The 61,130-nt window shown below is 32.6% G+C and overlaps 5 protein-coding genes across 8 annotated transcripts; 2 read left to right on the top strand and 3 right to left on the bottom strand.

The window, feature by feature from the left end:
- The first annotated feature begins 9,722 nt into the window (after positions 1-9,722).
- Positions 9,723-19,483, top strand: LOC103487579 (uncharacterized). Of its 3 annotated transcripts, none has more exons than XM_051087533.1 (17): positions 9,723-10,211; positions 10,475-10,582; positions 10,829-10,996; positions 11,240-11,539; positions 11,641-11,726; positions 12,457-12,541; positions 12,627-12,839; positions 13,378-13,437; positions 13,616-13,695; positions 14,958-15,277; positions 15,355-15,446; positions 15,526-15,652; positions 15,842-16,992; positions 17,068-17,354; positions 17,718-17,885; positions 17,994-18,148; positions 19,021-19,483. In XM_051087533.1, the coding sequence occupies exons 1-16, from the start codon at positions 9,951-9,953 to the stop codon at positions 18,103-18,105; spliced, it is 3,618 nt and encodes a 1,205-aa protein (XP_050943490.1). In that variant the 5' UTR covers positions 9,723-9,950; the 3' UTR covers positions 18,106-18,148; positions 19,021-19,483. The 3 variants fall into 3 exon arrangements, with proteins under 3 accessions (XP_050943490.1, XP_050943491.1, XP_008444145.2); XM_051087534.1 differs by having other exon boundaries at positions 18,981-19,483; XM_008445923.3 differs by lacking the exon at positions 19,021-19,483 and having other exon boundaries at positions 17,994-18,364.
- A 1,885-nt stretch (positions 19,484-21,368) lies between these two features.
- On the top strand, positions 21,369-23,179 carry LOC103487581 (uncharacterized). The gene is made up of 3 exons (XM_008445925.3): positions 21,369-21,608; positions 22,586-22,704; positions 22,832-23,179. Exons 1-3 carry the CDS (start codon positions 21,369-21,371, stop codon positions 22,980-22,982), a joined length of 510 nt encoding a protein of 169 aa, XP_008444147.1. The 3' UTR covers positions 22,983-23,179.
- A 140-nt stretch (positions 23,180-23,319) lies between these two features.
- On the bottom strand, positions 23,320-26,942 carry LOC103487582 (UDP-galactose transporter 1). Its single transcript, XM_008445926.3, has 5 exons — positions 26,354-26,942; positions 26,017-26,266; positions 25,687-25,894; positions 23,961-24,192; positions 23,320-23,834 (listed from the first exon to the last, which is right to left on the bottom strand). Exons 1-5 carry the CDS (start codon positions 26,462-26,464, stop codon positions 23,604-23,606), a joined length of 1,032 nt encoding a protein of 343 aa, XP_008444148.1. The 5' UTR covers positions 26,465-26,942; the 3' UTR covers positions 23,320-23,603.
- An 11,541-nt stretch (positions 26,943-38,483) lies between these two features.
- Positions 38,484-41,185, bottom strand: LOC103487583 (uncharacterized). The gene is made up of 2 exons (XM_008445927.3): positions 40,813-41,185; positions 38,484-38,802 (listed from the first exon to the last, which is right to left on the bottom strand). The coding sequence occupies exons 1-2, from the start codon at positions 41,108-41,110 to the stop codon at positions 38,744-38,746; spliced, it is 357 nt and encodes a 118-aa protein (XP_008444149.2). The 5' UTR covers positions 41,111-41,185; the 3' UTR covers positions 38,484-38,743.
- A 1,027-nt stretch (positions 41,186-42,212) lies between these two features.
- Positions 42,213-45,894, bottom strand: LOC103487584 (acetyltransferase At1g77540). 2 transcript variants are annotated; one of them, XM_008445929.3, is made up of 3 exons: positions 45,272-45,894; positions 42,692-42,759; positions 42,213-42,584 (listed from the first exon to the last, which is right to left on the bottom strand). In XM_008445929.3, exons 1-3 carry the CDS (start codon positions 45,542-45,544, stop codon positions 42,578-42,580), a joined length of 348 nt encoding a protein of 115 aa, XP_008444151.1. In that variant the 5' UTR covers positions 45,545-45,894; the 3' UTR covers positions 42,213-42,577. The 2 variants fall into 2 exon arrangements, with proteins under 2 accessions (XP_008444151.1, XP_008444152.1); XM_008445930.3 differs by having other exon boundaries at positions 42,213-42,759; positions 45,272-45,855.
- Positions 45,895-61,130: the final 15,236 nt, after the last annotated feature.

Raw genomic sequence — 61,130 nt, 5'->3', positions numbered from 1 at the left:
AAGTTGAACATTGACAAGACATGTCATATCCCAGTCGATCAAGAGTTAGGTTGGGAGCGATTATAGGAGATGACAATGGTAACTTGGTTACATCGTATGCATAATTCCGACTAGGATGCTTAGGAAACTGGTGAGATCTTAGCTCATTTTCTCATTGTCGTTGAATTGGGTGTTAAAAATGTTCGAGTTGGATCTGACGCTGGGTGTGTGGTGAAAAAGACAAACGTTTAATATCCTTTTGGGCCTAGTTGTCAGACAAACATCGACAAACATTCAATATCTTGTACGTTTCACATAATTAGAGAACTTTACAATGTATGCGACATGAGTTTTTGAATACCCTATAAAAGTTTGAAATTTTATATTTTTATGTTTGAAAGATGTACAACATAAATATAACTTAAATAATACATATTTTTATTACTATCAATTTTAATTAATTATTAAATATAAATATTACTAAATTTCAACTAAATTATTATCGTTAGTTATTAATATTTTAATTATTTATATTTATTTAATTGTTTTTAATAATTAATTTAATTGTGTGTTTAGTTAAGAGGTATTTTATTTCATTTTATTAACTAAATAACTAGTGAACATCACAATAAATTATTTTAGGTTAAATTTAATTCATCTCTACCATTAGTTAAGTAATTAATTAATTTTATTTTTTATGGATTGAATTGAACACAAATATTTAAGTTATCAATTATCTTGCATATCCAAACTCAAACATTAATTATTTCAGACATTTAAATCCCAACTATTTAATATTTATATCCATAAAACAATATCTGGGATCCAAACAACTCATTGGTGTTATCTATGTTGAAGTTATGATCATCTCCTGTAGTCCTTACAAAAAGAAAAAAAGGTGATCACTTGCACCCGTGATTGTTGGGAAATAGCAAAAAAATGTGCAAGAAGATCCTTTCTCAATGCTGTTGGTGGTATTTGGAGTGTAGTCTGGATATCTCCGTTGGGAGAGGAATTCCTAACACCAGTTGATACGTCATTGGGAGTTTGTTAGGAGTTATTTTGAACTCTCATGAGATGCTTAACCATGGAGATATTCTTCATTTTTCTTAATATTTATTATTAATTTGCTTATTTTTAACTTTTGAATCTAAATTAACAATAATTAAGTAAAAGGAATAGTTTTCACATACACTAAAAAAAAAGCAATCAATATATATGTAGTAAATAATAATAATGTTTACATATATAGAGTATTAGATAAGTGTTTAATTTACATACAGCTTGTGACTCCAAAAGTCACTTTCAAGACATCAAATTTACTTATAATATAATTAAGTTGTGACATTAGTAACCATTAGAAAAAATGCGAGCATGTATCACAATAAATATAAAAAATATATCGAAGAAAACTCTAAACTAAAAGTTAGGCAAAACTAGTCTAAAACACTCAAGTTTAATAAAAAAAAATCTAGGGCAACACTATCGTCTAAATCTTAACAAAAGAATATTCAAGGTGTCATCTCCGCCACATAATTAACTAAAAGATCACAATTACAAGTAATAAATGCAATCCAAATTCCATATAGTTGAAGCTATAATAACTACAAAATTTGACATTTACATTGTGAATCTACCACATTTATTTCTCTAAATCAAAATAATTTATTCATTGAAAACAAAAGAGAGCATAAGATGCACAAAAGAGATGAAAAGAACAATTCTTCAAGCTTTTAATTATAAAAAAAATGCATTATTACTAATAAGAAAGAAATTAAAGGAACGATTTCAAAACTCTTGTAAAAATATCAAAATGGTATCAAGATCAAAAACCTCTCCAACCAATTGAGAATGAGTTCATTTACAAGCCATTTACCCTAGAAAATCTCATAATCAATGATGATGCAATTAACTATTTGACAAACAAAATAGAAAATAAAAAAATATAAATTGGTAACATTCAATATCACCCATCATTCTATAACTATTACATCACCAAATTAAACAATGATATAATTGAACAACCCCTACTTAATTTTAGCACATCAAATTAAAAACTAGAGTAAAATAAAAGCAATTACCATTTGTCAAGGAGATAAAAAGGAACCCTTAATAATACACCTTCCAAGAATAAACAAAGATACATTACAAGAGAGGAAGAGAAAAACAAATATTTCAACTTAGTTGGACTGCAAAAACAAAGAAAACATACCTGAATCGTCATATAACTTTTTTAGAGCTTCCAATGGGAGCGTTGACGCAAAGAAGCACACCATCAACATCGAATGCAATGTCAAACGTAGATCAACCATGCCAAACATGAGATATAAGAACTTGATGAAACTCGCTTGACCTGATGGTTTCTTGAAAAAACTCAATCAAGTTTTGGTTGTTGCCTCTTTCTCGCCATTAATGAACAAATGAAATATTTAAAGGAAGAAAAAACACATACAAAAAAAAAATACCACGGAGGAAGAGATCGTGAGTGTTGGAGAAATTTTAGACACTTATGGATACAGAAACAAAAATTTAGCAGACCAGACCAGAAAAAACTCCTTTCTTTTTTTATATATATCAAAATAATCAATTAAAATGCCTTATTAAAGGTTTACAAAAAACTGGGACCTACTAAAAATAAAAAACACGTTCTTACACCACTTACTCACTAACTTTAACACTTACCCACTAACTTAACTTAACCTGTTAACAGAAAATAAATTAAAAATATTAATTTAAATAATCACGTAATTTGAATCAGTCTTCAATACTCCCTCTTGATTCAAATTTGCTAATACCCATCATAGTTCTAAAGTAACAGAACTTCTCCTTTGACAAAGCTTTTGTGAGAATATCAGCCCACTGCTCATGTGTGCTGCAATATGACAGAGAAACTTCTTCCTTTGCAACCAATCACGAATAAAATGAAAGCGAATATCAATGTGCTTTGTCCGACTATGAAATGTCAGATTTTTCGTCATTGAGATCGTTGCTTTGTTGTCGCAGAATATTACAGTTGCTCCCTCTTGCTCATGTTGGAGTTCTGTTAGCATTCTTCGCAACCAAATTGCCTGACATGCTGCTGAAGTTGCTGCAACATATTCTGCTTCTGAAGATGATAAAGCAACAGTTGCTTGTTTCTTCGAGCTCCAAGTAATAACTCCTAACCATAAAGTGAAAACATTCGCTGAAACATTTTACCTATCATCCAAGGAGCTCGCCCAATCACTGTCTGTGAACCCGCATAACTTGAAATCAGAAACTTTAGAGTACCAAATACCATATTCTATAGTTCCAGCAATGTATCGCATAACTCGCTTTGCTACGCCGAAATGATCCTTTGAAGGACATTCCATAAACCTGGAAATCACACCAATAGAATACGAAATATCGGGATGGGTATGAGTTAGATAAATCAAGCCTCCAACAAGGCTTCTAAACCGCTGCACATCGGCCATCTCTACACCATCATTTTGTTGCAGCTTCTCATTCACATTCATTGGTGTAGTTGTTGGCTTGCAATTGTACCAAATTTTTTGAGAAATCCTTGGCATACTTCTTTTGGGAGATAAATATCCCACCATCGGTTTAACAAACTTCTAAACCAAGAAAGAAATGCAGCAAACCTAAATCTGTCATCTCAAATTTATTCTTCATATGTGATTTGAACTCAGCAACCAGAGAGTTAGATGAACTAGTATAAATGATATCATCAACATAAAGACAAACAATGATGAAATCAGTTTTACCTCCCTTTTTCACATACAAGGTAGGCTCATTTGCACTCCTTTTGAATCCATTTTGCTGAAAATATCCGTCGATTTTGTTATACCACGCCCGAGGAGCTTGTTTCAACCCATACAACGCACCCATACAACGCCTTTGTTAACTTATACACCTTTTCTGTCCTTTTTAACAAAACCTTCCGGTTGTTCAACATAGACTTCTTCTTGCAGTTCTTCATTAAGAAAGGTTGACTTGACATCAAATTGATAGACTGGCCATTGTTGTTGTGCTGCCAATGCTAGAACAATCCTCACTGTTTCGAAATGAGCTACAGAAGAGAAAATTTCCTCGAAATCAATACCATGTTGCTGTGCATATTCTTTTGCCATAAGACGAGCTTTGTGCTTCTCTAAACTCCCATCTGCAGCAAATTTCGTCTTATACACCCACTTCAAGCCAATTGCATTTTTTCCTTCTGGTAAGTCTACCATTTTCCATTTTCCATTCTTCTCAATAGCTGTCATTTCTTCCTTCATTGCTTGCGGCCATTCTTCTTTGCTTGCTGCCTCATCATAAGACACTGGGTCAGAAACCATAAGAGCAAATTGAGAAGAATTATAGATATCTTCCATGGACCGAAACCTCTGAGATGGTAGTTCATCTGATGTTTCATCATTACTTGATGAAGAATGGTAACTTTGTGGTGTTGATGGAGTACTCGACAGAGGTGTTGAGGTAGGTGTTTCCATTGAGGATTCAACCACAATTTGTTCTCCATCATTTGTCAATTCACCATCCACCACAATAACATATTCTATACTATTTTTCCAATCCCAACTAGCACTCTCATCAAACATTACATCTCTTCTTGTGAGAATTTTGCCATTAAGAGGGTTATACAATCTATATGCTTTGGATTGAGTACAATAATCAACAAAAATGCATTTTTCAGATTTTTTTAATCAAGTTTTTGACAAGAACTTAAGAAGGTACCAAAGCATAAGAAATACAACCAAAAACTCTTAAATGACTTACATTGGGTTTTTTGCCATACCAAACTTCAAATGGAGTTTTATTCATGACAGTCTTTGTTGGTGAGATGTTCAGTAGGTCTGGAAGTCGAGACTGCTTCAGCCCAAAAATCATTCGAAAGGCCTTTCATTTGCAACATGATTCTTGCCATCTCCACCACGGTTCGATTCTTCCTCTCAGCTACCCCATTTTGCTTCGGAGTATAAGGTATTGTCAACTTCCTATGGATGCCATGTTCCTTGCAAAAATGGTTAAAGTTGTTGGACAAAAATTCTCCACTTCTATCACTGCGAAGAGATTTGATGGACATGTCACTCTGCTTTTCTACCTTTGTCTTGAAATGCTTGAACTTCTCAAATGTTTTTTATTTGCTTTCTAGAAAATATATCCTACTCATACGGCTATTATCATCTATAAAAATCAAGAAATAAAAGCTCCCACCAAGAGACTTTGTTTGCATTGGCCCTCACAGATCAGCATGAATTAGCTCGAGACATTTCGAGGCTCTCCAAGCTTTCCCAATAGGAAAAGATTTTCGAGTTTGTTTTCCATACACACATCCTTCACAAATATTAATAGCAGTGATTTTCGGTAACCCAATAACCATATCTCTTTGATTTAGCAAAGAAAGCCCTTTAATATTAAGATGTCCATACCTTAAATACCATAACTTCGAGTTGTTCTTTGTTGTATTTGTTGCAGTAGCAGTAAGAGCAAAATTTTCCACATTTGAAACTTCCAGCGGAAACATTTTGCTTTGGGTCATCTTTACTTTCACCAAAACTCGTTCTGTTTGCTTATTTTTTATCAAGCACGCACCATCATCAAACAAGATAGAATACTCACTCTCCATTAGTTGTCCAACACTCAGCAAATTATATCCAATATCGGGCACATACTGAACATTTGTGAGAATTCTATTTCCATGGTGAGTTTCAATTCCCACCGTTCCTTTGCCTTCTACTTGTAGCTCCTTACTGTTTCCGAGCTCTACCTTCAACTTTTCTCCTTCGTTAAGCTCCTTGAATACAGGCTTCAAACCTGTCATATGATTCGAACAATCGTTATCAATGAACCACACCTCTGCTGTCTTTTGATCACTGGGTATGTTTGTCATAAAATGCTTATTTTCACCCTTTCCATTATTCTCAGATGCTTCATTCTCTGCTGCGAAATTGGCTCTTTGATTTTTGGACAAACAGTCTGCCTTTACATGACCAAACTTCTTGCAATGGTAGCATTGAATATTAGCATTGTTGCTTGATTGCACTCCGAACTGCCTTGTTCTTCATTTCGGTTACATCCTTTTCCGGTACCACGACCTCGACCACGATATCTTCCTCTTCCTCGGCCTCGAGTCATCACACGATCATTGTCATTATACTTTGGAACTATATCCTTTACCTGAAACGCTTTTTCTTCGTTTCTTTCCATCGATCTATTGATTCTCGACTCATGTGCTTCAAGAGATCCCATTAATTCAATAAATGTGAAAGTGGACAGATTCTTTGATTCTTCTATTGCAACTACAACATGATCAAACTTTGGAGTCAAACTTCTCAATACTTTCTCCACTATAGTCTGATCCTTAATCGCCTCGCCGTATGTTTGCATCTAACTAATAATTGTTGTTGCCCGTGACAAAAAATCAACAATTGATTCTCCATTTTTCATCATCAAGGTCTCGAAGTCTCGTCTAAGTGATTGCAATTTAACCACAAGTACTCTTGAATCTCCTTGAAATGCCTTTTGCAAAATACACTTGTTTTGACGTTGTTGCTGCAGCAATCCGCGAAAAAACACTATCATGGACTGCTTGTTGAGTAATCACCAATGCCTTCGAGTCTTTCTTCCTGTTCTCCCGCAACTTGCCTTCGTCGTCAGGATCTGCATAGCCTTGTTCTACTAAGTCCCATAAGTCTTGAGATTTGAGAAGAGTCTTCATACGAATACTTCAAAACTCGTAGACTTCTCCTTTGAAGATTGGAATTAGTGGTTGTGCTGTACCCATAGCATTGTCATTGTTGCTCATCTTTTCTCACTGTGTTTTACACTCAACTCACTCTCTCGAAACTTGCTCGCTCTGATACCAAAATTGTTGGAGAAATTTTAGACACTTATGGATACAAAAACAAAAATTCAGCAGGTCAGGCCAGAAAAAACTCTTTTTTTTCATATCAAAATAATCAATTAAATTGCCTTATTAAAGGCTTACAAAAAACTGAAACTTACTAAAAATAAAAAAACATGTTCTTACACCACTTACCCACTAACTTAACTTAACCTGTTAACAGAAAATAAATTAAAAACATTCATTTAAATAATCACGTAATTTGAATCAGTCTTCAATAGTGAGGGAGAAGTGGCAAACAACGGGTGGAGCAGCAGTGAAAGAGGAAAATATGGAGCGGTTGGGGTTAGTGTGCAAGCGAAAGGCAACGGCGTTGTGAGAGAGATAGAGAGTAAAAAAATTATTAAAGGTGTAGAAAATAAATGAGATCTGAACGTTTCAACCCAATTTTGCAAGAGAACTCCAGATGTTGTTAAGAAAGGTGTCAGGAGTTCTCGCCTAACGCCTGACTATTATTAAGGCATTAGGAATTAGGCAAGAACTCCTTACGACGTTGGGAGTTTCTCTACAAAAACATTTTTTTTCAAACTAAATTCCGATACTATGTTCGGGAGGTATAGCTTACTCCTAACGCTTATTATAGCTTGTCGGCTGAGAGATATCATTTCTCCTAATGCACTATCTCCCAATAGTTGTTTTGTGCATCGAAAAATTGCTTTTGCTTGTAGTGAGTTTAGATATTGAACGAGGGTGCAAGAAATTAGTTATTATAGATGGTGTATAATAGTTTGTGTTTGGAATATAGGTTATTTTAGTTTTGGTTATAATAGCACGTGTTTAAGATGTAAACTATTTTAGTTTGGGAAGAAAATAGTAAACGTTACATAAAATAATAAAGAAACGATCATGAATTAAAAAATACTGTCGTAGGCGAGGGTTTTGAAATAGTGTTGGGTATAGTTAAATGGAAACACAAAATAATATTTACTATAGCAAATAGGTGACTATTATAGTCTTAAATAGTCATTGTCCTAAACAACCCTAAAGATTTTTACAGGTAATCCGTGGAAATGGCAAATATAAAAATAGAAAATAGAAAAATAGCAAATTGTTTCTTTTTTTATGGAAAAACTAAGCCTTTAAGTATTTTTCCACTTTTTTGGCCTGAAATTACAATTGTCCACATACAAATACAAGTATTTTGTGAGATCGAAAAATCAAATAAAATATCACATATCACGATTACAGTGTATTTGTAAACACACCAACTAATTATTAACTAAATCAAAAAATTATTATATTCTTTCAGAAATCTCTAAACATATTCAATTTGTTTCAATATCCCCTAATTATCCCGATTTTTACCTTCAAATTAATGAAAATAACTTCAAATATTTAATTTTTTATCCAAAGTATATAGATTCAAAATTATACAATAATTAATTATTAGAATAAAAAATAAGAAATTAACGAAAAAAAAGTTTCAAATATTCATTTTTGAATTTTTGGAATTATAAATTCAAAGTGAATCTCTCTCTAAAATCATGTCAAATACAATGCAATAATTAATTATTAACAAAGACATTAAAAAATTAACGAAAAATAATTTAAAAGATTCAAATTTTGAATGCATAGATACCAATAATTCTCTAAAATCATGGCAAATATAATACAAATAATTTAAATTAGTTAAGTTTATATTCAAAATTAACCTTCCCTAAAATCAAGTCAAATACAATGAATGTCTAGGAAAAAATGTGAATTAAGGGAAACGAAATTAAAAGATTTGTTGGAAGCAAAGCGTGGATATTGACAATCAACCGAAATGATTATGGTTGCAGAAACGAAAACTTGAACGAAGAAGGGAGGAAAGAATATTGTTTTCTAAATTTTAACATCTTTATTGTCTAAATACCTTCAAACGGAAGGTTGAAGAACGAACAGAATGGTCCAAACGAACAGAAGGTTGAAGACCAGTGGAAAGAGATCTTAAAAGGGAACAGTTCAAAGCGATTAAGTGGAGAGTGATTTTAAAAGTTCCGCTGGAAAGCAATTGGTGGAAAAGGTCGCGCTTATCTGAAGTGACGGTGCAAAGCCTTTAAAAAAGGAAGGGACAGAGCGATTGTATTTTAAGAAAGGAAAAATTAAGGAAAAATTAGGTTTTCTTGGAGAAGTGGAGTGGCTGCAATGAAGAAGATGTGATGTTTTACAATGGTTTATTTTGTTTGGAGAGAAAATTAGAATATTCAAGGGTATGCATTAATTATAGGGTATTTGTGGTTTTTCTTAGTATTGTATTTAGGAATCTAATTTGTCAATTAGTTAGGGGCATTTAAGGCATAGTTGTCCCATTAATTAGATAAAAATTAACTGTTTTGTTATTTTGCCAATTTAAAAATAAAATTATCATTTATTCAAAGTAAACATTATATTTTGTTATTCTTCAACGTCTCAATTTTTATTCTATTTTTAGGGACTTTAAGAATTGACTCATTTTGCTATATGTTTTTTTTTTTTTTTTTGTGGATTTTTTTTAATCTTCCTGGTAGTTATTCCAAACTATGGAGATAGGAAAAGTTTGGTTCTTTGGGATGAAGTTCTGATTCCTTATACATAAAGAAATAATTATTTTAAATAACAAAATTTGTTGAAATATTAAAGAATATATATTATATTTAGTAATCCAATATTTAGAAATAACTTTTATATTATAAGTAATCCAATATCTATATTTTTTTCCTAAACAAACAAAAGATTGAGTATCTATAAAACAAAATTTAAAGGAATATCATCGATTTTCTTTATTCCATAAATCTCTCTAGTTAAATTTTGTTAAATAAATAAAAATAAAAAAACATATCAAATAAATAAATACAAAAATCTGGGAGTTCATAGTATTAATATTAAGAACTATAGATTTAATTAATAAGGAGTTAAAAGATACCGAAGATCGCGAGCGCGGGAACAAAACGAAGTGATTCCCTCCAAATTTTGTTCCCTTTTCCCCTCCGGGGTTCTTGCTCTACTTCGGATCACGTTTCGTTACCAACAATGCTTAGCCTCACTCTCACAGATTCTTCAATTTTCTCTAAACCCTAGTTCCCAATTTTCACTCATCCGACCATTCACAATTTGGGGTAAATTCATGGACACTCCGCCTCTGCAATCGGTGAATGCCACCGAAGTTGATGCCACTGAGACCGGAAAACGGCAGCTGAGAAGTTTTCCACGTAAACTGGTTCAGTCTACGCTGCTTCCTCACAAGCCTCAAGATCAGGAGGAGAATGGAGTCGATCGGGAGGAGATGAACAATTGCCGCGAGGAGGAGGAGTTATGCGGTAGTCAGGGCAAGAAGAAAAGGAAGTCGAAAGGGAAGACGACGCCTCAATCGCGAAGCTCAAAGAAGGTGAATTGGGTTTAATTAGATAAATTACTATTTTAATTTCATAATGCTTGTTGATAGGCTTGGGATTAGTTCAATTAGACTAAATTACTCGATGTTTGTGCTTGGAACTGGGATGATGTTGCAATTAGGCACTGGAATACGATAATTGATAGGCCTTTTATTATTTTTTGTTTTCTGGGAAATTCAATTTGGAATAGGTCTGCACCTCTCCATCAAACTATAAGAATCTCTAAGATGACGTAATTATGGTCTACATTCAACAGGCGAAAGAAAAGCGAGCAGTAAACTTGACGCCAAAGAAAATTTTGAATTTTGAAGAGACAACTCCAACAATTCCCGACTTGCGTCTGGAGGCCAAAATGACTAGAGAGGTCAGTTACATAGTTTGTTGTTGCCCTCTCACAATTTGTAGTTCCGCCTGTCAACTGTGAACTTGTGTTCTAATAGATGCTATTCTGTGTTCTCACAACGTGTTACTCGTAGAGATCTGAGTTTATATCTCAGTTTTGGAATGCCCACCCGTAAACTAGGAGAATGATTATTGATTATATATTTGCTTAATGTCGTGATATTGAATAATTAAATCTCCATCCCTAAACTGTTATTCGTATCATCAGGAAAATTCACGGATGTTTGCAGGAAGGCAAATGCATCCCTTCTTTTCATCCCTGAAAGCAGGGAAGAAAAGTCAAGAGGCTACTCAATCGGCAGAGAGAGGATACACTGTTGAGAAAAAGGAAACTGGAACTGATTGTAATCCAATCCACGTTTTTGAAGAAACTGGGGTATGGTTTTTCTTGTCATAACTTTGTCAAGCTGGAAAAAATATGAAATGCTGCCACAGACAATTTGTGAAGTTTTGTGCATGCAAACTTTTTTTGTAGATATGTTTGTGTGATAGTACTATCTAATAATACATATTTAACACTTTGGAAAGCCCATGCTCTTGTTATGCACTCTTCTCAAAATGTTGAAGGGTAGATCTTTTATTTTTCCTCCAGGGTGATAATATTGATAATACCATGCAGGATGATGAACTATCTCTAGACTGGAAAAACTGGACATTCACCGACAGAAATATTATACATAATGTTCATACATTACAAAAAACCTGTTCATCAGTATCTGAAAGCTCAATAAAGTCTTTAAGTTTAGACGACCTTCCTATTGTGTTGGCACCCTCCGATTCTGCTCATGGTGCAAATGAGGAGCCCGTGGATCATAATTCCATCAAACAAGAATGCATTAAAGAGTTGACGTCAACTGTATACAGTGTGGATGCTGACCAGGAAACAATGCTCCATCACCTCCTAAGAAGTGCAAAAGTCGTATGTTTCATCCTGCATTCTAGTGTTTCCTTTCTTTTTTCTCTTACTCGTAGCTGCCAATGTCTCCTTTTGACCTTATCATCTCCTCTCTAATTCGCCAGGATGATAACCTGAATAAAACACATGGGGTTAGTGAGTTTGAAGCAAGGCCAATTTCCGAGCATCAAAGTAGATTTCTTCAGGACAGGTTATTATTATTATGAACAATTAAGTTCTTTGATCTCTGTTCTTGATTTTAGAGAACCATCAATTTTTATTAACCCCCCCCCCCCCAACTGCCTTAATTATGATATCAAACGCTACCAGTTCATACTATAAGCTTACCCTCCACAAAAAATAAACATTCTGAATAAAAAGTTGAAAGTTCTACAGCTCAGTTTTAAATTTTGCATGTAGTGGGTTGTGGGTTGAATTTTAGCATATTCGGCCAGCTTTCATGCTTCTTTTTATAGGGTCTTTTTGTATTAATGTGGCAATTAATTGAACTGAGATGTGGAAGAAGCAAGACTGTTGCATGTCATGTAGAACTGTTGAGTTTTAGCCGTAATTTGAGTGCTGCCAAGATTTATGACTTCAGTGTATGACACTGCCTGCAAATGTTAGTGTATTAGTACTAGACAAGCAAACTTGAATAGAGTTCGTCTCATAATTTATATGAGGGAACTTGTAGTTTTATATCTTTACAGTTTTGTTATGTCTTGGATTATATTATCGTTGTTCAATTAATGCATCATTCATCCTCATGAATGGCTCCTTTCATTTCTAAATGTTTCAACATTTGATTGGTAGTTTTCAACAGGTATCTTTACTCTCTGGAGAGATGACTATGATATTCCTTCAATCATTATGGTTAATTTTCTTCTTGCTTCTCTCCTATTATTCATCCTGGATTTTTACAAGTTGTTTTGTAATAATAGAATGCAGTCCTACTATCTTCGTTGTCAAGGCCGTTCCAAAAATTGTTTATGGACATATAAGTATCAGCCTAGGACGGCCATGGAGGTTGGTACTCGATCTGTTTTAGCAACAAAGCTTTTTCTAGTTTCTGTTTTCTTCTATTATACATTCTTGGTACATGGTTTTGCAGGTATGTGGTAATCTTGAATCAGTCAAGTTCTTGAGCGAGTGGCTACACCTTTGGTATGAAAGAAATTCTCAGAACAAAAAAGATTTTGCTGGAGGGAATAAATTTCAGAAGCAAGATAAGAATGGTTACTGTTCCCAAAGTGATTCTGACTATGAGAGTCCAGATGGAGAGGATGGCCTGAAAAACGTTCTCCTTGTCACGGGATCATCTGGGGTATGCAGAAACTCACTATCATCACCTGATCATTTACGTTTTTTCCTTGTAATTTGTAGTTTTATTTGAAACAGCTTAACCTGGGGTATGCAGAAATTACTTTTCTTTCTCTTTTTAATTCTTTTTCTAAAAATAAAATGGGAACCAAAATTGAATAGGAACTAAAAAAAATTAGAGATGCAAATAGTCAATAAGTTTAATGGAAAATGTAAGTCTTTGATTTAGTTCTTCCTCCAGCAACTTCGTAGATTGCTTTGAGTTTCAAATTGGTGTTTTGTATGGTATAGTTTCCAGTTACATTGACTTTTTTTGCTTGCCTCCTTAATTGGGCTCGATATTCTGTTACCTTTCTGGAGGTAATTTTTAGAAGAACCCATTGTTATTCTCAATCTAAAATGTGCAATATATTATGATTACTCTTGATGCTGAAGATCCCACATCTCTCTTAAGACTGAAGGTTATGAATGTGGGAACCGATTCTCTTTGCTGTTCATGATTTTTTTTCCTCTTTGGTTAAAATGTTTCTATATGGTTGCAGAGTGGGAAATCTGCAGCCGTTTATGCTTGTGCTGAAGAGCATAGTTTCAGGGTTTTTGAGGTAACGCTAATTTGCATTTCTTCTGCATTGTATTCCTTAGGGTGGTGGTCTCCCCTACCTGTAGTAACTCCTTTTTTGACGGATGGAATATAAATACAATATTGTTTCTTATTATGAAAATGAATATTTTTTCTTATTAAAAAATGAACTTTACTGTGTCTAATACATTGTCCTTCAGTTCAGTGCATCTGCCATTCGATCAGGAGCTGTTCTCAAGCAAATGATTGGAGAGGCTTTACAATCTCATCAGCTAAAATGGTGCGCTCTATTTAAAATTTGGCTTAGATTTCTCCATGTTATAATTTCTTCCTTAACCATTATGATATTTTGCTCATTCTGCATGTAGTTGGTAACTGAAAAAAAATATAGGTTAAATTACAAAAAATGCTCTGAACTTTATAGCTTGTGTCAAAAATGCAGTCTTTTTAAAGTTTCAAAAATGCCCTTGTACTTTCAGAAAATGTTAAAAAATACCCTTGCCATAGTTTTGGACGGAAATAGTTAAAATTTTGTTTCGAAAATACCTCTGAACTATTAAAAAGTTTCATAAATGCCTTTGAGGTCAAAATAAGTTAAAAATTATTTAAATTTATTTAACTATTAACAAAGATCACGAACACAACCAATGTCGATAGTTATTATTGTAATTAATGTATAGTTAATTGTCAAATAAAAAAATGTATTTGACTATTAACCCACAGTGCTAGTCTGATAGATCTATAAATGTGATACTTTTTTATTTAACCAAAGTTTAAAATATCGATGTTGATCCATATTGAAGTCTTGATTTTATAGAAATTTCGATTTCGGTGGATACTTTTGGAACAATTATAAAAACAAAAAATTAAAAAAAAAATTAAGTAAATAAATATTTTATTATTTTTCAAATAAATAAACATGTCTATTAGTTATATATTGTGTCATTTTGATGTTTATTTTTCGTTATTCGTGTATTTTTTGTGATTCGTGTATTTTCTCCGATGTAATGGAAACATCGATTGACCTGTTCTATTGATATCGAACCCATGGAAATGTGAAAATATCAACAGAAATATCGACAAGTCGATGTAAATTTAAATAATGGTTTAACTTAAAATTTTAGTTCTTATTTTGGGTGCTAAGAAATTTGGTGTAAAAGTTGGATGAATGAGAGTATTTTTTAACTTTTTTAAGCTCAATGGTATCTTTTCAGGCGTATTTTTTTACAAAACTTTAATGGTTTCTATCCAAAACTAACAAAAGTGGTATTTTTTATTTCCTTTCAAAAGTTTAAGGGCCATTTTGAAACTTTCGAAAGTTTAGAGGTATTTTTTATTCAAACCCCAAAGTTGATGGGATTTTTCTGTAATTTCAATGTCTAATGCATATTTATCACTGATTTCTTCCAAGAGAGACCATTCAACTATGCCTGGATGTTCCTTTTGATATTGTTCAACCACCTATCAAATTTTCTCTGTCAATTTCTTCTTTTTGCTGGCCATAAATCTTTGCCTGAATGATCGAAAATTTTTATCATATAGGTCAGTAAAAACATCCCAGGGACCAAGGAACAATTTTGTTGAGAAATCTTCCTCTCTTCAAGAGAGTACAGCAGCCAAAAGTTTAGCTAGTGAGGTGACTGAACTCATCCCTTTATCAGACGATGATTCTAAAGATTACATAAAAGGTGTTGGGGAGTTTGAATACATCGCATCTGAAAGCCTCAGCAACCAAGGTGAAGCTAAACCTTTAATTCTTTTAGAGGATGTGGATATCATTTTTCTCGAGGATCGTGGTTTTATTTCTGCAATTCAAGAAATCGCTGACACAGGAAAGGGACCCATAATTTTGACCAGCAATAGTAAGATTGCTTACTTGTTGATGTGATTTTTCAGTTTACAATGATGAATTTACTCATGTTTTTTTCTTGAACTATAGATAGCGATCCTGTTCTCCCTGTTAATTTGGATAGGCTACAGATCTCTTTTATACGACCATCATCAACGGAACTACTCAGCCATTTATATAAGGTATGTGCTTCTGGCTCATCTATTATCAACATATTACTTGAACTTCCCTTCTTTCGATTTATTATTGCTTTCCTTTCAGATTTGTGCTTCTGAAGGAGTCAGCATCCAACCATGCTTACTTGAGCGCATTATTCATTGTTGCCACCGAGATATACGGAAAACCATTACGCATCTCCAGTTCTGGTGCCAGGGTACAGGATTTAGAGGTCAGTATTGCTGTCCAAGTACATACACAATGCAATTTGAATGTACAACTAATCAACATCCCCTTCCATGCTTTAATTTTAACAAGATTATTGCTCGATAAATGCAGGTTCTGGTGTTTTTGGAGAAATATTTGAAATGATTTTTAATTATGTTGATCATTTATGTTACTGATGTGTTTTATCTTGCAGATAAAGTTCAGAAAAAGTATGGCTCGCTTTTATTTGATATTGATGCTGGCCATCAAATACTGCCGGTGATAATGCCATGGAGTTTCCCATCTCAGCTGTCAGAGCTAGTTGACAAAGAGATCACAAAGTCGTTAATAGAAATGGAAACAACTTGCTTGATGGAGACGAGTGGAGGTGAATTTAATGAAGTGGAAATGCAAAATGGTCTGGACTACCAAAATTATGAAGCCAACTGTCTTCTAGAGGCCAAAAAAGCAGCAATGCTGAGTAGGAATGGCTCGATTCAAGATCACAATGAATTTGTAGTTGAGTTTGATACTGCACACGAGTGTTCTGATATTTCAGGAGCCCCTATTCCTTTACCCAGGAAGAAGCATCGAAGAAGGCTGGATATGGTGGTGTCTTCCGACTCTGAAGATATTCCTATCAATAAGGAATGCTCTCTAGTATCAAATACAGATGACGGTTTATTATCATCTCACCATCAAATATCTCCAAATTATTCAAGCCCATTAAATGGGCTGCTTTATCATATGTCAGATGACACTGTGGAAGATTATTATCCAAGCTTAGAAACTGCAGGTGTACATGTGAATGAGATGTCCATGTCTGCCGCTACCTCATATGTACCAGAATCAATTTTTGTTCCTGAGACTGAAATCCATGATATGGAGTTGTTTCCCAAAATGATATCTCTTGGTGATGCGGGTGCCAGTCTGGAAATTTCTATGGATGAGCTTTTTGAGAATGTGTTAGCAGTTGAAGCCAATGGTTTTGGTTCACCTGCACATACTGTTCAAGAAACTACAGCTGTTTTGGAAGATTCTTGCAATGTATTTAATTTATCTCGCCTACAGGAGAAAGGATTTTCTTGTAATGGACATATGGAAAACAATGTCAGAGGGTATACTGTGATGGATGAGTGCAGCCGTATAGACTTCAACAAGTCCAAGTTTGTAGAGAAACCTGAATTGGAAGTCTCAGGTGATTCAGTGCAAGAATTGTGGAAACAACTTCGTCTCGGTCGCTTAGATCTTCTAGGACATCATGTCCTGCCAGAAAAGAAAGAAACCATTCAGATCATCGATTTAGTTCACAGAATGAGCCATCTAATTTCAGATTTGGACCTGCTTTCTTCGTGCCGACCACAAGTAAGTCCTTTAAACTGTGTATATTGCAAACACTCCCATAATATCTCCCATAATATTAACTGTATTTCTTTCTAGGATATGTTGGAAACACCAACATTTGAATTTGAGGAATCAGACTTGTTCTCCTGGCGAGGTGAGCAATTGCAGATGGCATCTACAATTGCTCATCATGGATTTAGCCTCATTGCAAACGATGTTGCTACCACCGGTTCTCATGTCAGCTGTGGTAGCAGTGTGGATATTGTATCAGAAATGCTTGCCTCCACAACTAATACAGCAGCATTGGGTAAATTATTGAGGCATTCTTCTACTGAGAAGATTTTGAAACTGAGCCTTCCAGGATATTTTCATATGCAAGAGAGGTAAGAGACGGAAATCTCCTTTCACATGGTTTTTTGCATATTTGCTAAGTAGGATGATAGGATTCTACCTGGCTGATCAACTTTTACCCTGATTGTAATGAAAATTGCAAAATCGGTCTTAATGAAAAAATATGTGATACAAGCTGCTGCAGTATTATGCTTGACAGAACGAAGATATTTATATATTACACACACACATATATTATATTTTATCCATGGTAACGGTAAAATTAAATATAAAAATAAATTTCAGATTTTCCAAAAACAAAATTTTAGAATTTCCTAAAGACTGACCATATAGTTTACAGATTCAGTTTCACATGTTTGTTCTTTTTCTCACGGTTCTGAATGTCTTCTAAGCAGAGATATGAAAGCATGCCTCTTTGATGTAATTCAGAAGGTGGCTCCAAACAGATCATATTTGTCACTGAAAGGTGTTCAATTCTTTGAATATCTTTCTTCATTGCGATGTATTTCAAGATCAGAAACTTTACGCATATCAAAAGGCCCTGATAAGACAAAAAGACGAAGGTATGTATCTATAACGAGAATGAAGGACAGGCTTCCTTCCACATCTTTAATCATTACGCTCTAATCTTTTACCACCCCTTAATCATTCTTGATTGATTTGCAATGTAGGGGACGGGTTGCACGACATTACTTGAGTACTGGTTCTCATCTGTTCTCCCCCGAAGACATAACATTGCTGGGACAATCTAACCTTCCATACAAAGATAGTCAAGGATGTTGATGCTGTCTTCAGCAATTCATTCCCAAGGAATGATGCTAACAAGGTAGAGTTCACTAACACCTTTATGTTACTATGATATAATTGAATAGCTCTAGGGAATAGCTCAATAAAGCTGTTGAGAGGGAGGTCTTGATTGCATTTAGATTAGGTTTTTAGGTCGTTTATGCTATTGCCTCCCGTTATTATCAAGCTTGCTTACACCGATTGTTTTTGTAACTTATAGCAGTAATTAATAGAAAATCCGTATTTAACAACAAAACTGTCCAGATTTTCACTTTTTTGCTTTGTTTTGAAAGCCTAAAAAACGCTTCTTTGACATGATAGGAGCATTCGCATATTCCATGAACTTGAATGCGTCGTTCTTCAAACTGACGTTTTGTAGTTTTTAAAGTTACTTCCATATTGACCATTACTCATGATTTGGAGAGTAGACATAGTTAGGTTTTAAGGTTTAAATAAGTGGTGGCAGATTGAACATGTCAATTATTTTTATAAAAAGAAATTTTAATTTCATATTTGGATTAACTTTCTAAATGTGAAAGAGTGTAGATTCTTAGAAAAGTCCCTCCAAACGCACACACATAGTCTAGGGTTGGAATTTTGAGATTTGTATCCATTTTTCTTGTAAATTTTAAATGATCCAGTAGGTTCCTTAAATATCACTTTTATGTAAACTAGGTCTGACAATTTTTTATGAAAAAAATAGTGTATTTGTTTGATTTAAAATCAAATTGTCAATGGAATTTCAAAAATTAAATTATCTCTAATGGGTTCGTGAATTTTTAAAGAATAAATTTGTTGGTTTGGAAGCTAAGATGCAAATTAATTTTGTAATTCAACATTTCTTTTGAATCATTCGGTAAAATTAACATCAGCAATAGGACTTCGGCCTTTATTTTCTCAATTTGATTAAAGGGAACTGCTTTTCGAGAAATGGATCGCTAAAGTGATTTTCCAGAGTGGCATTGTATTTTGAATCTTCCATCAAGATAATTTCCTCTGTTAAGTTTTTCATTGATAGGACATCTGGGATCTTGCTATTAGTATTAATATTAGATTTGTTAGTAGCCCCGTCCTCCATCATGAAACTTGTGCACCATTGTTTCCGGATTTGTTCACACTAATGACACTTCTAAACCTGAACAAATTGGAAATCACTGGTGCATCAAAGTTCTCTACATATTATATACAACTTTGTACATATCAATGATTGGGTTTTGATGCAGCCCTAATTCTTAGTAACGTATCCTGTTGTGTAATTTTATGTAAAAAATCCTCTCCTTAGCTTCGAGTTTTGATCTCTCCAAGGATAAACTTGAATAATTATATTTGAACTGTCGTTTATCTATAAATATCTACAAATCTTTTGATAATGTTATTTGAAAAAATGTCGAATATATCTTTTCACTTCAAAATTCACAATTGATGTATTAATTAAATATAAAATCAAATCATGTCAATCAAAACTCTAAATTTACAATTTACTTAAAAATTTGTATTAAGTAGATCCCTAAATTTTAATGGTTAAAAGGTAGGCCGGTGATTTGAAGTAGGTTCAATTTTGATCTCAATACTTTCCATAATCCAATTTTAGTTCTTAGTTTTTGTATTTTCAATAAGCTACCTTAAACATAACTCCTCAAAGTTAATTTTATTACCTTACAAAAATTGATTGATAATAGTAATTTTCGTGTAAAGGGACAGTGTGCAATTAATTCTAATAGATAACAAAAAGTTTTTTAAGATCAACTCACAAATTAGCATCGAGTTCAATATAAATACTAAAATTAGATATGATAAGTGTATTTTGATTATGGACTAAAATTAGACAAAATTCAAAATATATAAACCAAAATGTTATTTAACTAATTAAAACATGTTGAATTGGTGAAGATCTTGATATTCATTGAACACATAAACGAGAGGGCATACGCATTTATAAAGTTCGGAGGTCCGACTAAATAGGCACAAATTCAAAACCCTATGAAATAGAATACTAAATATGCTTTTTTAAAGTCGGTCAAATGTATTCAATGTTCAATCAATGAAAAGATGAAATTATGGCCATCCACTTCAAGGTCATATGAATCTTCATTTGAAAAGTTCGTTAAATAAATAAACCCCTCCCCTTGTATTTATGTCTGTCGGCACATAAATACTTACACTACATTTCTAAAAGTTTAAAATCAGAGGAAAAGTATTTACTAACTTGATTCAAACTACCAAGACCATTTTTTAAATTTTCTTATTGATTTTGAAAAATTAAGCGTTTCATCACAAATTTTCATTCTCCTTTTATAAGAAAGTTGAATTTTAAACCAATTTCATTATGTCTAATGTTGGATTGATAAAAAAAAACAAGAAATTTAAAGATAAAAAGAAATGTTTTTACCATTAATTTTCAAAAACAAAAATCAAATAGTTACATAATTAAAAAAAAAAAAACGAAAGCTAAATAGAGATGAATTGGAGAAACGTTCTCTATTTTTTGAAGTCTTAGATAATTTTCGTACAAAAATAATAATAATCATAATAATAATAATAATATTATTAATAATAATAAAAGATGGTATTTAAAGAAAAACGCCAAGTCGTGACAAAACTGCGTTCCAGAAAAGGTCAACAAATAAACCAAATCGTGTAGGAACCCAAAAGGCAGTCCTTTCAATAAGAATGGCCCATTTTTGCCTTCTTCCAAAACATCTTTCCCACTCCTAAAAAAAGCTTTCTTTTATTTTATTTCACAAACCATATTGGTAATGATAGATTTTTCAAATCAAACAACTAAAAAAGAAAAAAAGAAAAAAAAAAAAGGCTTATGAAAAAGATGCAAGCCATAATAGTACAGAGAGTCTTCCCTATCATCATCAAAATAGGCAGTAGCGGTACTGTTTTTATTTGCATCAATGTTATAAGTAATCTGTAAAGGTAACATCAACTCAGTCCCTCCCGTGACTCAAAAAAGTTATAAATCATGGCTTTGTATTTATCACTCGGTCCCATCTTAACCCCCCTTTCAAACTCTCTTTCTCTCTCCTAAAAAAGAAAAAAAAAAAACTCAAGTTTCTATATAACCAACTTCCTAGAGGAAATGGGGTTCATTTTTTAAGGCAGTGAAAGAGAGTGTTAGTGAAAGAGAGGGTTAGTGAAAGACTGGGTTGAAGACTTCAAAAATCTAATAGGGTGGGGTGAAGTGGGGTTTGAACTTTACCCTACAAGAAAGTTTAGTGTGCAGCAAAAAGAAGCTTTTGAACTGGGTGTCAATGGAAGGGTTTGAAAGGTATGGTAAGAAGAGGGTGATGGTGGTGGTGGATCATACATCAAATTCCAAGCATGCTATGTTGTGGGCTCTAACTCATGTGGCTAACAAGGGTGATTTGGTCACTCTTCTTCATATTGTTTCTCACTCAACAAACAGGCTCTCTGAAATGCCTTCTGAGTCTTCTTCTTCCTCATTTCTTGCGAATTCTCTTGGCTATCTCTGCAAAGCTTCTAGACCTGAGGTATTAACTTCTATTTTGAATCTTTAGTTTAGTATTCTTCAATTTAGATTTTTAATCTTTGGGTTGGATTTATCTAGTTAAAGATGTTGGATGAATTATTATACTTTCAGCTAGTCGCAGACCTTCATGGGCTTTACCTTGAATCTTCTATCCTATCTCAGTTGTGTGTAAAAAACAATTAACTTAATTCATAAGCTCTGCTTGAGATATACATATTAATACTTTTGTTCTACGATATATCAATTTCAATTTCTACTTCTCTATCTTACTTGAAGAGTATGTGTGGGATATGCATATGGGGAACTTCATATATTGGGTTTTTTCTAATTTAACCCCTTGGGTTTTCCCTCCAATGCATGTGTTAATAAATAAAATAAAGGTAAAAAACAAAACATATATAGTAAGGAGAGAAAGTGTCGAAAGAAAAAAGTAGTGCGGAAACTTCGTGTTGCACTAAGCCATTGGCTAGTAGCTAGCCGTTTCCTAGTGCTCCCCCATCATCCAGATTCGAGTGCCGTCTTTGTAAATGAAGAAGAAAGGGGTCAAAATGAGGTGGAACCAACTTTTAAAGTAGCTTAAAATACCATTTTGGCTCTCATAATTAATGTTTCTCCAATCTTAGTCCCGTATTTTTTTTCCAATTTTAATATTTAATACTTCCATTAAATCTTAGTTTAGTCCCCCAAAGTTAAATTTTACCGAATGGATTAAATACTAACAATAATTTTCATGCAAGAAAATACAACTAAAAATATATTTTCAAGAAGTATAGTCAAAAGTTATAGATAGATAACAAAAATATTTTTAAAAGATCAACAAAACTAAATTTAAGATTTATGGAAAATATATTAACTAAAATTGAATAAATATTAAAATATAACGGCTAAAATGAAACTTTAGCTTTTTAACTTTTTAAGCATTACATCAGTGAAGTGTTGGGTTCTGTGAGTGACCTAATTTTTGGTGCAAAATTTCAGGTGGAAATTGAAGCACTGGTGATTCAAGGCCCAAAACTGGAGACAGTTTTGAGCCAAGTGAAGAAGCTTGAGGCAGCTGTTTTGGTGGTACCCCAGAAAAAGCCTTCACTGTTTGGCTGGTGGGTCCCAACACTCCCATCATCTTATATAGAAGCCTTTTTTTTTTCAACCAAAGAAAAAACAGTAAAAAGTTTGAAAGGTTATGATTACTAACCTGGTGGACATGGTAATTTATTTCTCTTGCAGCTTCTGTGGGACCAACAGCTCAGAGCAGCTTGTTGAACAGTGCATCAACCATGCAGATTGCTGTACAATTGGGGTTAGAAAACAGACCAATGGCATGGGAGGTTACCTTATCAACACCAGATGGCAGAAGAACTTCTGGCTTCTTGCTTAGTTGTCTTCTTCTACATTTAACAGACAAAAAAATATCACCAATGCATCATCCATTAGCTTTAATCTTAATCTTAACCCTGTAACTAAAAGCTAGAATGAACTAGATGCTCTTTAGATTGTAGAACTCTTCATCGAAGTTCAATGTATTCCTCTTCCCTAAACATTTTCATAATCAGAAATTCATATCTTTCATTCCAATAGGATATAATAATTGATCCATTCAGATGAATTTGGAACCAAGATTGTTTCCAAGCAAAGCCACGTCAGAAACCTTGGAATTTTTTTCTGTTTTGGTTTTAGAATTTGAATAGAGAAAGCAAGATTAAGAAGAAAAATGATTGGAACTCTAATATAATTGCCTCTTTAATCAGAGGCATGATTTAACTAATAATAAAAGGTAATATCAGTCGCTCGTTGATATGCTAAAGCTGCAAACAACAAAATATGTGGGCGGGGAGATAAAAAGATAGCATTATGAAGAAAAAAATTGAAGTCGCCTAGAGCAAGTGAACAGAACGAACAAGCCCAAGTATTCTGCTTTTGTATTCTTTCATCTTTTGTACTCTCCTTTCTCTACTATTGGTGTGCCAACTACCAAGAACATCAACCGCAATGCAGCCAATTAGATCTTATCATCTAATTTGTCATTTACAAGGGGGAGCAGCTCCATTCGACTCCGAGGTGTCCGAGGTGTTCTTGGAGTTCGAGGGGTTCCAGGTGGCTGCTGTGAGATAAGATGTCTTACATACCCGTAGAATGTACAACCCAAAAGTGTAATCGCACATCCAACTGCATTTAGCATTGAAATTGGGTTTCGGAAAATCAACCATGAAACAAGGACTGCAACAGCTACCTGGGCATAATGAAATTCAAATGTAACTCACCAGAGTATTGAAAAAGGAAATTTGTATAAAGAAAAGGGAATTATAATGGTCTATAAGACTTTAATCCAATGCCAATGGTATCAACCAGGTCCTACCTTAAGGTTTCCAGCAACATTGAATGTGACGGCAGTGGTGGAATGAATTACATAAAATATGGAGAAGTTAAGACAGAAGGCCATAACCCCAGAACTGAAAATGATGATGAGTGACGAGCTAATAGATTGGTGCGTGTGAAGCCAATCAAGAACCCCGTTACCTTCAAGGAGCATAGCAGGTACAGCCAAGATTATCGTCGCGAAAGGTGCCATGTAATAGACTGTATTTATGCTGATGTCCAAAAGAAAGCAAACACCAAAGGTCAAACATTATTAGGAACATATATAGAATAACAAAACGAACCATTAGCACAAAATGCATGTTCCCTGGATGATAGAAAATTAATGGCAAATGACAACCAGCAAGGGAGGGGGAAAAAGAGGGTTGAACTATCTATTAAAGGCCAATTACTGTTGGATCGAACCATTTCATATTTAGAACTGATGAGGAAGGAAAAATCCATTTCATTTAACCATCCATGCCAGTGATAATACATGTACAATTGAGGAAGGATACAACATAAAACATGAGTTTGTACTATTAAACAACAAAAAACATGGCCACGAAAAGGAGAATGATGCATGGATCTCACATACATAGACTTGAGTCATTCAAAAATTAATTTATATAAGGACTACAAGCATAAAATCAAGATTATAACCTAGAAAACTTAATGGTATGAAGGCAATATACACAAAATGCATCCAAATAATGCAACGCCTGATGACAAATACAAGCAAAAAAAAAACATCAGATTAGTAAATGTTTAATGATTCAACATTCTATATAAAAAAATACAGAATATTCAAAATCAAATGTATTCGTACAATTATGTAATCTTAATAATTATATTCATTATCCATCACTTGTCTTGTTTTCGTTGTGTTTTGTTGAGGAGGGCCAAAACAGCCTCGAGAACAGGTCTTACGCAACCGAGAAGAAAAAAATTGTAATTAATCATATTATAATTTGAATGACTTATTTGTATCAGAAATGTCAACGCTGGTGCCTGATGGAGGGGGGCAATGACACACTACCTAAACTAATGTACTTGTGCCTTCCATAATAAGAATTCACCACCAAAGGGTGCGAGAAAGGTAACTGATAACACGATATTTTGATTACATTGGCAGGAATCGATAAAAAATGAAAAACCTTGAGTTGTTAAAGAGTGATAAAACGGTCTGCAGCCAAAAACTAAAAAAATACTGGTAATGGGAAATCGATCTTCATAGATAGTAATGTTTTCTTTACCCAAAGAAGAACAAAAAACAGAGAAAAAGGCAGCAAGAATTAAAAAGTGGTGAAGATTGAAGAATAATGAATAGAGTATATTAATAATTCATTGTCAACTAGCAAACTTCCAAGATCTTTTCCAATTCATCCAACCAAAACTAACCACTGCTGCATAATGTAAACACGTTCCCTTTGGAAGTATTTTCAGATTTATATCCATATTTGATATCAATGAGAAGACACAGGAAATAAATGCCAAGAAGGGAATTGGCTTTTCAGTAACTATGATCCGACCGACTGCATGAACGTTACTGAACATATCAAATATTTGTACTTTAAGGGTATCCGTATCTCTAAATCAGGGTTTTCAAGCAACAACAATCTAACTCAACCTAGAAAAAGATTGCAACAACCAGGAATTCAGGATGAAACTTGGTTACAAGAGAAACATTGCATCCAAAAAGAATTAGCCAGGCAAAAAGGCAGTACCTATCGAACTTGTATCCATGCAATAAGGATTCGGCAAGGATGGTCTTTGTGGAGGTAGCCAAACAACCAAATAAGGCAGCACAAAACCCAAGCATGTTAAAGCTCATTTCAGTCACAGAAGTAAGAAGAATTCCTCCAACAATGGGTATTAAAGATGCCCATATTCTCCAGTCAAAGTACTTTCTCCATACAAGCCATTGTAAAACAACTGTTAAAAGATAAAGAAAATCAACAACACAATTTTCAAATTGAATTTTAAAAAAAAAAAACATGGAACAATGACAAACACAACAGAATTATGAAGAAACAATTAAAATTAAAAAACCACACCTGTTGTTGCAGGGGTAAAAGACTTTATTGTCTGCATAAAAGAAACCGGAATATAACGCAAGCTGACATTCCCCAAAACTATGTTAATACAAAACACAAATGACATCGGGAATATCCTTCTCCACCGATCTTCAGGGTCAACAGAAATAAGTGGTTTAACTTTCAACACTTTAATCGCCATATACGCTCCAATGGCAGAGCAGATGAAGTGAATACAAGACACTGTTAAAGGGAATTTAAAGTCCAATTTCTGCAGGAAAAAGAAAACACAAGACAGATCAATTTACACAACCAAATCAACCTAATCGAGAAATGAAGGGAAAAAAATCAGCAATACCTGAAAGATCCACTTGTTCATGATAATGACGGTGACATTGAAACCCCACCATTGAAGAATTGCAAAGAGAGATCTAATGGTAGTCCACTGGCACAACCGAGCTTCCTCCATCTCTCTAGTGTAAGACCCCAGATCACGAAATGAGAAACCGCAAAATCCCAATAGAACCTGAATTTGGAAATGGAAAAGGAAGAGGAAGGAAGGGTCCAATTCAGCGTAGTTGAGAGGTGATGAAATGGTTTAGCAGGAAGAAGTTAGAGTATATGAAACGGATGAATTTGGGGTAGAAAAAACGCAGAAGGCATGCATCTCTGCCGAGGATCGTACTTGAAATTCTCTCTCTAATTCATTGAAATTGAAATCCTCAAAAAAACAGAAAAAAAGAAAAAAAAAAGAAAAGAAAAGAAAAACGCTTATTTGTTTAACTTAGGGTCTGTGCAGAAAAGGAAGAAGAAGAAGGGGATGGCCATGGCGATTGATTCGGAATTTGGATTTGGCTAATTGCTTCCTTCTTTTGGGTTTTATATTTTATTCTATTCTTTTTTACCCTTTTTCAAAAATTTAAAAAAAAAAAAAAAAAAAAAAAAAAAAAAAAAGAATTATTACAAGCTAAAGTCTTAACATTTATTTTAAAAAATGATAAGAAAAAAGAATCAGCCCCAAAAGGCTTGGGATGGTGGGTCCCAGGATGCCACGTGTTGGTTACTTAAGGGTATCAAAACATCACCGGCACGCCAGATAATCTCACCCCTTCCTTTCTTGTTTTTGACACATTACATAATTTTACGTTTACCCATCTCTCTATCATCCCATCTCTTGTCTCTCTTATCTTTTTTATTTACTTTTTTCCCATCTTTTTTATTAAATTTTCCTTCAAATTTCATTTCACCTTACAATATCGTTAATTTTACATTCCTCTACTTTCCAATCTTTTTTAAATTTAATTCCCATTACTAGTTTATTTTAGTTTTTCTTTACTTTTTTTTTGTTAATATTTTTACTATAAATTCTAAAAATATTTCACTATTGTTTACTTTAGTGTATTTTTTTTTATAAAAATTATTGTGATTGTTTAATTAATTTTAAATAAAAATTAATGTGAATGAACTAAATTTAAAATTCACTAAAAATATCAAAACTAAAATTGAACACATTTTAAAGATATTTTAACCTTAAATTTATAAATAAATAAATAAAACAATTAATAAGAAAATTTTATTTCCAGGGTAACGGTAGCATGTAACATTTTTAGAAACAATAAATAATAATAATCTTTAAATACAGTAATATAACCAAATATTAATAAATATAATAAAATATCATAATTTATATTACTAGACATCACATTAAGATTTTGCTATACATGTAAATAGTTGTAGTAGTTTATTCAATTATCTTAATATTAGTCAAGTATATAATATTGTTGCAAATGTAACAAAATTTTATTGAATGTTTTTTACAGTATTTTATTGATAATTGGCTATTTGAAATTTTGTTATATTTGAAAAAATATCATACTGCCTTATATATTTGCAAAGGTCGTCTATTAGAAAAAATATCTTACTTATACTAGCCTTCAGTTTTCATGTGAGACTATATTAGTGACCAATATGTATAATTGGAGCTCTCCCAGTATTGTATTAAAAACAATTGTTTCGTTGTTCAATTATCACACATATATGTGTACAGATTAAGGATTAAGATTGTTAGAGAGGAGGATGTGTACCTAGACTAAAGAAAAATATAATAAATTTCAGAATCATGATATATTAAAAAATTACACAATTATATATATATACATTTTATTTTTAGAAAAGAAGATAGGTATATATACTATATTATTAAATATACATAGGGGTGGCACCGGTAACGGCAGAATGTGATTACTCAGGGACCGATCTCACTGGTAACGGCTACACTTCACTATGTTTTTTTCCTCCCATTTAAAACCCATAATTATAACTATTTCCTTTTTTCTTCCCTATTTTATTTTCTCTACACCTAACTTAATTAACTATTCCCTATATAAGTATTGTCTTTTTTTTCTTCTTCTTCTTTTTCAGTGATAATATGTCTGAAGTCCAACCAATTTGGTTGATTTTCCCATTTTTATTTAATTTTTCTAAAATAAAGATCGTAAATTTACCGTTCTAGTTATTAAAGAAAGTTTTGTTGGTGTTATAAAATTCTCTTTCTCACTTTATTCTTCATTTCTCCGATGAAAAAGATATCTGTTATTCAAATAAAATTTCGAACTAAAAAATTTTATATACATTTTTAAAAAGTTAAAAATTTTATCAAAATAAGCTTAATTTAATTCAATAGTATTGACGTGATCTTAAAAATTTAATCCATTGTGTTTAATGTAGATTTTCAACATCGTGTTTTAAATTGTTTTAGTGAAAGAAAGAAAACCTAACCTAAATACTTTGTTAGATCTAGAAGAAAAAGAAGGGCAGCCTCATAGATTTTCAACATCGTGTTTAATGTAGTATTGATTTTCTCATGATTTATTATATGTTTTTTTTTTTTTTTTGACAATTTTAAAAACTAAGGACCTCTAGACAACACAGAATTGACCTTTAAATTTTTCATCTTATTAATTAGGGGTCTATTTTTTCTTGACTTAATAAAAAAAATATTGAAAAAAAAACCTCATTTTATTTACTCTTTTAATAAAATAATTTTTAGAATATCATTTAAAAGTTATATTATGTTTGCAACAATCAGGAAAAGGTGTTGACCAATAATGTTGGATCCAGAGAAACTCTCTCGTGGGCTAGAGTATGAGCCGTCGAATTCCACTTTCAATACACAAAACCAAAAACACAAATCTCCTCGATCACCAATTTATTCTCAACATAAGGATAGATTTGAATTAAACACTTGTACGAGCATTCCAAACACATCTTAAAATTAACTCATTAACTAATGTGTTAATGACTATATCAAACTAAAAATTATATTTTTAATACCTTTTAAAGTTACGAATTATTAGACTTAGACAATAAAACTTACTGGTTAAATTTTATTCCATCTTTTATGAAGAGATAGAACTGAACCATATACCTTTTGGTTTCTGACATATATGAGAATGATATATTTTGAAAATTGAAAAACCAAATACATATCCATTTTTTAAAATTTAAGAACTAAAATATAACCTATTTTCTTAGTATAACAAAGTAACGATGAGAGATTGAACCTTCAATTTCAAAGGAGATAATTACCATGAACTGAAACTTAATTTTTTTATCATAATTTTTTTTATATTAGTTTGTTTTTAACTATACATTTAATTATTTTTTTCCTATAAGAAATTTAAATCTTTTACAGCATATATAGTTGATAGCATATCCTTCATATGCTCTTTTATTTTCTTGTGAGACTATAAGTAACCTTTTCTTTTTTTTTTTTTTTTACCATGAATGTGCCTTATCTCAAACTCATCACATGTTGAAGATGTTACTCAATAAATATATAAGACCAACAATCTTATTGAGTTTATCATCTTTTTCTAATAGGATGTTCCATATGTTATATATATTATAGTAAAACACATGTCGCCTCTGGAAACAAATAATACACACATACAACTTTTTAAATTATATCTTTTTAGTACAACTATGTAGAATATCTGGTGGAGTTGCATTCATCTATTTTGTAGTCTTGCTATAACTCTAATTTAAAATTATCATTTGGCAAATTAGAAATAATTTTTCTAAATACAAGGATTGGTATGCAATAATTTCAACCAAAATTTATCGGTTCTTTTATTTATTTATTTAAATAAAAAACTTATTAACTCTCTTTATTAAAAGTACAGGATGTAAATTTGAACTTCCTACCTAAGTCATGTATTAGGCATCTATTAAATTATTGACAAATAATAAAAACCAAAATAATTATTTTAAAGCAATTTTAATGTTTAATTATTAATTTTTTAAAAAAAAAGGTTTAAGAAGAGAATTAAAAAGAAAGGAATAATCTAAAAGTTTAGTTGATTAAAAGATTAAATGAAAGACCAACACCTCGTCATAGTTGAAGGAGTATTAAAACATGTGCATTCCGCCAATAGTTATCAAATGCTTGAATGAATATTCTTCCACCCACATGTTGTTTAAATTTTTTTTTTTTTTAAAAAAAAAAAACTTACAAACGGATTTATACAGTAATTGAAAAACTAAAATGATTTTTTTAAGTGCATGGGAAGGTTCGAATAAACAGACCGATATGTTACTCGAGCTAAATTTATTTTAATAATTAAGATAAATTTTAACCATTCATGTATATAAGAAAATTTCAAATTATATTAGTGTCTAATAAATAATTTCACAAATTTTGTTCTTCATAAGGATTTTTCATAAGAGCTCTTTCAAAAATATAACGAAGCGGTAAACTATTTACAATGTATAAAATAATTTTGAAAACAGAAAAAGACCACAAACCTACTGTAGAAAATATCAAAAATACTCCGTCGACACGACGTAATATGTTTTATACACGATCGTTTATATTTGGTTATTGTTTGACGATTTATTTTTTAAATTGTAATAGTTTAATTTGGTTATTTAAATTTAATTATACAATCGTTTAGATTTAGTTACACTACCCAAATCTAAACTAATTTTTTTTTCTTCAGATTTTGATACAGGATCATTTAGATTTGACTATTTTTTTACATGATCGATTATATTTGGCTATCCAAATTATCATTTTTTGCAGTCTTATATAATAGTACACGATCTTAAACAACCAAATAAAAAAGTATGAACCAAATAACAGTTTTTAAAAAAAATAATGGAACAAACGAAGAGGGAAGAAATGACAAAAAAGAAAAAAAAAAGAAGAAGAAAGACGATTTAACAGAGGAAGAAGAAAGAAAGTCGATAGATCAAACTTGAAATATTTAAAAATGGATTAATTTAATGGGTTTTGTTATATAATTGTAAATATTTTAAGGTTATATTTATGAAAAATTTCCACTTTCATATATATTGTTATGATTATTGATTAAAGATGAAGAGTTTGGTTTGACGAAAAAAAAGGGGATTAATGAATCATTATTAAGAAATAAATGGACCGGAAAAACAAGGCTATTATTTGTCTTTTTATTAACCAATAATTTATATACTTTTTCTTTTAATATCTCTTTGCCTATTGGCTTTTTCTTAATTTATACTTTAGTTGATTGGAGTGAATTCCAATTAAATACAATACATGCGTTAGTCTCAAGATAAAACTTATTTTTCTTTAAGTCAATTTCGTATTTAATTCCATTTATTAATCTTAACTAATATCTCTTCATAAAGTAAATACTATATTTCAGTTTCATATCCGTATTTATTATTTTCTTTATACAAAACACTATGCCATTAGCCTCATTTTCGTCATCTAATTACATATTTTGTTTTCTTTTCTTTTTCTTCTTCTAACTGTTGAATTCTGCTTTCACCTTATTTATTTATTTATTTATTTATTTTTAAATAACCAATTCATTGTTTTTCTTTTTATTCATTTATATATTTTTTATTTGGTAGATAAAATATTAATCGTATTTTTAAAATTTTTAAATGTAAGAAGACAATGAACCTAACTCAACTAACGTTGATAGACTACTCATGAAAAATTAATGGAATGTCTAATTTCGAGGTTGAAAACAAAAAATAACCATGTAACCTTAAAGGATGTCATTAATCAATCTTAAATAGTCTATTTCTAATTGATAGGGATTAAATTCTCACTTCTTCCAACCAATAGAAATAAATTTATAATGTTCTCAAAACTATTAGAAATAAATTTCTTATTTAACCCTAAAAGGCGTAAAAGTAAATGTAAAGCCATCAGTGAGTAAGGAGGCAACTGAACCATGGGACAGAATTCAATAATTCAGCCCAACGCCTCACCTAAAATTCCATGCGCCCTACACCTCATTCATTTCCCTTTTTATAAATCCTCTCATTTATCAACCACTACTTTTTTTCCTTAAAAATAAACTTCTTCTTTTTTTCCCCCATTTTCTTTCGAATATACGTTTCTCTCTCTCTCTCTCTCTCTCTCTTTTTATTCTTCGATTTTTTTTTTTACTTTTTACATTGTTTTCTCTTTTTAGAGCGAAAAATATATATTTTTTGAAATCACGATCTCTGTTTTCAATCGATCATAAATCTTGTATTTTTTTTCAATGTGTTATTTGGTTCAATATCGTGTACCAAATATAAAAGATATTGAAAAAAGAAAATTGTTAGATATTGGTACACGATCGTTTAGATTTGACATAACGATTTTTTCTTTAGATTATTTGGTACAATATCGTTTAGATTTTGGTAGTCAAATCTAAACGATCTTGATATACACATGTAATTAATATATTATGTGCGTGAGTGATCACGTGTTGACTATGATATTTTTTTGTAGTTTTCATTGTGGGATTGTGAATTTTTTTTCTTTTTCGAAATTATTTTAAATCGTGAAAACATTTTGCCAGTTTGTTATATTTATATAATAAAAAAAACCTAATTTTTTAATTTGTTTCAAATTTTCTTATGAGTGAGAGAACATAATATAAAAGTACTTTTAAGTTAGGGCTATAGAAATAGAGATTTAAGAATAATAAATAACAAAGGTTGTATAAAATTAGATAGCAAATTTAGAAATTGGATTCCAAGTTGAGGTAGAATATCATATCTCCGTTATTATTTTTTGGTGGAAACATGAAGGAAGCAATTGGGTTTTGAATATCAATTTTTGCCAACCCAATCATACCACGCTTAGCTTGTCTTATTCTGTCCACTTTTTAAGGTATTTGTTTTCAAATTTTAATTTTGAATTTCTAATTTTTTTAAAATTTTTCAAAAATAGAAAAGTTTATAAACTAAACAAAATTAGACAAAATTTATTACACTCGATTATTTTTCTATGAAGTATAAATATTTTGTTAAATTTTCTATTTTTGATAATTTTTTAATGAAAAATAATCAAAAGAAGAAAAGTAAAAGTAGGGTGGTGAGATAATCGTATTGGCATTAGTTTGGTCTATTGTATTTGTTTATAGTTAAATTTTACCCTACTTACTAAAAAATGAAATAAAAGAAATAAAAATACTTGTACTCAACTTTTGTTAAAATATTTGAAAATTTGTAAAAAACAGAATATTTAACAAAATATTTACGTTTACTAAAAAAAATTAAATATAATAAATTTTATCTTCTAGTAATTTTATTATATAAAGTGTATATAGTTGGTCAATTTTTCAATTTTGGAGAAAATTTTTAGTATTTACAGTAGAAATGTTTTAATAATGTCTTTAATTTTGAAAATGTTTTATTCTAATTTTTAAACCTCAGAAATTTTAAATAATAATAAAAAAGTAGAGTTTTTAGAATAATTTAAAAACAGGAACAAAGTAATTTAAATAGTTTAAAAAATAATAGGCTCAAACATGGTCTAAAATTGATAGAATAAATTAGTAATTCAATATGTAGAAGCAAGTAAAGGGCAGACGTGGGGAAGATCTTAGAATGTGCCATGAATTTAGAGCGGAGGAGAAGGATTAGAGAGTCGCCCAAATTATTTGGTCAATTTCTTAGGAACCAAAAAGTGGTTTTATTATTATTTTTTTTTAAAAAAAAAAAAACTATTTCTCTTTTTTTATAAGAAAACGTTTAATAAATATATTTTTTTGTAAATAAAAAAGAAAGTTAATTATTATTATATATATATATATATATATATTTGAGAAGGAAGTGTGTGCGTTAAGATAGCACAATCAAAGTGTTTGGCAAAAAATGCAATTGTTCCAAAGTGGGATTGCTCCTAAAAAGAAAGCCTATTCCATCCTCACTTCCCCATTTTCATTCTTTTCTATTTATATCTTTTTCTTTGTTTGCGATAAATAATTTGATTTTTTCCCAACAAAAAAAAAAAAAAGAATCATTTTATATGAATCCATCACAATTGATTGATCTTGAGAATAAGCAGCAAAAAAATTTTCAATCTACAAAATCTAACATTCTTTTCAACTTTAAATTAGAGAGAAACTTTGAATCTAAAAGAAATTAGACAATGTGAAAAATTATTACAAGCAGATGAAATCTTTCATCAGCCTCAATTAAAAAAAAAAAAAAAAACTCTCTTTAAGGCATATACCACACGTAATGAAGCTTAGTATATATATATATCAAACTTAAAATGTTTCGATTTAGGAGGACTATTTTTTATAATACCTACCTACGATTGATCATTTCCTTGAATATCTATATGCACACACAAATTATTTTGTCCAAATTCAACATGAAGGAGATACCTTTCAACTTTAACTCGTTAGATTTATTTAAATATAATAATATTATTAATGTGATCCGTATGTTATTTTATCTTTTATCCATTAAGTAAAAATATAATGCCTTAATTAAACACTATGATGGAAGGTTTTATATAAAAAAAATCCTAGGAACTAGTCACCATTGGTCCTCTCCTACTCATTCGTTCAAGTGGTTCTTTTCCTTTCCATCAAGAAACCTAATTAAGTTATAAGGAAAGTAAAAAGAGAGAAACATAATCCCTTAGAAGACCATTCATGATCAAGGTATGTTATTCTATAATTTTATTGTGAAAATCATATAATTCAAAAATCTGGATATTTATTGTTTTATACAAAATTAAGGTTTTGTTGTATAATCATGAATTAGACAGTTGTTAGAGAGTTTGGAAACTTTGTTAGTCTAACATTAAATAATTTATCTCCTATGAATTCAATTTTGTTGGGATTTCTTAGTACCATATAATAGAAAGAAAAGAAAAGAAAAAAAGTAAAAGACAAACCAAATCAGAATGAATGGTAGAATCCACCCAAATGAGATGATCTTTGAGCCACATGAGAGAATTTTCAAAACAATGATCATGTGAAGCTAAACCATGAATATTAGTGGTGGATCCAAAAATTTTATATAGGGGCACATCATATAATAAATGCATTAAAAAAAATCAATGCCAATAAATCTTTCTCAACATAAACTATAAGACAATTATTCATCAATTGATCTCTCATTCGATTACGCAGTCGAGTCTTCACAATATTCATAACAGAAAATGTTCTTTACAGTAGTTGATGCAACCGGTAAAATCAATGCCAATGTGAGCAACCGATAAACTAACGAATATATACCTCATCTCTTTTCATAACGACCATTTTCACTACAAGATCACCAATGCTTTTTAGTCCAATAAACTTTGAACGCATAGCAATAATGTAATTTTGAAGTTGATTCTCAAGCATAGAGTTCAATAGCTGAAAAGTATCTTAGATAAAACTGAGCAAGTTGATTAAGTTTTTGTTTATCAAAAGTAGCAAATGAATTACTCGGATTCAAACAGACCACACAGATAAGCAATTCAGTACTTGTTTCAGTAAAACAACTATTCAACTCTTGAAGTTGCATATCAATGACAGCATAAAAGACTTCAACACGATAATGATGCAAATTTGTAGTTGGTTGAAATTTTTGATTTTTTCCGTCCTCGAACTAAAAACATAGCATCCATTTTAAGAACTTTAATGTCATGACCATTGCAGAAATTAGAAACTCCTTTCAATAATGAATCCCAACCAGACTCTCTCATTGGTTGCAGATACCTTTACAAAAGTTGACTAAATTTATTGCATTTACAATATCCACATACATAAGTAATGTAAATGTGAATTTTTAAAAATTACATAAAAAAAGAAAAGAAAAAAGAACAAAAAGAATAATACATTTTTCAATGGAATATTATTGGGAGAGTGAAAGTTTAGATTTAGAAAATAAGTTAAAGTTTTATCTTAGTTTTTTTCCTCTTATTAAGAGATTATCTTCCTTTTTTGACAATTTAGAAAGAAATTTGATATTTGAGAAAGAAAATTATTAATATTTGGAATAAATAGTTGTAATATGAAAGAGTTGAACACTTAATTTATTTGTTATAAAGTGGGGGCAGAACCACTACACCAAAAACAAACTTTAATTAAAATAAAACATTATTTAATATATATTGTAATATGACATTTCAAAATTAATATTAAAATACAAAAATCGATAATGTGAAGGGGACACGTACTCTCGCTGCCATTTTAATAAATCTGCCCTTGATGAGTAATTGAGTTAGTCTAAAGGAAGTCCAAAATATAATCACTAATATAGAGATCTCTAATATTAGGAAACACGGTAAGTTTCTTTTTTAAAAGTGAGAGATCAAAATAGGATTTAAACCATTTAGTATCGATTTGATCATTTTTTTTACAACAATGATCCTCTTGTGAGTTTAAATATTCAATGCAATAAATCATTTAGATTTTTAAATTAAGAATTTATTACGATAACAAATTAATTAGTTTTTAAAATAATTATAATTTTTGCCTATTCTTTCTTTAAATGGCTATTATTTTCCCAGGCGGGTTTAGTATAAACCCAAAGGGCGAGCCACCATCAATTTTATCATCTTATATATATATATATATATATATATATATATATATATATATATATAAATATAAAAGAAAACTATTTAATTTTAATACCTAATTTAACTTTAATACTTATAGGTAACTTAGTGTTCGAATTTTCTAGATTTGTTGCTGATTATTTTGCTTATAATTAGGCTTGTATTTATGATAAATATCAAGAAATATAGAAACATTCAGTAAAATTATATGCACAAAGATTGTAATTAAGTAAAATTATATGCACAAACATTCAGTAAAATTTCAAATGGCTACCTAATATAATATTCCTTTAGAAATTAAAATCTAAAATTATTGGAGAATTTGAAGTTTGAAGTATAAGTTACCGGGACACCTAAAATATCGGTAATGAGGTTAATTTAATTTAGTTTAGTTTTTGAGAAAAGTGGGTGTTTAAAATTTAGAAGTGCTTTTCTCAGGAGGATTCTTAAAGAGGGGGGCAATTTCCTGATACCGTTGCATCATCACCTTCTAACACGTAATTCAATTTATTTTTTTTTTTAAAAAGAAACGTATACAACTCATTAACACCCTATTTATTTATTCTTTCTTTCTTTCTTTCTTTCTTTTTTCTTTATAAAAAAATTACGGTTAAGCTTAATTTCACTTTGTGATATCAAAAAAAATTGGTACAATAAATTATTAAAAATGTGGGGTTAATTTTATATTATATAAAAACAGTATTACATTTAGGAGAGAAATTTAAAGATAGTTTGCCCAAAATAGAAAACAGTTGAAAACTTAAATGAAATTACACCAATTTCAAAACTTCAAATGGAATGTCGGTTGATTGCCACGTCAACAGGAAGAAATAAGTTCTTTTTTTTCTTTTTCTTTTTAATATGACAGAAAAAAGAAATTAATCCACAGTAATTGAAAAGATGCTTTTCCAAAATAATTCGTTCCAATAACCAAGCAGATTGTGATATGTCTGTCGTATTTATGGAAAAACTTTTTTAAAGTGAAATTGTTTTAGGCTGTTTGGAGAGTTAGAACGTAACTATCCTAAGATGTTATTTGAAGGACTATTAATTGGTGATCAAAGGAGGTGCTGGAATGCATGAAAATCGAGGAAGTATTACAAAATTGAGATTGTAAAGTATAAAAACAGTAAAAATAAATTAAAAACTGTTGAAACATAGTGAATTTGATGTTACAATTCGGATTAAAATGTTCAATTCAAATAAAAATCTTAAATTACATTATATAACATTTCTATTCCATTATAAAATAAATGCCAAAACATAGAAAACTACTTTTTTTTTTTTTTTTGTGAATTTTAGTTTTTGTATTTTCAACTAATCTTAAATTTAACTTTTCAAAATTAATTTTTACCAAAATAAGTTAAACAATAGTAATAATTTTCTTGCGAATAAATATAATATACTGATATGTTTTCAAAATTATAGTGAAAATGCTAATAGATAATAAAAAGTATTTATCAACAGCAACATATTAACTTTAAAATTTATAGAAAGCCAATAGATTAAAAGAAACTAATCCTAAACAATCTTCGAAGTGCAGAGACGAAAACCACACTTTAACCTATTTTGAAGTAGTTGCAAAAGGTTGTATAATGATGCTTTGTCATCATGGAGATTTTGACTACAATTGCTGTTTTATTCTAGAGGATTAGGCAAACTAAAAAGACATTTTTCTTTTTTCCTTTTGATTTCCTTTTGAGAGAATGTGGGAGGAGGGAATAAGATCTCTGACTTCGAAGTTGATAAGAATACATTCGTGCGTAAAACAGAAAAATCTAATTCTTTATATCCTGCACTACTTTTTGTTTAGCCTCGAGCATAGAAATATGCAATCTTAATGGAGTTTGATTCTTCGGCCAATTTGTGAACAAAGGAAACAAAACCTAAGAAACTAGAGTGAACCTAACATTAAACCATAAGTTTGGAGCTTCGTGAAGTTGCATCTTCAGTTGCGGCATTTACTGCTCCTGTATGGTCCAACAAAAAGGGATCAGTGGATAAATCTGTAAAAGCTAGCTTATACAATAATAGATTTCGGACCTATTCAAATGACAGACACTTAAAAAACTCTTTCTAAACAAACTCTTCTTTTTGTAATCAAACTTGAAAAAATACCATCAACAGAGTATTTGATTCATATGTTCAATAACTAAATAATATGCATGGGAGAAAGAAATAATATGGATAGGACTTAGAAATAATATGGATAGGCTTTGACCTAATCTCAATTGAGACTTAAAACTCTCACGTTACGTCATGGTTATTGTAGGCAATCATTTAATATATTCCCAACATTGTTATGCAAGAACTCAGCCAGGAAAAAGGGTAAAACATTAAAAAATCCACTCATGCTGTTTATCCTCCAACCTTCCTGGGATTACAATCCGTTTGTACTAAAAGCAGACATTAAGTAACAATTCTCGAGCAAAGATCTTTATAACTCCCCAAAAGTTATGAAATACATACCAGAGTCATCGCAACAGGGTAATATTATCATAAAGTTGACGAAAGCAACACATTTCTGTTGATCAATGACAGCTAGATAGCGGACTGGTTTCCTCACTACCTAGAAACTTATCACTTTCAAATTGGAAAGATAACCAATTTATAAAAATCGAGAGATATTGTTGGTTTGTGTGTCTTGACCTAAACACAATGGAGATACACAAATCCAATTTGAAGATGACAATTGCTGATCTTGCACCAAGTTAAGTTGGTGCTCACTATGTAGGAATCCAAAGGAGACGCAAAGCTTTTTACTAGTTTTCCTCTACATCATCATTTTCTCGGTTTTTTATTTACGGACCAAGGATAGTTAGATGCAGCTTCACTATGGAACCAACTATGAAAGAAGGAGAGAGATCCTATAGAAAAATGCAGTCCAGGACTAGGCATAGTGGCTGATGGCTAGAAAAAAAGGAATTAACAGATTTCTAATAATAGGGAGAGATATGGGGAAGAAGTTTAAGATTTGGAAAAGTTCAATGGTCTTTTAGCTTCCCCTCCCAACTCCTTCTCTCATCTATGACTATTCTGCCTTCATAATCAACTTCATTGGAGTGTCTTTCTTAAGCTTCCAATAAGAGATATTACTTCCTTTTGCATAAAGCTTTTCAAGGTCTCTTTCTCATATGAAGTCGCAGTAGAGTAGCAGTGCTTTCCCTGTAAAGTTTTATACAGCATATACTATCCCCATAATGAAAAACCTTTGCATTAGTTGGGCAGGAACGTTAACTTAATAGGCAGAGAACAGTTAAAAAATCTCATGATCAACATGGTCTATCAGAGTGAAAGTTGTTAAGGTGATTTGTAATAAATTGAAAGGTAGGAAAGGATGAAGGTAGAGAATTGCTTATTGGCTTTAGGCTTGGCTGGGTATGGTTCCTTCTTTATCAATTATCTTTAGGTCAAATATGAGTACGATCATTAGTATACAAGTGAGAACAATTATCTTATTTAGTATGAGAACTTTTGGGTTGTTCCAAAAGCATATCCAAGGTAAACAATAGATAGGTGGAGGTTCTCTTGACCTTATCAAACTTAACATTAGTCTTCAATTTCAGCATCTCATAATAGAACATTTAATTCTCAAACACATTCTTTTCATAGGCGTGGTGAGAACTATTCTTTTTAGATTCATAATCTCATACCTTATTTGTTTCCTGGGTTCTGGCTAGTAGTTCCGAGAGAATTAGAATCCATGAAAACCAAGAACATGGTACTTAATCACAACAGCATTGAAGTTCAAAAATGGACGATAAGAAAAATCAGGTCAATGGTGATATAGTTGAAGTAGCAACGAAACCCAACAATTTTCCAAGTACGAATAAGGAATTTGAAATGCTTGGAACGACCCATCATTTTCAGACACTCAATTTCTAACACGAATCATCGAAACCTTCAACTAAACACTAACTTTTCAAACAGAAAGTAAAAAACATAAAGAACAGATCAGAGAGAAGGAAGGCGTATAATACCGGAAGGGGAAATGGGAGCTTCGCCATAGATAGCTTTGATCCTGGCAAGAGGGACTAAAGCAGATTGGGTTGAGGCTTCGGCGAATAGCTGTTGCTTCCAATCCCACATGGTTTTCTTCAACGCTTTATTGGAATCGAGAAGTGAATTTTTCTCGGCCTCCAGAGCTTCAATTTGTCTCTCCTGCTTGATTGACCTTGCGCTCAGTGCCGCGAAGGAAAAGACTAAACAGACGTTGATAAGGGTGTTCTTGTTGTTGTCATTGGATAAAATACGAAGGAATTTGGAGGCCGAATCCATTCTGCAACGAAGCTCCGGGAACCTTGAGGCTGAGGAGGTTTTTCAGGTTCGTCGTTTTTTGACAAGGAGGAGGTAGACAGGTCTTTTTGGGCCTTTTTCTGGCTTGGACTTGAAATGAATTTGGGTTGTAACATGGGCCTACGGCCCACTTATTTTAGTCCATAGCCAGAGACACATTTTTGGAGGATTTGATCAATCAAACACGAGGGGCTGTTTATGAAATTTTGTCACAGCATAATGGTAAAGTTCTAAACTATACAAATTTAAGCTAAAATACTTTAGTTTTAGGATTGCTAGAATTCATATATTAAATGTCAGTGAAAAGAACTAAACTTATATACTCTCTATTTGATAAAATTAAACCCATCTAGGAGAGGGATTTATAAGGTGAAAGTGGCGAAAATAAAACATAACAAACCATTGTCAAAAAGATTATTTTAAATAACGAAGCTTCCGAAAATATTTACGAATAATATAACAAATTATCGCTTTTTTTTTTTTTTTTTTTTTTTTTTTTTTTTTTTTTAACGTTGATCTATCATAGTCCATTTTATTTTTCTATATTTCATAAAACTTTGATTAATTTTGAATAAACATTTCAATGAAAAGGAAAAGTCTAAAGTACTCTTAGCCCACTCTTTTTTTATAGTTCGATTGTCAAGTTTATCTATTTTTATATATTTCCAAAGCATTAGTGTGTAAATCCTATGGATAAGCATATTCTCAGGCGTGTTCAATAACATGAAACACAATACAAAATGAATGGGCAAAACTTTGAGCGTTTAATAAATAATAAATAGAAATATTGATGAAATTTCAGAGAAATATGACACAATCTCCATTACTTTTTGTTTACCTTTTTTTCTTTATCAATTTTGACAAACAAAAAAAGTTGAAGGGCTCAGCTAACATTAAAATCAAGAAATCTAAAAGTGTTCTACATTCTCTTTTAACATAAATGTAAGCAAAAGTCGTAAAAGGTGAAATTTTAGGAAAATTGAACACTTAAATCTAAAGTTCAACCGAATGAAATTGAAAATTTAAGGTTAAAATGGATATTTCTAGTCAAATTTAAAATTAAATGCATACAGTGTTAACCCAATTAGACAATTTACAGAGTATATTATAACATCACACATTCCTTCGAATGCACATTCTAGTTTTCACTGCCACATAGCAAGCACTTGCAATGCTCGGACATCATATACACTAGACTTTCTTTATTCATGTCTTACAGTATTATTCTGAAAGTCAATTTGGGAAAGTACAGTTCCATTTCCATTTAATATATATGGAGAGATACATTTATGTTGTAGACTTATTTGATAGACTAACAAAGAACAACATTTCTCAATGAAACCAATTTTAATATTTAGTCTTAGACGGGACAGTATATTCACTTGCTGGTGGAGAAAGCAGATCAGCTCATTCCTAAATGTAGTTATATAAGCTGTACAAAATGTTGATTCAAACCCTACAAAGCAAGTCACCTTTCTCAAAGAACACGCACATAAGGAGCATCTGTGACTAATGATTAACAGGAACAAATTCATTAACATAACATAAGAAGAAGTTGCTTACAGGTTTGATTTCTTTTCTTCAGAGTACAAAAGATAGTTCCAAGTTGGATTCCTAGGGAGAAAAGTGTCCTGAAAGATGAAAATGATTCACTTAAATTTAAATAAAGATGTCATCCTAGGCAGAATACCGAAACCAAACTGAAAAATAGGGTTTAAATATAGAACAGATAAATTAAAAGATGACAGAGTTGCAATTCATATGAGGGCCACAACACTTAAAAAACCCAACCCCTAATGTCCCTCCCATCTCACTTACACGACAAAAGAAAAAGAAGAAGAAACGGAACATGCTGGTAAGTTCAAACTTGTATATTCTACAAAGGAATAAGAAAAAACAACCTAAAGACAAGGGGTTGCGATGACAAACAAAAAGGATTATGAAAAGTTGCAATGGCTCTTCGATTGGGTGACTGAAGCAACATTTGTCTATTGACTATTCCCTAATTTTAGGTTTTAAATAAAATACCTTGAAGAAAGAAAAATGAAAGTTGAAATATTGAAAATGCCAAACTATAGAGTAGAAACTTAATGGCTCTGTTGTTTGCAATAATCAAAATTCAAAAGAAAGGACAATTATAATTTTTCACCAAGAGTATACTTATCCTACAAAACAACAATCTCTGGATACCCACCAGAATATTCATGGAAGCCCATTAAAAAATTTTCATTGTTTCTTTCAGTTTCAATCTAAATTTGTATGTTAGCACATTTTACCCGAAGAATTCTTGTATTGTCCTTGAGTGTCCAGCCACGTGGTCCTTTTCTCATTTAACAGATTTATTAGCTAGACAGGCAGTTCAGAGGTTTGTGTTTCACATAACCCAAGCAAGTGGTTAAATTCTATAGAATCTACATTCAGGATTCTTGGAAAGTCGTTCCTTGTTGTCTACCCGAGTCGTGTTTTATTTGCCCTAGAGGCTAGAGCCAGGCATGGTAGTTGAGTTTGGTTTTGGGAAGACCTTTGGCTTGAATACAGTCTACTATGCACTTCTTCTATACTAAAGCAGGGTGATTTTGGCTTCTCTCGTGTGTTTTGGTTCATCTCTGTACTAGGAATCAGCAAGTTCAAGATTTCTCTCGTGTCTTCTCTTCCATATCTTCTATTCTCATTTGTCTTCTTCTCAACCTCCCTTTCCCCCAACTTGCAAAGTTATGGAAAGTCAAGATTTCTCTCTCTCTCTCAAGCAGGTTGTATTGTGGAAGGCAGTTTTCTATATTGCTTTGTTGTGCTTCTGGTTCAAGAAAAGCATATGGCTGTTCCAAGGAAATAGAAACTATCAAATGATGTTTTGGTCTTCTCACTTCACAGCATTCCTTTGAACTGACTGAAATTTATTCTAAAATCTTCTTCTTTTTACTTTGTACATGAACGGGGCTCCTGATCATAATTTCCAGCAACCATTTACGCCAATTTAAGAGTAACTGTACGGATGAACCATCCATAAAATATATCTTTTAACCTCATGAACTATCATGTTGTATCTGAGAGAAGTAATCGTCTAATGAGGAAAATTGAGAGATAAGGCAAGAGAAACCTATGTGGAACATCCCTGATCTACCCAAGAAAAAATGGCAAGTTAGATTTCTATTGGGAAAACCAATATATATATATATATATATGCACCAAAGTATCATCAGCCATTGAAAAGTGAGCAAATGGGTAAAAGTAAAAATTACAGTAGTGGTTTCTGAGAGTTATTCTATGCACTTTCTTGTCCTATCCATTCTTCATAAGAACTCTTCTCACTTAGCCTGCTCTTTCTTCATTTGAGATATATAACAAGAATGCAGTTTCACACGATACATTCTAAACATATAGGGAAACTATTGAAGTAGAATGAAAGAGCATATAAAGGGAAATGGGATGACATTTACACTACGTTTGCAGATTCAATCCGGCAGATAGTGACTTCTATTTAGAGTGTTCCACGATATATTGGCTTGATCATTCACATTCTCTTTCGATTGCTTCTTTCTTCATACAATGGGGTGGGCATGTTTACTAAAGGCCCATGTCTAATCATATTTTTGATTGTTTGGAAGCTGCTTTTTAAGAACCGTCTCGTAAAGTTTTTTCTATTTGATATTCATGAATGTCCGAACTTAATAATGTCCGAACCAGCTTACGCATACCAGCATACCATTTGAGTGTTCAGGAAACTAGCCACCATTAATTCAATCTTTGACTTTTAGCCAACTATGTCTCCTTTATACCACTACTTCACAAAGTTGAGATCAAGGTGGTGGCCACTAAAATTGGAAGTTACCATACAGGAAGAAAGAACAGAAGTCACTACTAAAATCGAACCCCAAACATCTCCAATATATTTAGGAGTTACTTACGGAAAACATCCAAACCTATCAGTCTAGTTCCATAGCCATATACAATCGCAAAGGAAACAATAGTATTAAATTTCAATAGGAGAAAACAAGCACAGAAGAACGCAGCATTGAGCAAAATAAACCAAATCTAAACAAAGCCGCGGTAAGGAATGAAGACGGGAACAAGTTAATCAGAACGAATCGAAGCCGACGATCAAAAGAACAAGAAACCCTAGAATTTGGAGAGAAGAGAACTCACGGAAATGTAAGAACAGGAGGGAATGACGGATAAGGAATGGCCGTCAGCGTGATTGAAAGCGGCGAGGCAGAGATGGGAAGCCAATCCCAAACCCCTTTTGGAAGAAGGAACGAAAGTGTGAATCATATCCATAACTTTACCTCCATTTTTGATCAGGTACTGAAGATATGCCTTCTTGTCCTCTGTTTCGAACCTCTGTTGAGCTTCGTTCCATATAATTTTTGGGGCGTCGGTTCCAGAACCTGCTATAGGGTTTGTACTCGCCATGTTCATCCCTTTAGAATCCTCAGCAACTCAACACCGTTGATCCGGATGGGGTTTGAAGTTGAAGAAACAGATTATAAAAAAAAAAGTTCATAGATTGCCAATTTCGTCGTATTAGATCCAGAAAATCGACAAAACTAACCTCGCCTAAAATCGATGAGATACTTTTTTACATTTTTGGGAATCGATCCTTCCATTGTAATGTTTCTTGAACTGGACGGTGGCGAATTTAACATTTAGGCATATCGGAGGAAGGATTACAAAAGGGAAGGGTTATCATAACAGTTTTATTTCACCAATCCTTCTTCAATTCTTTCTAATTTTTTCTAACTCTTTCTTAATCCATTTTTTTAACTTTTCTAAGTATAAGAAACTACGTATCTCGAACAAATAAATTTAGTCATTTTTTAAATATTACGGTTATTTCTTTCCTATATTTAGATAACCAAATTTGTTTCGATATACAAATTTAAACTTACTATACCAAATTTAATTTTTTTTAGATTTGGAACCCAAATTGTAACCAAATCTAAACGATTCTATACCAGATTTGAGTACCCAATCTAGATTCTATACCAGATTTGAGTACTCAATCTTATATCCAAATCTAAACTTATCAATTAATTATCAAAAATATATTAAGCCAATTGTTAACGGGACATTTTTGGTATTTTAGACGGTGTGCCTCTTTCTTCCATTTTGGAATTGTTTTATACAATGAAAATATTTTGTAGCTTTTTATATTTTTGAAAAGACCCTTTCTTTTTATTTATAAATTTTATACTTATAAGTTTTGTTAATTTTAATTTTTTTATTTTAAAAACACAATTTGTTTTTAAATTATGAATTTAGTATAGTTATATTATTAAAATTCTAATGCATTTCTTTATTATTGAATTAGGTAATTTATTGTGATTACAAAATTAAAATTTTAATTTAATTATCTTCAATCAACTTTATGTTCGAATACATATCAATATATTTGTGAAATTAAAATTTTGATATCAATCTTGTTGATTGAAGGTAATTAAAATTTAATATCAATCCCAACCTCATTGTTTCTAGTACTTCGTATTTCCAATTGTTATTTGCACTTATTTACATGTTTATGGGTGTGTTACATTCATAAAACCAATTTATTGAAACGTAACTTATACTTAAAAAATGTTGAAAATGAATGTCATAGTTAAATAAATCAAGGCAAATTGTTTTATTTTAACTAGGATGATTCGGTAAATTAAATATACAAAATATGTGTATTGGATTTAGAATATGAATTAAAAAAAAAAAATTATTCGCACGTAACTACTTAAAAAAGGTTGAAAATGAACGTCGTATTTAAAAAAATTAAGGCAAATTGTTTTATGAAAACTAGGACGATTTGATAAATTAAATATACGAAATTTATGTATTGGATTCATAATATGAATTAAATATATATATTATAAAAATAAATTCCATAACACTACCTATATAACTTTTCCCCCAAACACATTTTATTATAACCCTAGGTTATCATAACGCTAGGTTTATCATAACTCTAACCCCTCATAACCCAACTCTTTCCAACGGCCCCTTACATACTGTTTGCGACTGATAGTAGATGGAATATGTTAGAGTTCATCTTAAGATCTAAGTCTATGATTCGAATAATTCGAATAAGGATTGAACTAGGTGGGTTGGGCTGAGTTCAAAAATTTAGTTTTTTTTTCGGATTGTGGGTTGAAAATTGGGCTGTCAAGAAAAATAGCAAAATAAAAGGTTTATTTTGTATAAATGACAAATTTTATTGAAATTGATAAAATAGACACATCGAAAAGTATGAAAAAAATTGTTGGAACAATGTCTTAAATGTCCCTACTAAGTGAAAAAATTGAATCATAAATACAATTATTCAAGAAACCACAAATACCCTATAATTAAAATCAAACTCTCAACACACAATTAACACCTATCACCATCAAGGATCCACATAATTTTTGTAGTCGTTCCACATCTTCATCAAATCGTGCGAGTTCAAGCATTCAAACGTTTAAGAAGAATCGATTGGAACTAACTTCCAGCTTCGTCCCCTTCAAACCCTTCAAAGTCTTTGTTGAGCAAAAAATTTCGGCCAATTAAATTCTACCACTTCATCATAGCAAACTTTGTGATAGTCATATTTTGATTGGGTTTGGATAATTAAGTTTTCTCCTACCCAACCCAATTCATGCCCTAAATATAAAAGTTAGGCTAAAGAAATAATGGGGCTGAGTCCACCAAACAAATGAGCTTGATCCCGAGCTCGAGCCCAATAGGAAAATTGGCCCAAACCCAAGCCCAAGCCCAATAGGAAAATGAGCCCAAGTCGAAGCCCAACAGGCAAATGGGTCCAAGCCCAAGTCCAATAGAGAAATGAGCTCAAGCCCACCTAAAGCTCATGAAATTTCTCTATAAATAGAGAGCTTTGCCATTCATTTTAGGATCTTTGGATTAAAGGAATAATTGAAACTCTGAAGAATTGAAAACTCAAATGTCTAAAAGCTCTTAAAACGTGTAAGTTCTTATTAACCTCGAGATCATCATCTTCTGAAAGATTGAAGACTTGAAAGATTAAACCTTCCTAGAATTCTAGAAGATTGAAGCGCGAATTGACTTGCAACTACAACTTCCTGAAGATCGAGGACCACGAAATTCTAAGTTTAAATTGTACGCGAGAGAAAGAATCAAAGGAGCAAACATTAGAAATTGTATCCACAATATCAATCAATATACAAGTTCAATTCAACGAATTATATTTCTCTTGAAATCTCATGTGAACAGTTTGCCACGCCTAGTGAGATCGTCTCTACCTTTCATCTCTTTCTCTTTTTGAAGAACATCTAAAGAAATCATAGTATCTCAAGGCAACACTTCCAAAGCTCTTAGCGACATCAGCAAGCGGCCAAATACTCATAGTCGCTCAAAGGAGACTCAAACATCTGAGTATATGCCACCCTTTGAGGACGCAAAGAATATTTGGGAACAAATCTCCAAACCACCAAAAGGTGGAATTGTAATCAAAGAAAATCCTGTGGTTGATGAACACAACTTGTCATCTGAGCGCTTAAATGAGGAGGTGCCTCATCCAAATATATTATCAGTTATGGTGATTGACATGGATACAAGTGAAGGCAGAATGACAGAGCTCGAAAAAAGGTTAACATGCTCATGAAGGTGGTTGAAGAAAGGATTTCAAGATTGCATCGCTGAAGAATCACATTGAGAGTCGTGACGCTGCTGAGTCTAGTCACACACACTGTTAAGAATGTTAACAAAGGAAAGGAAATTATGCGAGAAAGTCAATCACAAAATCCGACCTCAATTGAATCGTTGTCTATTTAGCAGTTACAAGAGATGATTGCAAACTTTATCAAAACTCAATGTGGTGGACTTACTTAAACTTTCTCTTCATATTCCAAGCCATATATGAAGATGATTGATAGTCTGAGGATGCCACATGGATACCAGCCACCTAAGTTCCAACAGTTTGATGGAAAGGGCAACCCAAAACAACATGTTGCTTATTTCATCGAAACATGTGAAACTGCTGGCACACGAGGAGATTAGTTACTCAAATATTTCGTTCGAACTCTTAAAGGAAATGCCTTTGACTGGTCACTGACCTGGAGCCTGAATCCATTGATAGTTGAGAGCAGCTTGAGAAGGACTTTCTCAACTGTTTCTACAGCATTTGACGTATTATTAGCATGATAAAGTTAACTGCCACCAAGTAGTGAAAGGGTGAGCCAATCATTGACTATATTAATCGTTAGAGAGCATTAAGCCTTGGCTGAAAAGATAGATTAACTAAACTGTCAGCAGTTGAAATGTGCACTCAAGGAATGCAATGGGGGCTCCTGTACATCTTGCACGGAATAAAACTCGCACCTTTGAAGAGTTAGCAACAAAAGCTCATGATATGGAGCTAATTATTGCTAATAGAGGAAAAAATGATCTACTAGTCCCAAATATTAGAAAAGAAAAGAAAAAAGTAAATAGCACCTAGAAGGTATCGAAGAGTGCTACCAAGGAGGCTATGGTCGTCAACACGGTCCCTTTAAATTTTATCTTGAACGAAAAGAAAGTGAAAAAATGCCAAGATGAAGGTGAAAAAAGACGCCCGACGTTGAAAGAGACAATAAAAAGTTGACGTTGAAAGAGAGACAATAAAAAGTTTACCCTTTTCTAGACTCTAACTTACTCGATATGTTAGAGCAACTACTAAAAAAGAAACTCATTCAACTTCCTAAATGTAAACGACCTGCAGAAATGAAGAAAGTAAATGATCCCAATTACTGCAAATATCATCGGATCGTCAGCCATCCCATTGAAAAGTGTTTTGTATTGAAGGAGTTGATTCTCAAGTTAGCTCTGGACAAAAAGATTGAGCAAGATCTTGATGATGTGGCACAAAAAAATCATGCCGCAGTAATCATTTAGCCAGATAGTCGATTACTTACTATAAGGAATCTAATCCAATTGGAATCATTAGAGCTTGTGGTTATATATTCTTCACTGGAGGCCTTACAAAATAATGACTTCCAGACTGTTTGCTCCAAGGAAGAAGAAAAGCAGGTAGATGATGCTGATGAAGGATGAATGTTGGTAACGCGTTGAAAGAAGCGTAAACAAAAATTTTTCCAAAAAGAATCCCGCTCGTATCGAGAGTACATGAGGAAGGGTAAGAAGAAAGACAAGAAAGAATGCGAGAAAGCTTCTACCGATCATTGAAGAAAGTGAGGAGCTTTCTCGACCATGACAACCAATGACTCTAAAGGACTTCTTTTCTAAAAACTTTCCAATGGAAATCGTCTCGTGTCATACTATCAGTACGACTGAGGACAACGCTTTCCCCTTAAATTCGATGGAAGTAACACCCAAGCCAGAATATTTGCGTTCTTTGGGCATAAATGATTTGTTGACACTATCGCGAGAAGTCAAGGATACAATTATCGTGATATTAAAAAATGATGATGTCTCGACTATTGCTGTATCACCAACGAAGGCATGTGATTCCTGCTATATATCGATATCATTCAGTTATGAGGATTTTCTACTTTGGTCAAAGCTTCATAACAGACCTTTATATGTGTCAGGATATGTTCAGGAGCAAAAACTCAATCAAATTTTCATTGATAATGGTTCTGTCGTCAACATTTTTCCAAAGTCAACCATAAATCAATTGAAGAGTTATCAAAAAGTAAACTAGTGATTCAAGGCTTTAATCAAGGAGCATAGCAGCTAATAGGAATTGTTCGTTTGGAGGTTGCCATAAGGGATTTGCAGACAAGCACAATATTTCATGTGATTGATTCGAAGACTACTTATAAAATGTTATTAGGGAGTCCATGGATACATGAAAATGGAATAGTAACCTCCACGCTCCATCAATGTTTTAAATTTTATAAACAGGGAATTAGGAAGGTTGATGCTGACACTAAGCCATTTTCAAAGGTCGAGTCTTACTTTGCTGATGCAAAATTTTACACAAAAAGTGATGATGTAAGTGAAGTGATGGAAATATACGAACGCAGTGGAAAATAGGATCAAAATTTTACCCTAGATGCATCTAAACTAATTTAGATGTTAATATGTTTAAGACAAAAAAGCCCTAATTACATTAATTCGGGTTAAGATAAAACACTTACCTTTGTAGCTTCTCGAAGCTCCAAATCTTCTCCTAACTCGAATCGGACCACCACAAGAGTTGACCCACTATGCTCCAGACTTAGAACCGGGTTGTGGGACCCGTCCAACGAAGGAAATAAAGAAAGATGGATAAGAATTGGAGAAGGAATTTTAGGGTTTGAGATTTTGGGAGAGAGAAAAATTTTAGGTTAATTTGTAATTCAAAATTAGAAAATGGAAAAAATCTTCTTCAATTTGATAATTGCCCCTTAAATAGACCAATTACATGCAAAAAAAAATGTATGTAATTGAATCACCAAAGCCCAACACCTCACAATTCACTAACCATTAGTGCATTAATTCACAATTCCATTTTCTCCTAGTGGGTTTGGTGTCATCACCATGAGCTTCCATATAGCCCATTAAGAGTTAATGGGATTGTCCAACAAAATGTTAGATTTTCCCACTAACTTTGGTCAAGGGGCAAAATGGTCATTTGACCATTCTAGTCAAAGTCAAACTTTTCACAACTTTGACCAATTCCATTTTGTCCATCTTGACTAATTTTAACCTCCCGAGCATGAATCTGTATACATTTTTCTGAAATTCAAATCATGTTTGAATATAAAGCCGGTCAAAGTTTGACTTTTCAAAGTCAAAAGTCAACATTTTGACTTTTCACAACTTTGACCATTTCCATCAATTTTGAGCTTTCAAATATGAATCCATATTCATATTTTTAACAAAATCACATTTAAACATAGAGGCCTATAACCGAAGACTATATCACATATATTCATCGGTTTCTCTCTCCCTACCTAATTCGAACAATTCAAATTATTCCAACATATTGTTCTAAGTTAATTCTGTATGAGCTAGCAGGGGAACCTAACGGACCTATAGATCGTGGGCTCCAACGATTTAAGATTAACTGGCTAAACCCTTTTAGACCAAGCTAATCGACATTCGTTAACTAACGAGTCATTCCACTAAAGTCCCATAGTTGCACTCCCCTTACTATAGATATATTTGTGTCCATTTGATATAACTATGATCAGTAAGTTAATCCTTCACAGGTTGTTCGTAACCTCGGTTGGGTCAAAATACCGTTTTACCCCCAAGACTACATCTTGTTTCTTAAGCCCCATTGATCCACTATCGAACATTTGGTTTAAGGTCTAACCTATAAACCGAATCCCTCTTGGGCCAATGAGAGGGCGGGATCCCTTGTTCAAGATTTGGATTCAGTCCTTAATGGAACAATCTATTTACTAACCTTAAAGCGGGTAGGAGTGAGTTCCATCTTGCACCCTATGTCCCTAACCTTCCACCCGGTCTTACCTCTGAAATTGGAGGCTTGTTGGGCCAGCGTCATTGAACTGCCCTCACCCATGTAGTTCTAAGGATAATGCCGTTTTAACAAAAGTTCATAGTTAGCTCAGGATTAAGATTAAGTTACCTAGGTCATCATAATCAAAATAATGAGTTTATATAGCCAACAGTGTTATAACTTAAAAGTGACTATTTCTTGGTTCTAGTCTTATGTAAACTCTTTACATAGGATGCCCCCACTTTCATGTCTCCACATGAACGATTTAGGATCACTTCGTTTGTACTAACTATAAAGCGGGCCGCATCCATAACTTTTCTAGAATAAGGCGCCCAACCTTATTCATACACTATAGATCGTTTAAGCTATAAACTCGAACTTGATCCATATTTATGTCTCTACATAAAGTTCAAGTGTACATTAGATAGCCTCAGGACCTTAGTTAATTGGATTTAAGATTATAATATTCTATTTTCACTAATAAGTCATAATAACCACTTTATTTAATAGAATATAGTTTAAACTACAAACTACGAGTTTTAGGACATAAATTCCAACATGAAGTCATATCAACTGAAGTTTTCGTGGCCAAAGACACTTATAAGCGCGAGAAAGGAACAATCACAACAAAGAAATCAAATGAAGGGGATGTACTTAATAGTCAAGAAAATGATGAACCATTGACCCAAGCTAAGTTAGAGGCGGTAGAGAGTGAAAGGACAACAATCCCACAAGAGGAAGTCTCAAATCCCCACGTTTTACACTATATTCCTCTGTTCCAATGTAAGAAGGGAGAATTACCATTGGCAGAATGTTCGAAAAACCTGACGGTCAGAAGCATCAGGATATTAAAGAAAAGTTTCACCACACCACGTACTAAGATATACAAAGGAGAAGCAAAAAGACTTGAGAAAAAGGGCGTAGAGGCATGCCTTCTAAAAAGACAAACAATGGAGGGATTGGATCCAAATTCATAAAAGTTGATGGTAAAGGCAGATTATGACTTTACAATTTGTATTGAGCTTAAAAGCGTGAAAATATTCGAGAATTGGCCTCTCAGTCATGGCTTACTTCAGTAGTTAGTACAAACGATGTGATTCTGAATGGTTCATTTAAAGATATGAAAGTGGGGCATCCTATGTAGATAGTTTACATAAGGCTAAACCATGAAATAATCACTTTTACGTTATAACGTTGTTTACTATTTAAAACTGATTATTTCAATTATTGTTGACCTGTGTAACTTAATCTTAATACTAAGCTAACTATGAACTTTTATTTACACGAGATTATCCTTAGATTTGTATGGGTGAGGGTAGCTCATTAGCGATGGTCTAATAAACCTCCCATTTCAGGGGTAAATGGGGTGAATAACTAGGGAAATAGCGTACAAGACGAAATTCACATATACCCGCTTTAGGGTTAGTTGATTGGTTTTTCTCTTAATAACTAAATCCAAGTCTTGAACAAGGGGTCCTACCCTCTCATTGACCTAAGAGGGATTCGGTTTATAGGTTGAACCTAAAACTAATTGTTCAATAGTGGATCAATGAGAGTTAAGGAGTAAGATGTAGTCTCGGAGGTAAAACAATATTTTAACCTAATTGAGGTTACGAAAAACCTGTGAAGGATTAACTTGCTGATCATGGTTATATCAGATGGACACAAATATATCTATAGTTAGGAGAGTGCAACTACGAGACTTTAGTGGAATGACTCGTTAGTTAACGAATGTTGATTAACTTGGTTTAAAAGAGTTTAGCCAGTTAATCTTGAATCGTTAGAGTCCATGATCTATAGGTTCATTAGATTCCTTGCTAGCTCATAAGGAATAAACTCATAACAATATGTTGGCATAATTGAATTGTTTAAATTAGGTAGAGATAGAGAAATCGACGAATATATAGGTGATATAGTCATCGGTTATTAGTTTGAGATATAGCTTTAGGTCTAAATGTAATTTAAATATTAAAAATATGAATGTGAATTCATATTCGATAGCTTAGAATTGATGAAATTGGTCAAAGTTTTAAAAAGTAAAAATGTTGACTTTTGACTTTGAAAAGTCAAACTTTGAACGACAACAGATTCAAATGTGATTTGAATTTATGAAAATGTATGCAGATTCATGCTCAAAAGTCAAGATGGTCAAAATGGTAAAATTTCAAAATGTTGACTTTTAACTTTGACTTGAAGAGTCAAATGACCAATTTACCCCATGACTAAAGTTAGTGAAAAAATCCAACATTTTGTTGGATAATCCCATTTACTCTTAGTGGGCTAGATGGAGGCTCATGATAATGACGACACCAATTCCACTAGGAGTAAGTTCTTGGAATAATAAGGGATATAGAATGCTTTTGAGGGGTCATTTTGGAAAATGGCAAAACCACTTTTTCTTTTGATTTTTAGCTAATGACATTTTTTGCACGTGCATTGTATTTTGTAAAACACCAAAATACCCCAATTTTTGAATTGTAATTATTTTTCTCTACAATGTAATTAATCTATGTTATGCATCTATGAGTCTTTAATTATTTTTCGACGTGGTAAAGATATAGCAACTCATATCATAATTTGTTCCTAATAGCTTGGGACTCAATTAATTGATCAATATTTTAACAACTTTATTCAATCTTACTAATTCCAAAATAACCAAATTATTAGTTTTTATTTTGGAGAATCTCAACGATTGATTTTATATTAAAATAACATTAATTGAATCTCAAAATAACCAAATTATTATTTTGAATTTCGAGAACCTTAACCAAAGATTTGTTTACCAATTACCTTACTTGAATTCAAAATAACAAAATTATTATTTTTCAAAATTGGAGAATCTCAACGATAGATTTTATACTAAAACATCCTTACTTGAATTTCAAAATAACCAAATTATTATTTCTTTGATCAATTTTCAAATTTGAAAATAACCAAATTATTATTTCTTTTATCAATTTTCTTTTTTCAAGTCCTTTTTGTTTAGGCAAGAATTCATCTATTTGTTTCTCAACGTTTCTTATTAAATTCAAATTAACTTATTCTAAGATATAGCATTGTGTGTGTATATATATAATTAGTTTAGTACCATTAATTCGTATAAGGGTGGAAATAAATTAAAACCAGAAAACTATTGCATTAATTGTGAGTAGAAAGACTTTTAAACCAAGACATGTTCATTTGACTGAATAACATTAATTAAATTGTAATTTCTATCAATATTATTTTGATATCTATAATTGGATGTTCACATGATTGAAGAAATAACATACCAACTAATATGATTTTAGAGTGCCACATTTTCATGGTATTTTAGACAATACCAAAATACCCACATTTGCGAACTGTAATTATTTCAATATATGTTGAAAAAACAGTGAGATAACCACCAACACAGTGACCATTGGAGGTTCATAACCACCAACAAGTGCTCTCCATGCTTTTCCATCCAAGGTTTTAATGAAAAATATCATGCGAGGCTTCTAATAAGAGTAATTTTTACCATCCAATATAGGAGGATGTGAAGCTGATGGTTCCTCTCTGATTATCTCCATGATCTAATAACCCGCTCTGATACCAATTGAAAAAACAGTGAGATGATCAATTAAGTCTTCAGTTAATACTAAAGCTAATAACAATTGTAATAACTAGAGGGACAACAGAGGAGAATACCACATCAAACTTTGTTAACCCAGTTCGGCTAATATTGCCTACGTTTGGGGAGCTACGTATAGCCCTGATGAGTAATCTTTATTAATATTCACCCGAGTTAATATACATCAATACAACATATGGTACTCTGTTCAATAATATAACTTAATAACATGCGTCTTGATATCAGACTCCAGGCTCCCCCTGAATTACTTATCTTCACGATGTCTAGCTTTAGGCTCCCCTGAACGCATGAGTCATTATCTTTGGCAACGTCTTTAGATCCCTCTAAAGATCCCCGTGATCATACCAATCACTTGTTTGGTCTGTTAGTCATTAATTATTGTTACTACGATCAACATGACGACCTCATAGATATAAGATCATCGTACCTTTGGAACCCAGTAGCTTCTGCGGACGACCCTGACGTGAAAGATCTTCTTCAACTTGTGTTTTTTTGTTTCTTTGTCGCGCACGTAACCACTACGTAACGTCCTATTTGTACACATATATAATATATGTATAAATCTTCTTTTCTTAACAAGATTCCTAAAATAGTGGAAAATCTTTTATCTCTTAAATATATCAGCCTGCACCATCACCACCAATCATCACCAACTCCCCCTTTGAACTAGAAAAAATACATCAATCAGTACTAGGGTCCCCTCGACTTGAGGATGGAGCAAAAGTCTTCAGATGACGAATAAGAGAATCAATTTCCAAATGCCGTTCAGACATCAGACTAATGACAGTAGCTAGTGAATGAGAATCGGCTGTAAGGGAATTAAGAATTCTGGAAGCCAACTCCTTATCAACAAAGAACCCATCAGTAGCTTCATCCCAGTTTGTCGTATCAAACACTCGAGGCCTTCGAGACAGATGCACATCATGATCTATGTCAGACACATGAATTCCTTAAAAGAGTCTGTAGCTCAGTGATAATGTCTTAGGATTAGGGCTAGGTGCGTCCGAGGTGGTTAATACAACAACATTTAAGTGTAGCAGTAAACCAGAAAAGAACCTCGGTAGAGCAATCGGAAGCTTGACCCCAAATGATCCAACATGCCTTAACAGCTGATTATAGATAAATGCATCAGTGTCTACCCTGTCATCATTGCATATGCGATACAAAAAAGTGCCTAACGCAGCAGAAACACTAGAGGCATAGGATGAAGGAAACCAATTGGCAAAACCAATCTTATGCAGTATGAGATACTTAACACTTAAAGCAACTGCAGGTACACCATTCACAGGCCACGAGGATAATGTCCTTCCAGAGAATACAGAAGCCAAAACATTAGTTGACGGGGATGATGGAGAAAAGTTAATTGAAACAACATTTTCCAGAAAACCATTTATCACAGTAGGGGAAATTGTAAATTTAAAACCCCTAATATGAACCGTCTGATAATCTGGGCTACTTGGGTCATTGAAATCAGCTGGCAAATTAACTATAAATTCTCTAATAAGTTGAGAATAAAACGAGTCCACATCCGAAATAGTTTTAGACAATCCAGCCTTCTCAATCAGATTCATAATGCTCACACATGAATGATATTTGTCTGAAATATTTACCTCGTCTGTTATCCTCCATTGCACAACAAATTTTCAACGCTGTACGTTTTCCTCAAGATGAAATGATGTACCATCAATTGGGACTGATGAAATATTAAGAGGAACTTTCTTTTGACTAGCTTTGGTAGTAATGTTTCGTCGAAGTTGTTGACCTTTCTTCTAAGACGGCTTTGGTTCTATAGGAACTGATGGAGTTTCTTGTTGAGCACTTGGATCGACAGTATCAGCAACAAGAACTTCATCATTATGATCACCAGGGGGAACAGGCTCAACACTGTCGACATTATCAAGAGGGGTTTCTTCACTTCGAGCTTCAATTCCTCCTTCAGGTACGCTAGATGCAGTAGGTGGAGCAGCATGTGAGTCAGACGGAGCAGCAATGTCCGAGATAGGAGACTGAATTGGAGAATTATAAAGCGATGGTCCTGGTTCTACAGAAGACGTTTGTCGAAGACCAGGGGTAGGGGCGAACACACCCTCAGACGATGAACTCTCTTGAGAGTGATCAGACAAGACACGATTAGCGGATTTTTCAGGAACAACATCAGGTGCAGTAACCTTCTTTACTACTTGAGCTAGAGGAACATCATCTAGGTCATCGGAGTTCATGTCAGAGAGATGAGCCTCAGATATAGCTAGTGAAGTTTCGGTATCTTTCATAACATTCCCAGAAACTATTTCTTCGTGTACCGATTTAGTCGAACCACTAGAAATGTCTGCATGTGCTTTTTCAGACAGAAGTTTATATGTTCTCCATGGCGGAGTGTTTTTGAATCGTCGCCACGAACTCGTACACCATGCACAACTGCTCTTGGACTCAGAGCTTCAAGCACTTCCTCAGTGGACTTGTCAGTGTAGGTTCCCTTACGAGTGTTCATCATTGTTGAATCTTCTTAAGAATAATAAACTCAACCAAAATCACAGTTGAATATAAGAAGATGAAGAAGTCTGACGATTCGAGAATGAAACATGCAGCTTAAAAAGCCTTGAAGCCTTCTTAATTACTCTCTCTTACCAAGGAGGATTACCACAGAAGCCGAAGAGATAGACGTTAATCCCTATTTCGGTGAAGTCAATCATAAAGGTGCATAGTGCGACTATGCTGGACTGGATTTTTCGATATATCTATGACACACATATTATCACAATATAAGGTCATAACATCTTGGATAATCCTATATTCATTCAACATATTTTTCATCCATATCATTTGAGTACCCCACTCCTTGCAGCTATATACTCTGCTTCTGCTGTTGATAAAGATACACAATTTTGTTTCTTACTGAACCATGAAACAAGATTATTCCTAAGAAAGAAACATCCACCAGAAGTGCTTTTTCGATCATCAGCAAAACCTGCCCAGTCTGCATTACAATATCCCACAAGTTCAGAGGATGTATCGTAGGAGTGCAGAATCCCAAAATCAGTTGTTTCGTGAACATATTTTATTATTCATTTAACATCATTTAAATGAGAGGTACGTGGATCTGACTGATACCGAGCACATATTCCCACAACATAGGCAATATCAGGTTTGCTTGCTATCAAATATAAAAGGCTTCCAATCATGCTTCTGTACAATTTATGATCGACTGCAGTACTTACATATCCTTGGTAATTTTAGCATGAGTCGCAGCTGGAGTCTTTTTGTACTGTGACTGATTGAGACCAAACTTCTTGACTAAGTTCTTGGCATACTTCTCTTGTGATATAAATATTTCCTCACTTCTCTGTTTGATCTACAACCCTAGAAAGCAAGACAGTTCGCCTACTAGGCTCATTTCGAATTCTGATTTCATTGTGTTAATAAAATTATTAACAAGTGTTTTAGAAAATCCACCAAAGAAGATGTCATCAACATAAATTTGAGCTACGATGAGATTAGTGCTAGTTCTATTATGAATAGTGTCTTGTCAGTCTCACCCCTAGAATATCCTCTTTCACCAAGATACATTGTTAGTCGTTCATACCAAACCCGAGGAGCTTGCTTTAATCCATATAAAGCTTTATTAAGCTTGTAGACATACTGAGGAAATTTAAAATCAATAAACCCTTTAGGTTGTGCTACATAGACTTCCTCATTTAAGTATCCATTCAGGAAGGCACTTTTAACGTCCATTTGAAACAATTTAAATTTTCGGAAACATGATATATTGAGCAAAAGGCGAATAGCTTCAAGTCTAGCCACATGTGCAAAAGTTTCATCAAAATCAACACCTTCTACCTGTGCATAACCTTAAGCCACCTAGCGGGCCTTGTTCCTTATTACACTCCCAGATTCATCAGTTTTATTTTTAAAGATCCACTTAGTTCCAATGATGTTTGCCCCATCAGGTTTAGGAACCAAAGTCCAAACACTGTTACGCTTGAACTGTTGTAACTCTTCTTGCATGACATTTATCCAATATTCATCTTTGAGAGCATTCTCAACAGATGTGGGTTCTATTGCTGACACATAGCATAAATCAGCAATCATTTTTGCGTAATCTACCTTTTCTTTTCTTCTGGTAGTGATTCCAGCTGACGGATCGCCTATTATGGAACTTGAAGGATGATTCTTTTTCACATGTGCAGAGGGGATAAGCACAGTTTCATTGTTTATGACCTCATCAGTTATGTTTGAATTGGTCTTAGCACTGTCTGGCTGCAAATCACCTTTAGGCATTTCATCAAGAGGAGTAGAAGTAACATCAGGTGTAACATGGGTCTCATCATCCTCAATATTAAACTGATTGACATTAGACTCAAATCATTAACCACAACATTGATTGTTTCCATGACTGTTCCGGATTTAATATTAAAGACTCTGTACGCTCGACTATTCTGAGAATAACCAAGAAAGATCCCTTGATCAGATTTCACATCCCACTTCCGATGATATTCTTTATCGGCTAAAATGTAACAAGTACTTCCAAAAATATGAAAATACTTAACATTTGGTTTCTTTCCCTTCCATAATTCATACAATGTAACTGTCATACCAGATCGTGTAGTGACCCTGTTGTGAATACGACATGCTGTGTTTACAGTTTCTGCCCAAAAATTCAAAGGCAATTTTTTGGCATGTATCATAATTCGAGCAATTTCTTGTAACGTTCTGTTCTTCCGTTTAACTACTCCATTTTGCTGAGGAGTTATGGGAGCAACAAATTCATGATGAATTCCTTCAGTCTGACAGAAGTTATTTAGATCTTCATTATCAAATTCCTTCCCATGATCACTATGGATCCTGATTATCTTTTGCCCCTTTTCACGTTACAAGTTCAAACATATACTGATACATAGTTTAACAATATCTGATTTTTCTTTTAAGAACCGAACCTAGGTGAATCTAGAGTAGTCATCCACAACAACTAACACATACTTCTTTCCCTCCAAACTTTTAGTTTG

Source organism: Cucumis melo, chromosome 7 (assembly GCF_025177605.1).
Source record: "Cucumis melo cultivar AY chromosome 7, USDA_Cmelo_AY_1.0, whole genome shotgun sequence".
Taxonomy (NCBI): Eukaryota; Viridiplantae; Streptophyta; class Magnoliopsida; order Cucurbitales; family Cucurbitaceae; genus Cucumis; species Cucumis melo.
This window is presented reverse-complemented; position numbering and strand designations above follow the sequence as displayed.

Coding starts and splice junctions, on each gene's coding strand:
- LOC103487584 (XM_008445929.3), bottom strand. CDS start 45,544: ATGAACATGGCGAGTACAAACCCTATAGCAGGTTCTGGAACCGACGCC. Junction 42,760..45,271: donor CCTCCTGTTCTTACATTTCC/GTGAGTTCTCTT, acceptor TTCATCTTTCAG/GACACTTTTCTCCCTAGGAA.
- LOC103487583 (XM_008445927.3), bottom strand. CDS start 41,110: ATGGATTCGGCCTCCAAATTCCTTCGTATTTTATCCAATGACAACAAC. Junction 38,803..40,812: donor AGCTCCCATTTCCCCTTCCG/GTATTATACGCC, acceptor TGGACCATACAG/GAGCAGTAAATGCCGCAACT.
- LOC103487581 (XM_008445925.3), top strand. CDS start 21,369: ATGGAAGGGTTTGAAAGGTATGGTAAGAAGAGGGTGATGGTGGTGGTG. Junction 21,609..22,585: donor GCAAAGCTTCTAGACCTGAG/GTATTAACTTCT, acceptor GCAAAATTTCAG/GTGGAAATTGAAGCACTGGT. Junction 22,705..22,831: donor AAGCCTTCACTGTTTGGCTG/GTGGGTCCCAAC, acceptor TTTCTCTTGCAG/CTTCTGTGGGACCAACAGCT.
- LOC103487579 (XM_051087533.1), top strand. CDS start 9,951: ATGGACACTCCGCCTCTGCAATCGGTGAATGCCACCGAAGTTGATGCC. Junction 11,727..12,456: donor AGTAGATTTCTTCAGGACAG/GTTATTATTATT, acceptor TTGTAATAATAG/AATGCAGTCCTACTATCTTC. Junction 12,840..13,377: donor TTGTCACGGGATCATCTGGG/GTATGCAGAAAC, acceptor ATATGGTTGCAG/AGTGGGAAATCTGCAGCCGT.
- LOC103487582 (XM_008445926.3), bottom strand. CDS start 26,464: ATGGAGGAAGCTCGGTTGTGCCAGTGGACTACCATTAGATCTCTCTTT. Junction 26,267..26,353: donor TGAACAAGTGGATCTTTCAG/GTATTGCTGATT, acceptor TTTTTCCTGCAG/AAATTGGACTTTAAATTCCC. Junction 23,835..23,960: donor ATGTTGCTGGAAACCTTAAG/GTAGGACCTGGT, acceptor CATTATGCCCAG/GTAGCTGTTGCAGTCCTTGT.